General features: G+C 44.3%; 1 protein-coding gene across 1 annotated transcript; it reads left to right on the top strand.

The window, feature by feature from the left end:
• Positions 1-31,084: 31,084 nt before the first annotated feature.
• Positions 31,085-68,775, top strand: LOC311233353 (uncharacterized protein; the record flags this gene model as incomplete). Its single annotated transcript, XM_084320328.1, has 4 exons — positions 31,085-31,103; positions 57,396-58,192; positions 65,985-66,411; positions 68,676-68,775. The coding sequence occupies 4 exons, from the start codon at positions 31,085-31,087 to the stop codon at positions 68,762-68,764; spliced, it is 1,332 nt and encodes a 443-aa protein (XP_084176454.1). The 3' UTR covers positions 68,765-68,775.
• Positions 68,776-72,089: the final 3,314 nt, after the last annotated feature.

The following is a 72,089-nucleotide window of genomic DNA, read 5'->3' as shown; positions in this document are numbered from 1 at the left end:
AATGGTAGTTATATCTGCAAATTTTGCATTAACTCTTAATCGCATAGCTAATAGGTGACTTGGTTTAGAACCTTGAGAGTACTGCTGTTGTCTTGTGCTACGTATTTGTATTTCCGATTGTTGTCTGTATATGGCATTAATCTCTTTTTTTTAGTACATTAACTTGATTTTCCAGTTGAATCGAGTTGTTGTATTGTAAAGAATTAAATAACGTTGAGTAAAGCGTTTCCAGTTCAGCCAGTTTTGAGCATCGATTCTTGCGCATTTTGGAGGAAAAGCTATCAGTGAAATCCTTGATCATTCCCTTTACCGACATCCATAATATTCTGGGGTCCTGCACCGAGTTTGCATTCCTCCATAGGAATACTGTAAGAGCTTCTTTGAGTTGTGTAATGAATTCCTTGTTATTAAGCAGCATCGAGTTAAATCGCCATCTTGGGGCTCGGGAAGATAGTATACCAAATGTTCCTTTTAGGAGTAAATAACAGTGATCTGATAATGCATTGGGTATCATTTCCACATCATATTTATCAAATTGTCTCGGGGATGCAAAAACATAATCTATTCTGGATAATGTGTTATGTCTCGCAGATTGACAAGAGTACTTCCGGGTCATGAGGTTAAGTGATCGCCATAAGTCATTTACACCTGTAATCTTTGACCAATCCTTTAATGCATTAGATGAATTTTTTTGTTCGTTGGAAAAGGAGGGGTAAGATTTGTCCATCCTTGGATTCCAAATGGCATTAAAATCCGCACCAATTATAAATGAGTAATCGGGAAGGTCTAACATTGCTTTGGTAAGTGTAGTGAAGAAACCAACTTCGTACAAATTTGGGGCGTATACCGCTACCAACGCTATTTTCCTGTTCTTGTGTACAATCTTAGCTATAGTTATCCGACCATCTGCATCAGACCATACTCCCTTCAATTCAATATTCAACTTCCGTCTAACGACTATGGCTACTCCCCGAGTTCTCGTTCCAAAGGAAGAGTGACTAATGTTATGATATGTGTTGTCCGCTAACGTATCTATGTCTTTCTCTAAAATATGCGTTTCGCTTAGCAGAGCCACGTCAACCTGGTCTTTTTTCATCAGTGTGAGCACGCTTTTGTGTTTGTGTTGATTATTTATTCCCCCAGTGTTCCAGATCATTATATTCAAACTAGCCATAATCTATACATGTTGTTGTGTAGTTGTTGGTAATGCTTCTGGAGTGCGAAGCAGCAATAGATATACATCCAACTATTGAGGTCCCGTTGAGAGCCGAGCTTAAAAACATACATATATACAAATAAAAATCACCTAATCCCCCCTCCCACCGAGGCAATCTTCGTGACATGATTAATGTGTGTATTAAAATTCAATTCAGAATCAATAATAACCCCCAGGTTCTTTACTGCAGTGTTATTTTCTACATTCAGGTTACCCAGTCTACTTTTTATCAGTTCTCTCTGCTCACTAGACCCCACTATGAGAACCTCTGTTTTATCCTCATTTAGCTTGAGAAAATTCTCACTCATCCAGCCTTTTATGCTGGACAAACAGGTCAACAGCGGGTCTAGAGCACAGGGCTCGTCTGGAGCTACGGAGAGGTAAAGCTGGGTATCATCAGCATAGAAATGGAAGTTCTGTATCACACTAGCTCACGCTCAGCGTCTCATGCATATATCTCGCTTCAGCATATATACACTGAATAAATTTCAAAAATGTACCTTTAAATGCCAGCATTCATCTGGCCACACCCCCATCCGCTTACCTATATAAGCAGGGGTGGTGCCACACACTCATCTCCTTCTCAAATTTCATCACAAGCAACGTGTTGCTATATGCCCACTTGACGTGGAGAAAAATATTGGCTGGAAAAGCAATGTTTACGAGGAAAGGAAGAACAAGGAGATACGTTGACATCATATCTTTATTTTCTCTCTCACTATTTTCGAGAAAATACGGCGATATTGTCTTCGTCACTGGAGTGTCTGGAAGATGGTGATCATTCTAAAAATCCTCCACCGGTTTTCGTATTGGGAGCACGCCGCTGCATGCCTCTCAACTGCAGTTCCTTGCTGTGTTGGTTGGGGTGAAACCTTTCAGGACACAGCTGAACTGTAGGACGCGCCGCTGTTGTGAGAAGCGGTGGGTTTCAGGTTGGGTGAGTACTGTTTGCTTGCGACTCCACTTGTCTGTTAGTGCTATGGGGGCTAACTGACAATGTTTACGAACACCGGCCCCAGTTTAAGGTCTTTTGGTTCAGCCTCTTGGGCAGCAGCGGAAGACCTTGATCTGAAGCCCATTATAGTTTGACTAGTGGGCCACGACCATTAACACTGGTGATCCCTGTGTTTTCTGGACGAGTGGATATCTCTCTGTCACCGTGTTAAGGCCCCATCTTTCATAGCCAAATGAGAGGATTCCCTCAAGCGGAGATATGGGCATAGATCAGGGGTCAGCAACCTTTTTGACATGGAGTGCCTGTTTGAAATATAGTTGTAACTAGTGTGCCTCAACAATATTCCATGGATCATAATTTCTTTTCTCATAATCAGGTATTTTTAATGATAATCTTTACATTATTACATCATTATTGTTATTGTTATTATTAACAATATTATTATGATGGTTGTATCAACCCTAAATCTGAGTTCGGGGGGGGGGGGGAATGCAATGCAGACAAACAGCTGCATACAGTGCGACCATTTCACTCACATTTGCCCATTCATTTTTGGACACATCACACACCATCTGTGTGTGTACTGTACGTGTGCTGTCATAGCTCCACCTACAGGCCTAATGGAGAACACCAGGAGAACACCAGGATGTGAATGGAGGGTGAATGTGAGGTATATCGTGTAAATAAGTTTTGATTGATCGCAAGACTACACTGTAAAAAAATAAATAATAATAAGTTACCAAAACTTAAAAATATTGAGTTCAGTTACTGTGCATTAATGTTTTCAGTTTTCAATCCATAATAAGTTAACAGAAAAATTATTACACAACCACATTATTTCAAACTAATAAAACTATGTTTATTGTCATTGTTTTAAGAATTGATTGATTGATTGATTGATTGAAAACTTTATTAACAGATTGCAGAATGGGTACAATACAGTACAGCTCAATACACACAATTGTTAAGGGGATGCAGACCAGAGAAAGACTTTCGTCTTGTTTCCACCAGGGTCCCCCATTTTCAATTCATCAGGACATATATGACATACATGACATACAGATAGACAGTACTGCTACATCTATACATTTATGACATATCAGATTTGCAAATACAGTACTGTTTGTGATACAGAAGGAGTCAAGAAAAGGGAGTATATACATTTGACGTAGAAACTGTACATTGGAGGAGGTTGGGTGGGGGGGGTTGGGTACACTGGGATATTGACAACCATACTGGGTAATTTACATTGGAGGTGGTTGGGGGGGGGGGGGGGGGGCACACTGTATAAGCAAGCAAAACTGTACATTGAGGGGGGGGAGACTCTGTACAAACAAACAAAATTGTACATTGGACTGTTGACAAAACCATACTAGGTAAATGACTGTACATTGGAGGGGGTTGGGTTAGGATATTTACAGGGGCCAGTGTTGAATTGCAGTCTCCCGTAGGTGTCTCTTGAGAGAGGTTTTGAAAGTGGGTAGTGATCCACATTCCTTTACAGCTTTGGGTAGGGCGTTCCACATTGATGTGGCATAATTGCGAAACGTGTTTAGTCCCTTATTTGAGCCGAATCTGGGTTTAACATGATTTGTGGAGCTCCCTCTGGTGTTGTGATCGTGGTATTCACTGACCTTTGGGAAGTATTTTGCCATGTACATGGGTACCTTGGTCGTGTAGTGTATCTTGTAGACCAGGCCCATTGCAAGTTGCTGTACTCTGTCATCTACTCTAAGCCATCCTAGGTTGTCAAAGTGGGCAGGGGTGAGGTGGGTTCTAGGAGTAAGGTCAAGCAGTAGTCTGACCAGTTTGTTTTGAGATGTTTGTAATTTTGTTTTTAGCGCCTTTGAGGTGCTTTGGTACCATGAGGTGCAAGCATAGTCGTAGTACCCCTGAATGAGTGCTCCTGCCAGAGTCTTCAGGGTATTCTTGTTTACCAGAGAGGAGATCCGGTACAAGAATCGAGTTCGTTGGTTGACTTTTTTTATTACATTGGATGCCATTTTGTCACAGGAGAGATTAGCCTCTAGGATGGAACCCAGGTAGGTAATTTCATCTTTCCTTGTGACAATATTGTCACCCACTGTAACTGAGAAGCCGTCGGTCTTGCTGAGTTTGTTGTTTGAACCGAAGAGAATGGACTCTGTTTTGCCCATGTGTAATGATAGTTTGTTATCAGCGAGCCATATGCAGATTCTGCCTAGTTCCGAGCTGAGGGTTTTTTCAACCTGCAACTTGTTCTTGTCAGAGACCAGCAGGGCTGAGTCGTCCGCAAACAGGAACAAGTTGCAGTCACAAGCTGACGACATGTCATTTGCATAAATTAGGAACAGTAGCGGTCCTAGTATGCTTCCTTGTGGAACACCACAGCTCACTGTGAGGGGGGGGGATAGGGTACCGTTTACCTCCACCATCTGTTCCCTCCCCTCAAGGTAGGATTGCATCCAGCTCACTGATAGACTATCAAAACCAATTGCTTTTAGCTTGTCAATCAGAATGGAGTGATTGACCGTGTCAAAGGCCTTTTGTAGGTCCAGCATGACCATGCCGCAGTATTTGCCTGCGTCCACCTCTTGTTTGATGTGGTCATTCAAATAGAGAAGGCATGTGTCAGTGGAGTGGGATGTTCTGAAGCCAGATTGGAATTCGTAGATTAGATTTTTTTCCGCTAGGTACTTTTCGACCTGTTCGTAGACTATTTTTTCCATGACTTTCGAGATGGAGGTGAGAATAGAAACAGGGCGGTAGTTGCCTGGGTCTAATTTGCTGCCCTTTTTGTGCAGAGGGGTCACCCTCGCAATTTTGAAGTCCTTGGGGACGTGTCCCTGTTTTATGGAGAGGTTTATTATGTGTGTGATGATTGGGGTGATGGCGGCTGCTGAGTCTCTGAGGAATTTGGAGGGGATGTTGTCATGGCCAGTGGCCTTGTTAGGTTGGAGGGCGCTCAGTTTATTGAGTACCTCATCTGTTGTTACCATTTCCAGCTTGAAGTCGTCCTTGCGGACCCCTAGGTTTTTGTAGTAAGCTACTATGTGTTCTACCCCATAAAGCCCTGAGTGGGAGGGTAGTTTGTTTACCAGTGTTGTGGCTATGTTTGTGAAGAAAATGTTTAAGTAATTGGCTACATCCAGCTTGTCTGTGATGAGCGTGTTGTCCGTTTTTATGTTTATGTTTGAGAATCTGGTTTTAAGTTTTTTACTGCATCCTAGTTGATTATTGAGTAATTTCCAAAGTTCACGTGGTTTGTTTTTGTTTTCCTCAGTTTTGTCATTGATGAAATTCTTTTTTGCCGTTTTGATCATGGAGTTTACGTCGTTTCTTAGTCTGTTTCTTTCTAGTTTGAGTTCAGTCACGTGGGCTTGGAGTTCACTGCTCGTGCTTTTAGTAAGCTTTGACTGACTTTTACGAAACTCAGAGCATTTTTTGTCTCTGGTTTTCATAGCGGCCAGTATTTCGGAGTGCATCCACGGCTCAGCGCGATTTTTTACCCTGGTGGTTCTTAGGGGGGCCATGTCGTTTAGTATTGTTGAGAATTTGGTTTTGAAACCAAGCCATGTTTCTTCAACCAGTGTACCATTGAGTTCATCTGACCAGTCCAGGCTCTCCAGTTCAAGGTTAAAGGCCTCGCTAGAGTAGGTTTTGAGGTCTCTAGATGTGACTGTTTTGTGGCAGCCAGCCTTTTGTTTTAGTTTTTTGCGGGTACAGAATATCATATAATGATCACTTAACCCGCATGCTATAACCCCTTTCTTGGAGATCTTGGACTTGTCGGAGGTCAGAATGAGGTCAATGGTAGTCTGAGTTGATTCACATACACGTGTGGGTTGGGTGATTAGCTGGCTGAGGCCGTGCAGATCACAAAACCTACTGAATGACTTGAAGACGGGTGCATCTTTTCGTTGCATATCCGTGTTCCAGTCTCCAATAAGAATTTTGTCTACATCCTCAACTCCAGCTAAACACCCATCCAGTGTATCATAAAAGTCACTATGATCTGGCGGCCTGTAGACTGTGCCAACCAGTAGGGATTTCGCCCTTTCGAATAGGATTTCCACCCATACAGTTTCAATTGATTTATGATTAAGGTCATTTCTGTTGATGAATTTGGTGTCCTTGTGTATGTACATACAGACACCACCTCCATGTTTGTTCCTATCATTCCTAATTATTGAGTAGTTCTCAATCTCTATCTCTGGATCTTTTACAGAATCGTCAAGCTTAGTTTCTGAGAAGCACAGTATGTTTGCCTTACCATTTATGAATAATTGTTTGATTTCCTCCAATTTGTTTTTTAAGCTGTTAATGTTAATGTGAAAAATGTTCAGTCCATTGGCGTTGGTTATTTCATTTATGTTGGCAGGTTCGAAGTATTGTTCGTTTGTGATCTGTTCCTCTGTGTGGGGCTGTGGGGCTTTGTTGTTGAGGGTGGGAAGGGGGGAGGGGGTGGTCGGGTCCCGCTCCGTGCTGGAACAACAAAGAAGGGGGGAGGGGGGGTCGGGTCCCGCGCCGTGCTGGAACAAACAAAGGACTCGTTCCTGGATGTTTCCGTTGTTAGCTCTGCTAGCTAGCCGGCTATCGGGCGTCGAGATGTTTAAATCCCGCGTCGAGTTGGTCGTCATGGTTTCGACCCTCGGTTCACCTCCTCTCGTCTCTGCCTCACGTGTGCTCGTCTGCTGCGGCGTCATTGGGGAACAGTTGCCGTCCGCGCAGTGGATGTTGCCACGGGTCGAGTTGTTGATGTTGTTGTTGGTCGCGATGGAAACCACCTTCGCTTCTTGCGCTGCCAGACCAAGTCTTCTCGCCTGAGTTCTGGTCAAGACCGGGCCTGGGTTTAAATGAATATCTCCCGAAAGTAGTAGAACCAGGATGATCATGGTCCTACGGTCCAATCTGCCATTCGGGGGTAAGTTCTTACGTGCCGGGCTCGCTGTTAGTAGCGTGTGTATAGCCGCCGTTCCGACGTGTAGATGTTTCTTTTCAGAGCCATTGAGAAGGTAGAAGTCACTGTGGGTCTCGTTAAATCCGTTTTCACTTCTCTCCACTTCTGTTAGATGTTGCTTCATTGATGAATTGAGGTATAAATCCGTAATCCATATTATGAGGAGGAGAAAATGTGCACAAAACCTTGTTGTTTTGGATCGATGGTGAGAGCTCTCTGTAATGCGACTGCTCATGACTGCGCCGGATACAATAAGAACACAAGTTGACTTGGTAATACTCACATTTAGAGTAAAAAAATGGCTTTTAACATGTGCAATGTTCAATGAAATAGACAAATAAATAATAAAATGTGTTGATTAATCCGACTGGTCACAATGGTGACCGTAATAATGTTTTTGTTATAAGGCTCTGCAAATATTACTGAATGATGTAGCAATGTATTTCCAGCTAAATTGAAATAATAAACAAATAAAGGGTCTCAATTGTCTCAATAATATGTGGTAGTAAAAAGAACCTGTGGGAGGATTTCAACAAGATAAATGCGACAACAGTGCAAAATAGTTCACTATAATATATATATATAAAAAAAAATGTAATGCTGCCCCCTGTGCCTATGAAAATGCCCCTGCGTGCCTATGCAGGCACGCGTGCCTAGGGTTGCCTACCCCTGGCATAGATGTTCTTTAGCGGGTGTTGGTAAAATCACTGTTGTAAAACTGTGTTAACATCTTGCTTCTCTTTTCTCTTAAAAAGTGAGGAGGGTTTCAGAACGGCGGCCTGTCTGGGTGAGTGTTATATCATTGTGTACAAGTTCAGGTGATAGCTGCTTAGCTTACGGTTAGCCAGTCAGCTGTTAGCTGCGGCGTTAGCCTGCTGTGATCACTGCGTGGCCTACCTAGGTTGGGCCTACTGTTAGCCAGTCAGCTGTTAGCTGCGGCGCTAGCCTGCTGTGATCACTAGGAAACGTTAGCTTGCTGCTATCGGCCAAGGCCCAGCGCGGGGTGGTTCCGGCTCCTCGCGCGCCGCCGCGAGCTCCCCTCTGGTCGCGTGCGCCGTTCGCTCGGCGTCTCGCGGGCAGGGGCAGTAGCGACCGACGGTTGGAGCGGCCGTTAGCTTAATGCTACTCTGTTGAACGTGCTTTGATTATAACATGTTTTAAACACTCTTGACTACGACGTCATCTTTGACAGAGGATGTTCGTCGAACCTGCCCTGGGCCAGGACGGCAAAGCCTGCGTCAACAAAGGGGACCGTAGCAACGGGTTGGAGCGGCGACGCTGCCCAGATTGAACAACACAGGACGGCTGTGTTTTCTACGGTGTCTTGAGACTGCACTTCGTTGATCTACGCTCCGGGTAGGCCAGGTCTGACCAGACCTTGTACACTTCTTCTGGCTTTCCCTTCTAAATGTTTTGTAAATAACGATGTTTTCCAAAACGAGTGTTACTGCACTACATTTAGGATACGACGCGAGTTGTGTGTGAATTGTCTTGTCACTAGGTATTTAGCTTCTCCGTGCAAATCGGGTTGTTGTTTCAGATGTGAAAATGATCTGGTTTGTTGTGTTGAGAAACATCATGTGTGTTTATATGTACCGTGTACTCACAACTAAGGGGGTTAACTAACCTATAAAGCTATGCTTAGTGACAAATGAGTAAAGAATGTTCTTTTCTCAGCCTGTAATGACAATGAACAGTGTGTTCACATATTAACAGGTTTTCCTGTTTTAACTGGCCGGATTAAGGGTAAAGTAGGAGGATTGTGTTTCCCCCCGGTTCCCTGGGGACTTCTTCATCCTCCTATCAGACATGTTGTTGCACTACATTGTGTCTCTGTGTGGTAGGGATGTGATGTAACCCTTAGCTTGATTGCTGAGGTTGTGCTAAAACAGCTGGAGAAACTTTATTTTCCTAAAAGAAAAGATTGTTTGGTCGCTTTCGTGTGTGCTTAGCAAGGCCTGTGGCCGATACTAATCGAGAATTATGTATTCTCTCATTATGAAAAACAGCGTTCCTCTGTAGAGTGTTTTTGCCATTTTTTGTAGGTGATGATGGGTTGTGTGTGTCATGTGACCTACAACTGGGTTGGACTGGCCACAGAAGCACATGTGTAAGTTTGGTACCGGGGCTCTTGAAGAGCCCTCTCTATTCTGTGTTTTTTTCCTTAGTAAAAATCAGATAGCAGGTTAGCTCATGCGCTGTGTGAAGCTGTCAGACGCTTCATAGAGCTGACTATGACTGTGTCATATTCTCTTTTTGTCATTACATCGTATCATGGGTGTGGGGTCGTAAAGGCGTGAACTGGTAACCTTTCCTTCCCCTTTTTTCTGTTGGTCAGGGGTAAACCCACCTGTCCTTCAAGGTTCCTGTCACGTTGCGGTTCGGCACGTTACAGGGTGAGGGGGGGGGGGGGGAGTTTCCTGGTCACACGGCCTGGAATATTGGGCGTGTGCACAGCAGAAATTCCCCCGCCATAGAGTACGTCACCGTGCGCGTCTCTGTTGGTAGGACTTCCGTGTGCTGTTCAGGTCCATGTGATGGATCTGTTTCGGGGGGTGGTCAGGGCTCCTCCTCACCAAGCTCCTATTCGGGCCTTCTGTGAGTTGGGACTCCTCCTTCCATGTGAGGGAGCCTCCTTCTCAGATTGTCAAGGTGAGTGGACCCTCTAGAAGGAGTCCTACTCTATTGTGTATGTATTCGATTCAATTCGATTATTGAGTGTGTATGGGTTCAGTGCCTCCTCCCCGGAGAGCCCTAAATCCAATTTTTTACATGGCTCAAGGTGCAATATATTCTTTTCAATCTGTACAGCTCGCGTGGGAAGTCTCTCTGGGGATTCCCGTCTCCTTCCTATGGGAGGGTGGTGGGATGTAAAAATGTGAACAATTTTTACCCCCGGCTGTGTAGACTGGGATACATACTGTTGGTGCTTCCTTCTTTTCTACTAAAAAGAGTTGGAGTTAGGAAGTGTCACACCCCTCTTGTCGTTCCCCATGGCGCCTTGGGGATTCAATGACAGGTCTAAATAGCCTGTTCATTGATGTGGGTGTGTCCCGACGCACGTATAGTGCTAGCTCGGGGTGTTCTGTAAACAGGCGCCTTGGTTGCTTGAGGTTAAAACGCCGTTTTTATAAAGCAACTGGGATGGAGGTTTTTCCTCTTCCGACGACCAAATCCAACAACCTGGTTTTTGTTATCGACGGATTCTCGTTGATTGTCTGGGGGATGATGACGGAATGGATCTGAACATATGTAGAGGGGTCTCACGCCCTGGGGGTGGGCCACCGGGCGCGGTTCGCCCGAACGTCTGGGTGGCGCCTTCTTTTCATGTTTAAGATCAACACGCATATCTGCCCTTTCTCCTGGAGTAGGCATGTCGGCGTGGTTAGGGCACGGGACTGGTTCTGGTCACGCTGGTCCGGATCAGTTGAACCCCGCCGGGGATGCAGATCTGCTGTTCTGGTACCCTGAGGGACTTGGGCTTTTTTCAGGGGGAAAAATGCCAGGTTGGTCCAGGTGTCACAGGGTTAAGCACTATGGAGACCCTGGTTGGGTACGTTTTTTACTCAGCACTGTCGTAATGGCTTACGGCCATGCCAACCTGTACACGCTCGATCGCGTCAGATCTCGGCCGCTACACAGGTTGGTCCTGGTTAGTACTTGGTTGGGAGACCGCCTGGGAATACCAAGTACGGTGTGCTTGGGGCTGGTTCTCCATTCTTTTTCGCTCCTCTCTCACGCATGGCGAAGAGGGGCCTGTTGGGGTGGTCTTTGACCTCCTCTGGTGACCCTGTGCTTCCCGTATCGCCGGGCCCGGTCCGAAGTAATGTTTCGTCGACCCATAGGCCTGGGTTAACCCTTTTTTGGAAAACTAAAACACTTGTACTGCGGTATAGCCGGTGTATACCCGCAGGTGTGTTTTGGAGTTTTTTCTTGAGGGGTTATAGGAACAACCACCGCATTGAGTAACACCAATGTGGTTGATTCCCTGGTGTGTTGGAGCAGTGTCAACTCCCGGGTTCACCGTTTGAGGGTGCCCCTGCACGTTCATGACGTCTGCCAATCGTGTCAGCCTTCTCTGCCTCAACCCCTCTGGGTGGGTTTTTTTTAAATGGAGGCTTGGTCATGCAACACCGCCAGCTTACGCCCCTTCCGCCGGGGCGGCTGTGTTCAGCTGTCCCCTCTGGCGCCTGTCTCGTCCGCAGTCTCCAGGCTAGGGTTAACAGCCTGTTGCCTGGTTTTTCCCCGGTGCGCTGCCTGCTTCCGTTGGTTAACCTTTTTTGTGTGCTTACGGCCATGCTGACTGCCTGTTCTGCAGGGTCAGTGTGCCAGGCGGTGTACTATTGGGGGGACAGGGCCCGCTCGGCTGAGGGGCCTTTGTCCGAATACGCTGGCGATGTGGGGGGCGGGGTCACTAAGTGCCCACCTGGTGGGGTCTTGATGCTGGCATCATGGACTTCTCCGGGCCCCCGTTCCAGGGGGTCCAGTCCCTTTGGTGGGTCTGGGTCTTCCTTCGCGCTCCGCTGCTACGGCCCTTGCCACGGGGTTGGGTTTGCCCTTGACCCCGTGATTCTGGGGGCAGTAACGAGGTTGTTCCCTCCGTTCGTTCCCGGGTGGCATGCGGGTTGTGCGTGTGTGTAGTCGTGGGGTCAAGCCACGGTCTGTTCACCCTGTGCGTTGAGTTGCTTGAGTGCCTCTTCGCACGGTCGGGTCCGTCGCCCTCCCGTGAAGCCCCCAATAGGGGGGGTGCCCTCCATTAGGGGGGGTCGGGGGGGCTCGGTCCTCCCTGATCTGATGGTTGTGGGGGGCCTCAGCAGGGTACATTTGTCGAGCTTCTAGCTCCCGCTCAGCTCCTATTATGCATGAGACACTGAGCGTGAGCTAGTGTGATACAGAACGTTAGGTTATGACTATAACCAAGTTCTGTTAACACTAGTGAACGCTCAGCGTCTAGACGCCGCTGTGGCCCTTGATTTTTCATTGTGGTGAAATTTGTTGGGAAGGAGATGAGTGTGTGGCACCACCCCTGCTTATATAGGTAAGCGGATGGGGGTGTGGCCAGATGAATGCTGGCATTTAAAGGTACATTTTTTAAATTTATTCAGTGTATATATGCTGAAGCGAGATATATGCATGAGACGCTGAGCGTTCACTAGTGTTAACAGAACTTGGTTATAGTCATAACCTAACGTTAACTCTATGATTGGTAATAAGTTCACCCAGCGGCAGTATATACAGGGAGAACAATAAAGGGCCAAGAATGGTAGTAGCTTCTACCTGTTAAGTAGGAATGAAACCAGGACAAGGCCGTGCCTGACAGACCTATCCAATACTCGAGGCGGTGCATTAGAATTGTGTGGTCAATTGTGTCAAACGCAGCCGTTAAATATAGGAGTAGGAGAACGGATACCTCTTTATTGTCCGCAGACACCCTAAGGTCGTTAATTACCTAAAAGTGCTGTCTCAGTGCTATGGCCCCTCCGGAAACCAGATTGGAATTTGTTATGGACCCTATTTTTCTGTAAAAACGCATCCAGTTGATAAAAAAAATTATTTTCTAAGACCTTGCCCAAAAAAGGGAGATTAGAGATAGGTCTATAGTTACTCAACACAGAGGGATCAAGGTTGTGTTTCTTTAGTAAGGGCCTAACTACAGCCATTTTTAGTGAGTCTGGAAAGACGCCTGATTTGAGAGAGCTGTTTACAATTTTAAGGATATCGCCAATCACACTGTCTAAACCCTCTTTGAGGAAGGGGGTGGGAATAGTATTCAAAGAACAGGAGGATGATGACATTTGCGATATAGTTTTGCGGAGTTCCTCTTCATCAATTTCACAGAACGATGTTAGACTTCCCCTGGAGTGATTTATCCTGTTGCATATAGCACCACTAGTGGCATTTGTAGTTTGAGAGTTTGTGCTAAGAGCATCACTCACAATACTAGCACGAATGTTAAGAATTTTATTATCAAAAAAGGATGCAAACTCATTACACTTATCTTTAGTGGCAGCGAGCGACTGCTTGTAGGACTGGGGGGGATTTAAAAGACGTTCAATGGTGGAAAATTAAACTCTGGCATTTGTCTTATTCTCATTAATAATGCCTGAGAAATACGTCTGTCTTGCCAGATGCATGGCTTTGTTCTAGGCAACTGTAGATTGCTTTAAAGACTGTAGGTGGACAGTGAGCTTGGTTTTTCTCCAAACTCGCTCCACTCTATGACATTCCCTCTTAAGTGAACGCATATGTTCTGTGATCCAGGGTGTTATTCTGGCTTTATGTCTCCTCTTGGTTTTCAAGGGAGCCACTTTGTCGAGAGCTGACCTTACTTTAAGACTAAAATGTTGAACCATATAATTTACTGAGGAAGATTCAGGTAGGGGGGGCGCACATGCCAGGGAACTCACTGGCTGCTGACGGGCTAAAGAAACGTTTTTTAATAGTATAGTCCAGGGGTAGGCAACCCTAGGCATGCGTGCCTGCATAGGCACGCAGGGGCATTTTCATAGGCACAGGGGGCAGCATTAAATTTTTTATTTTTTTTTATATATATTATAGTGAACTATTTTGCACTGTTGTCGCATTTATCTTGTTGAAATCCTCCCACAGGTTCTTTTTACTACCACATATTATTGAGACAATTGAGACCCTTTATTTGTTTATTATTTCAATTTAGCTGGAAATACATTGCTACATCATTCAGTAATATTTGCAGAGCCTTATAACAAAAACATTATTACGGTCACCATTGTGACCAGTCGGATTAATCAACACATTTTATTATTTATTTGTCTATTTCATTGAACATTGCACATGTTAAAAGCCATTTTTTACTCTAAATGTGAGTATTACCAAGTCAACTTGTGTTCTTAAAACAATGACAATAAACAGAGTTTTATTAGGTTGAAATAATGTGGTTGTGTAATTATTTTTCTGTTAACTTATTATAGATTGAAAACTGAAAACATTAATGCACAGTAACTGAACTCAATATTTTTAAGTTTTGGTAACTTATTATTATTTATTTTTTTACAGTGTAGTCTTGCGATCAATCAAAACTTATTTACACGATATACCTCACATTCACCCTCCATTCACATCCTGGTGTTCTCCTGGTGTTCTCCATTAGGCCTGTAGGTGGAGCTATGACAGCACACGTACAGTACACAGACAGATGGTGTGTGATGTGTCCAAAAATGAATGGGCAAATGTGAGTGAAATGGTCGCACTGTATGCAGCTGTTTGTCTGCATTGCATTCCCCCCCCCCCCCCGAACTCAGATTTAGGGTTGATACAACCATCATAATAATATTGTTAATAATAACAATAACAATAATGATGTAATAATGTAAAGATTATCATTAAAAATACCTGATTATGAGAAAAGAAATTATGATTCATGGAATATTGTTGAGGCACACTAGTTACAACTATATTTCAAACAGGCACTCCATGTCAAAAAGGTTGCTGACCCCTGGTATAGTCTGTACTGTTTTTCTCAAGATCAGGGACAGTCATACTAAAACATAGCAGATGGTGGTCAGATAGCTCCGGCCTTTCAATAATTTTGTCGACAGTGATTCTCATACCTCTAGAGATCACCAAGTCCAGGGTGTGGCCGTGTTTTTGTGTTGGGCCGACAACATACTGAATAAAATCAAAAGAGTACAACAACTGTAGGAAGCCCACAGCTTCAGTATCTGATACATTCTCCACATGAAGGTTTCCGTCGCCTGTTATCAGGGTTCTGTCGTAGTTAGTGGAACAGATAGATAAAAGTTCAGCTATTTCTGTTAAAAATAAGGTTTTACTGAGCTTTGGAGGACGATAAATAGTAATTATTAGCACAGGGGATTTACTCTCAAGAGTCAGAGGTTTACATTTTAAAGTGTCTGAGAAGATATTTGCCAGTCCACCTCCTTTCTTGCCCTCACGTATTGAGTGCACAAAACTATAGCCCGCGGGACAGGCAGCGGCCAAAGTTACCGCTCCATCAGAGCGGTCTTTGGCCACAACAGTCTACACTCTGCGCAAGGCTATTAAACTTGCTAAGAGGACGTATGCTGACAAGATGGAGGCACAAATGGCACAGAATGACACAAGAGGCTTATGGCAGGGACTGAAGACAATAACTGTCTACAAAGTCAGCGCCCCCTCAATGGGGAGCGACGACGCCTCCCTCGCGGACCAGCTCAACACCTTCTACGCGTGGTTTGGTGCAAACAGTGGCGCTGCTAGCTCAATGGCTAGTGACGTCACTGGCGCGCCGGCTGTTGTGGAGGGGGGGGGCATCCGCGTGGGGCGGGGACGCTCTCATTGACGGTACACAGTGTGAGAAGAGCATTTATGCAGGTGAAGACCAGAAAGGCGGCTGGCCCAGATGAAATAACAGGACGCATCCTTACTTACTTAACCAGCTAGCCCCTGTGTTCACCACCATATTTAATCGATCCCTGAAGGAGTCAGTGGTCCCTGCCTGCTTCAAGATGTCTACCATTATCCCGGTACCAAAGAAACCCTCCCCAGCAGGTCTCAATGACTACAGACCGGTGGCACTCACCTCTGTGGCCATGAAATGTTTCGAGAGGCTGGTCAAGGATCACATTTGTGCCTCCCTCCCCAGTGATATGGACCCTATGCAATTTGCATACAGGCCAAACAGGTCCACTGACGATGCGGTCTCCCAAGTACTGCACAGCACCCTCTCTCACCTGGACCGTCAGAAGGGGGGCTATGTGAGACTGTTGTTCATTGACTACAGCTCAGCGTTCAACACCATAGTCCCCACCGGACTGGTGGACAAGCTGATCGAGCTGGGTCTGAGCTCCGCTCTGAGCGCCTGGATACTGGACTTTCTGAGTGAAAGGCCCCAGGCGGTCAGGGTGGGGGGTCAGACCTCCAACACCATCACCCTGAGCATCGGGTCCCCCCAGGGCTGTGTTCTGAGCCCCCTGCTGTACTCACTATACACACGACTGTGTGGCCAAGTTCAGCTCCAACTCCATAGTGAAGTTTGCGGACGACACAGTGGTGGTGGGGCTGATCTCGGACAACGACGAGAAGGCCTACCGGGAGGAGGTTGAGGTACTGGAACGCTGGTGCCAGGACAACAGCCTGCTCCTGAACATTGGTAAAACCAAGGAGCTGATCGTGGATTATAGGAGAGGACAGCAGGAGACACACACACCACTGAGGATTAACGGGGCTACCGTGGACAGGGTGAGCAGCTTTAAGTACCTGGGGGTCCACATCGCAGAGGATCTGACATGGACAACACACATAGACTCAGTCGTAAAAAAGGCGAAGCAACGCCTCTACCACCTGAGACAGTTAAGGAAGTTCAGAGTATCTGGGAAGATACTCCAGTCCTTCTACTCCGGAGCTGTAGAGAGCATCTTGACTGGAAACATCACTGCCTGGTATGGAAAGAGCACGGCACAGGACAAGAAGGCCCTACAGAGAGTGTAGCTGAGCGTACCACGGGTATTGCACTACCACCCCTGCAGGTTCTATACAACAAGAGGTGCAAATCCAGAGCCTGCAGAATAATGAAAGACCCACACCACCCCAACAACAGCGTGTTCATGCTGCTCAGGTCAGGCAGACGCCTGTGAACACCAGCTGCTAGGACAGAGAGACTTTGGCTCAGCTTCTTCCCCCAGGCCATCAGAGCCCTGAACACTCAACTCTCCACACACAAGCACACATGAGCACACACACAACACACACACTGTACACGCTCACACACTAGCAGCCACTTTAACATGAGCAAGCACACACTCATGCTGCACACGCCCACACTTATGGCCACTAAGGAAAGGTCACTTTAAAAACAGTATAGTATAACCGGAGATTGTATAAATTAGCATGTACAGGAAGACCCTACCAAAGGACCTAGTATGTCCTCCATGCTCTGTAAATAACTTATGTACATATACTGACATGCCCTAACATGTTACTTGTTTATTGCACAATGTTACTTGTTTATTGCACAATGTTGACTCTATTATATGTTATTTGCACATCTTTGTGGGCAAGACCACCCGCATTTCATTGTATACTTGTATGCCGTGACAAATAAATCTCTTGACTTGACTTGACTTGACTTGAAGCCATGTCTCCGTTAGAAAGATAATATCTAATTTCTCATCGCAGATGATGTCACTCACCGATGAGGACTTGTAGAGAAGTGACCTAATGTTAAATAGGGCCATCTTTATCCCATGACCATGGCATTTTACTGGACTGTAATACTTTAAAGGTCGGAGGTCTGTCAAATTTGCTTTACCAGATTCTCTATTTTGATGTCTATTGCTAATTATTGCATTATTGATGAAATGGTAGAGGTAACTTTGATGATAAAATTGAAGAAGATATTAGTGGGGCACTATTTTCCTGATTACTAAGCTGCCCAAGCCTGGGCTGGGGAGAGAGTTGAAGGGGGTGAGTTTATTGAGATACTGTAGAACTTGGGCATACAGAGCATCAATTTACAGGCTTTTGGATAAATGAAAAGAGGGCTTGCAATGTATCAGAAATATTCATAGAGAGCAGCTAGGCTCCAGACCTGTTTAAATGTACTCCGTCCCTATTGAAGAGGTCGTATCTGTCATAAAAAAGAGTGAATTATCTATGTAGGTAAGGTTCCAGAACCAGCAGCTTTCCTTCAGCCACAGATGTAATTGGTGAAGGCGACTGTATTTCATATCCCCACGATATAGGCAGGGTAGGGGCCCTGAGATGGCTATGGTCTTACCAGTCTGAGAGAGAGTGTCCAGTAATAAATAAAAATCCTCTTTTATCAGCTCTGATGCACCAGCTTTAATATCATTGGCTCCAATGTGAACCACCAGTGAATTTTGACACACATCAGACAACAGACTAGGTATCATAGCGTTAATGTCTGCCACTTTAGCACCAGAGTAGCACCTTGTCTCGCAACCTTTCACAGAGACATAGCGGATGATTGAGTCACCTATAATAAGAGTGTCCGAGACAATAGGGGAAGAGGTAGGAACAACAGCTCTGTCGCTGAGAGCTGCATTGACGTTGCTCGCAGCGGGAACAGGGATTTTCTTGGTGACGTCACCATTTGCCTTAGCTGTATCTAATACTCTGGTGGTCAGTGGGGGCGAAAGCTGCAGCCGACTATTTGAGGGGACACGTTCGGACAGTGGGTCACCAGGGGACGGAGGGGTTCTCCGTCGGAGGCATTTACACTGGTTTAACGTGGACGGGGACGAGGGACAGGAACGCTTCCTATTAGCTCCCTGTGCAGGCGGTGGCTTTAGACCGGTTTGACCAGCCTGTGGATAGATTGGGGGGACAGTTTGGGGGGGGCCCGTCGCTGTCCCAGAGCGGCGATCCACAAACCGGGAAGCCAGTGAGGGGGGGGGGGGGGGGGGGGGGGAATCCTGCTTATTCAGGATGTCGTATCTGTTCATAAGCTGGATCCTCTCGGGCTCTCGAACGTGTGACCTACCAGCATTTTTTCCCTTGCCAGCAACAACATTGGACCAACCATTCCAAGGAGTGGAGGTGGCACGAAGCTTGGGCTTAGCTCCCAAGAGTGACCAGGGTTTCTCAGACTGCCCACACAGTAAATTTCGCAGAGTAAATTTAACTCAAACTCAGTTTGAGTAAAATTTACTCTGCGAAATGTACTGTGCAGGAGCCTCCGGAGCTCCGTCTGGGCTGGAGAGACTATCGATATCCAAAAGAAGAGTACCCATGGAGCTGGTTGACAGGACAGCGATTTTATTCGCCTGTGTTGAGGCGATGGTTGAGAACTCCATGACAAGCTTGTTTTTCTCACTAAGCTTGGATTTTAGCTGAAAGATGTTCTCTTTCAGCTTTGAAATGGTAAGGTTTCATACTCACACATGGCTGTCATATGGGTTGCTGTATATTTCCTGGGATGTCGATGGTCTAAAAGACTAGCCGGTAGCGTTTAGTTGTAGCTATGAAACAACAAGCTCCTCGATGGTCTAAAAGACTAGCCGGTAGCATCTATCTGTAGCTATGAAACAACAAGACCAGCCGGTAGCGCCTAGCTGTAGCTATGAAACAACAAGCTCCTCGATGGTCTAAAAGACTAGCAGGTAGCGTCTAGCTGTAGCTATGAAACAACAAGACCAGCCGGTAGCGCCTAGCTGTAGCTATGAAACAACAAGCTCCTCGATGGTCTAAAAGACTAGCCGGTAGCGTCTAGCTGTAGCTATGAAACAACAAGACTAGCCGGTAGCGCCTAGCTGTAGCTATGAAACAACAATACTAGCCAGTAGCGCCTAGCTGTAGCTATGAAACAACAAGACTAGGTGGTAGCGCCTATCTGTAGCTATGAAACAACAAGACTAGCCGGTAGCGCCTAGCTGTAGCTATGAAACAACAAGACTAGCCGGTAGCGCCTAGCTGTAGCTATGAAACAACAAGACTAGCCGGTAGCGCCTAGCTGTAGCTATGAAACAACAAGACTAGCCGCCTTAGCCGGTAGCGCCTAGCTGTAGCTATGAAACAACAAGACCAGCCGGTAGCGCCTACCTGTAGCTATGAAACAACAAGCTCCTCGATGGTCTAAAAGACCAGCCGGTAGCGCCTAGCTGTAGCTATGAAACAACAAGCTCCTCGATGGTCTAAAAGACCAGCCGGTAGCGCCTAGCTGTAGCTATTGTTAAAGTTAGAGGTTATATGTAGGATTGCAAGTAACTGTCTAACTGTACACAACTGTTTCCACTGACTGTACATAACTGTTTCCACTAGAGGGTGCTATAGGCGGAGCCGCTAATGTTACCGCCAGGTAGAGGGTATTTAAGGAGATGTATCCTCCCCCTCTATCTCTTTCCCATCTACATCTCACGGAGAGGGGATCTCATGTGCTGCTGTGAAATGTAAATAATAAACCACGCCGATTAAAGGCTGAAGGTAGAAACCATGCCTCATGACCACATTATTGTCGCCCCATAGCCAGACTCTGTCAACAGGTTATGGGCCCAGATCACGCAGGGGCGAAATAATAAGGGTAGCAAGTTTAGCTGAAGTATAGGCTAGTTTAGCACCGGGAGCACCGCGTGGCTAAAGCTAAGCTAACGGGAGCTAAAGCTACGCCTACCATCAAACAAGAGGATGGCGACCAAGGGAAGGAGCAAATGGCCCTCATTCAATGGAAAGGCAGAGGACTATGAGCTCTGGGAAGAGCGCATGTTATGCTGCATGCACTGTGTGGGACTGAAGACGACGATCTTGACGGCCCCCACGGGAGACCTGACGGCGGAAGCACAAGCCCTGGACGACAAGCGTAATGCAGACGCATACTGTGAGTTAGCACCACTGCTCGACGACACAAGCTTGGGGCTGATATTCCATGACACTAAAGACAAAGGCTGAGAAAGCCTGGGAGTGTTGAGAGAACATTATATCGGGCAAGGAAGACCCCGAGTCGTGGCCCTTGTTATGTACCATGAGCTTGATCACTCCTGTGTCACTGGGCATGCAGGTGAGGGCTGCTAATTAGCTAATTGCTGCTGATTGGATACCTGCTGGCAGGTTAAAACCAGTCCCTCAGTCACACATGCACTCTGACTGTGGCTAGAGGAGTGTGTGGAAACAGAGAGTTGTCACGTTCTCCCATTCTTTGTTCTTTAGTTTGTACCAGTATTTCATTGTTAGAGTAGTCTTTTGGGTTAAACACAGGTTTTGGTGTCTGTTTGCACATAGGTTGCGTCCCTTTGAGCCAGGGTCGTAACAGTTGGGGGCTCGTCCGGGATCTGAACCCGGGACCTCTCGCACGATCCCGGACGAGCCCCCAACTGTTACGACCCTGGCTCAAAGGGACGCAACCTATGTACAAAGCGAGATTTGTAGCTAAAGGTTACAGTCAGAGGGAGGGGATAGGCTACGGTGAAACATTCTCCCCCACAGCCAAACTGACAGATGTAAAAATGTACAGAGAAGCTGTGGGTAGCCTCATTTATTTGACAACATGTACTCGCCCCGACCTATGTTTTGTAGTGAGCAAATTGTCACAGCATTTTGCTGACCCCACAGAGGAGCACTGGATTACAGCAATACATATTTTTCGTTATCTCAAAGGTACAGCAGATAAACAGCTGTGTTTCAGAAAGAGCAGCGAGGGATTAGGGCTTAAAGCCTACAGTGATGCAGACTGGGCAGCTGACACCACAGATAGAAGAGGTACCACAGGATATTGTGTGAGTTTGAACACAAACAGCTCACTGGTTTCGTGGAAAACAAATAAGCAGCCCACAGTGGCACTATCAACTTGTGAAGCCGAATATATGGCTCTAGCTATGACAATACAGGAATGTATTTATCTAGAACAACTGCTCGAAGGGATGTATATAAGAAGACTGTTGTTTACGAGGACAACCAGGGAACCATTGCGATTGCTAGAAACCCTGTGTGCCGACAGAGATGTAAACATGTCGATATAAAATATCATTGCATCAGATCTGTCATCAGAGAAGAAAGAATGACACTGATTTATTGTCCAACAGACGACATGGTAGCAGAAGCTATGACGAAACCTGCTTCCAAACTGAAATTAAAAAGATTAGCAGAGGCCATGTTTGGTCTGTAAATATTGACTGCCATATTCTTTTTGATGTTCTGAACTGTATTATTTTCTTTGTAAATTGTTTTTGAAGAAGTTATACAGTGTGCTATACAACCCTAAGTGGGTGTGTTAAAGTTAGAAGTTATATGTAGGATTGCAAGTAACTGTCTAACTGTACACAACTGTTTCCACTGACTGTACATAACTGTTTCCACTAGAGGGCGCTATAGGCGGAGCCACTAATGCTACCGCCATGCAGGTGGAGGGTATTTAAGGAGATGTCTCCTCCCCCTCTATCTCTTTCCCACCTACCTCTCACGGAGAGGGGATCTCATGTGCTGCTGTGAAATGTAAATAATAAACCACGCAGATTAAAGGCTGAAGGTAGAAACCATGCCGCATGACCACATTATTGTCGCCCCATAGCCAGACTCTGTCAACAACTATGAAACAACAGGGTGCAGATAGGGTGCAGAGTAAAATTACAGTAATGTACAGTAAACATGAGATATACATGCTGTACAATAACAGTGCTTCCCACTTCCCAAATGCTGCAGTACAGTACCATACTGTAAATATGGCAAATCTTTACTTTAACACTACTTTACACTACACTACAATACAGTAAATCTGCTGCAGTAAAGCTGTAAGTCTAAATGTCAAATGTAAACAAGTTCTTGTCCCACTGTAAGCTTCATGTATGACACAATGGCAGTAGTGCAGTGCAGATTGTTTAGTGCTGAATTACTGTCCAATGTACACACCTGCTATCCCGACTAAATGTTTGAATAATTTAATTTACAGTGGTTCTCTCAACATTTGGCTGCACCCTTCGACCAGCCTCAGCCATTGTGAGGCCGTGATTGCTTTGTTTACACCGCCACACACTGTGTGTGTCAGCGATGACTGTAATATGAATTAAATCATTTGTGAGTTTTGTAAGCCCCACTTACAAAGTCTCTCCATCAAAAAACATAAAGATAACAGCAGCATAAATGTGAGCGATGACATTCCCATGATTGCAAATCAAATCATTGTTTAACTTAATCAGTCTAATTGGCTTGACATACCTTATAGTGCAGCTGTAGTTTCAAGCCATTGGTCCATCATTGCCAGATTTCTTGGTCTGCTTTGTAAATCAGAAATATAGATCCGTTTTGCTAGATGCAAGCTAGCCATGTTAGTTGAACAACTTACTATTTATTGTAATCAGATGTACTAATACGGTCGAAACTACGTATTGCTCACTTTAACAATACATCTAACAAACGAAAGATAAACTAACAAACACCAATAACTGCAAAATAATTAATTCAATGAAGTAAACCACAGCCGTATATAATGTAGTATTTTTTATTTTCTATTTCAAATGTATTATGACAGAACGATAGTTCCCTCTCTCCACCGTGTAACTCGTCACATTTCCTCCAACCAGAGCCTCCCAACCACCAGTCTGCGAATCAGAGGCATAGTAGGGGCGGGTCTCGGGCCAGCAAGCTAGGTTGTCTCAACGTAATAATAATAATAATAATAATAATAATAATAATAATAATAATAATAATAATAATAATAATAATAATAATAATAATAATAATAATAATAATAATAATAATAATAATAATAATAATAATAATAATAATAATAATAATAATAATAATAATAATAATAATAATAATAATAATAATAATAATAATAATAATAATAATACTGTACATCTCAGCATCTCAGTACATCTCAGCTGATTAACCATAAAAAACGCACGTTAATAAAAAATATCACACAATTGCTGTACCAATAACAGTTAAATAATCAACAGAAAAGCATTACATTGCAAAATAATATGTCCATGTCTGTAGTGTCGCACACACACACACACACACACACACACACACACACACACAGCGGTGTGCTGGATGGATATAATCATTTCCAACTTGACTTTGCGCCTCCTGGCGGCACAAACAGTGGCAGCCGGTCCGATCCACTTTTTGGAGGGCGCACGGGGTAAGGGGAGATTTTTTTGTCAAATAGTTTTGGTGAGTTGTTCTACATTTAGGTTAAACATTAATGAACAAAGGGACATCTACAGTATTGTAAATTCTTTTTTATTCCAGTCGACCATAATGTAATAATCATGAATCATGAATCAATGTGTACTGCGTGAGAGAGAGAGAGAGAGAGAGAGAGAGAGAGAGAGAGAGAGAGAGAGAGAGAGAGAGAGAGAGAGAGAGAGAGAGATATCGCGGCCACTCACTCATATATCAGACCTCACTGCACGCCTTGTGTATGTATGTGACAAATAAACCTCTTGAATCTTGACTTGCCATATTCAATCAGTTTCAGTAACTACAGAACAGTACATATTGTTAGACTCACTTGTTTGGAACGAGCCTCGAGCCGTCGCGTTAACCCTTCGAGAAGCTTTTGTGGTCCGGCCGGGCTTGATAAAGTGTGTGTCCAGACCCCATATAAATCCAAATCCAACACTGTCAGTAATGTACAGTATCTCGTGCTGATCTCTCCAACTCCTGAGAATACACTTCTTATATCTTATTACCGAACCACGAGCCTAGCTAAGCTAACGCACTGAATCGAAACTAAAATACTACTAACTGGACTGACTGGCTCCTCCGCGCATTCTTTTCTGTCTGGCGACGTGAGGAGTACAGTGGCGCAGAGCTTGCTTCAAGCGCTAGAAAAACGTGCCCAGAGACATCATATTTGAACGCACTGATAGGCGAAATGTATTTGCTTGACCTATTTACATTGGCTGCGACGATACAGTGTGCGCGCTACGTCTATGCGCCCAGCTTTAGAGGTACTCTCTATATCAGGAGAGAGAGTGACGTCATGTGAATCAGGCACAAAACAATGATTTATATTTGATATATTAACGTTATTGTGCATTTGAAACACAAACATACTTAAAATGAGTAAATATTATTCATTTTAAACATGTTTCGTTTATTTTTAGGGGTCTAAAATTTAAATTAAAATAAAACATTTTCTTCTTCTCTTTTTCTCTTCACCAGGGGCGCGGCGCCCCAGCGCCCTCTATCGGCCGGCCGCCACTGGGCACAAAACAGAAGACGCACCCACGCTATTAAAATCATTTGACGAGGGCGTTAGAGGGCGTTAACGGGGCGGTAGAAGGCGATAGAAGGGATCTTAATTTCCAATGCTGGTTCTGTATGTGAATAGAATAGATATGTAGTAGGCATATTATGTGAATAGAATAGAAGTACTTAACCCAGCAATGAAGGTCGGAACCACATTGACAGATGGACTCGTGGTGCACGTAGAACAGTCACTGCAATCTTGGCCAAGACCCTGAGACACCCACCACCTTGGTCAGCACTACGAGACAAGCACTCAGAGAGATGGGGGGGGGGGGGGGGGTTGGGGGGGGGGGGGTTGGAGAGTTCCCATGTTTGTAGTGGGTGGAGATGGAGCAATAAATACATGTAGTGAGCATAAGCATACATGGTGACAGTGGAATCATAGTATATAAGAAAATTGTGAAATTGAGTAATAGATAGAACTACTGCAAGCGTATGGATACAGGATGAGATACGAGACAATAGCTCAGGGCCGTATGCCCTCGGGGGGCAGGAGAAGCTGCTCAGAAGGTTCAGCACTGCAGGCCAGACAGAAGGCGGTATGAAGCTGTTCCATGGGACCGGTTGAGACAGAGACAGAGGTTAAAAAGGTTCTCCCATGTCTGCAGAAAAGCAGACATGGGAGCAAATAGACATCCTAACTAAACTAGACAAATTAATCTAAGGGTCAGTCCCCGACCAGGTGAGATCAAGGTAGGTTGAAGGAGAGAGAGAAAAGATGGGTCTTAAGCAGGGATTTAAAAGCTTCGACAGAGCAGGTGCCCCTGACGACGGCAGGTAATTTGTTCCACAGGTAGACAAAGGCTCTGTGGCCGGCGGATTTCTTTTTAACCCTAGGAATCGATAGAAGCCCCGCATTTTGTGAGCGCAGAGCAAGAGCGGGCGAGTATCGAGAGATGAGATCGGATAGATAGAGCGGTGCGAGCCCATTACAAATTTTGTAGATGAGGAGTAGCACTTTAAAATCAGATCAGGCTTGAATAGGAAGCCAATGTAGGGCGGACAAAACTGGTGTGATGTGATAAAATTTTCTAGTTTTAGTTAGTATCCGTGCAGCCGCATTTTGCACGAGTTGAAGATTTTTGATGCTTGAATTAGGTAGGCCTGAAAAAAGTGCATTACAGTAGTCTAGACGTGATGAGACAAAAGCATGAATTAGGGTTTCAGCATCAGCCAGAGTTAAAATGGGGCGAATCTTTGCGATATTACGAAGATAGAAGGCAATTGGTGAAATTTTTTATATGTGCATTAAATCAGAGGGAGGAATAAAAAATGACTCAGAGGTTTTTTATGGTGGAGCTCTGGGATATGTGACAAGTATCAAAGTTGAGGGAGATGTCCTCAAACAGGCCTCTGTGGTTTGGGGGGCCAACACTTAACATCTCAGTTTTATCTGCATTAAGGAGTAGAACGTTTTGCGACATCCACTTTTTGGACAGCAAGCAGGCAAGCCTCAAGATTTTGTAATTGGGAGGAGTCATTTGGCTTAATAGTTATATATAATTGCTGCAAAGCTGACTGTTTTCCTAACTCAAGTTCAAGGACACACACGACTCTCTAACCGAGTTAACCTTTCTAGCAGAGAGGGACAGACAGAACAAGGAGACATGCTTACCCAGGTGGCGGTGGTAGACCGGGAAAAAATAAAAATATCGATCAACTGCTAAAGGCTACGTGTATGAAGCCAATTGAAGGTTTAGCTAAAGAGCTAAAACCAGTAGGTCAGGCTAGCCGGGTAAGCCTGGAAGCTAGCGGACTAGGATAGTATAGTTGACAAGCTAACAAGGCAAGACCAGATAATGCAGATACAAAAGAGTGGCCTGCTGGAGGAGGGCAAGTAGTATATACTCAAATGCACTCGGTTGCCTCCTCGGAGAACTCCAGCAGGAAAACTCCAAGTCTTTGTCTGTCTTAGTCGGTCGCTGGCACTTGGATAAACTACACTTAAATCCCTGATGAATAATGTCCCACACATGTAGGAGGCTGGCCTCTGACAATTGATTGGACTAATTAGCAGGAGAAAAGCCACAGATGCTAGATTCACACCCTCTTATGACAGGGGTGAATTCAGTTGATTGGTTCAGAGAGAAACAGCAACCAAATTGATACACAGAATGCTACTCACTTCTTTTTACACAGCTAGTTCACAAATGTAGTCTGTCTCAGCTCCTCAGTGAATTTTGAATTCACTGACTAACACATATAACAATCAGTGAATTGTTATTTGAGTATTTATATTGGGAATGGTATTTAATAATAGTAATATTCCATTTGGTATAGATTCATTGTGTATTGTGTATAATTGTGTTATATTCGTTTACTGATATGTTGATGTTATATTTTCCATAATAAGTGTATAGAAAATTCCAATTATAAAAAAAAATTGGGTTTTGTGGTTATAGGCTATGTGTTATATAGCTGGATGGTTTGTGGTTATAGGCTTTGTGTTATATAGCTGGATAGCTTGTGGTTATAGGCTATGTGTTATATAGCTGGATGGTTTGTGGTTAGGCTATGTGTTATATAGCTGGATGGTTTGTGGATATAGGCTATGTGTTATATAGCTGGATGGTTTGTGGTTAGGCTATGTGTTATATAGCTGGATGGCTTGTGGTTATAGGCTGTGTGTTATATAGCTGGATGGCTTGTGGTTATAGGCTGTGTGTTATATAGCTGGATGGCTTGTGGTTATAGGCTATGTGTTATATAGCTGGATGGCTTGTGGTTATAGGCTGTGTGTTATATAGCTGGATGGCTTGTGGTTATAGGCTGTGTGTTATATAGCTGGATGGTTTCTGAGCACTATACATAACTTCAGAACTGTTATATTAGGCCACACTGGTATTGAGATTAAAACAATACAGTTTATAGTGTATGCCGAAGTTGAGAGACCAAACCTGATTTTTCTACTTCAAATTCCGACTTTGAGAGCTGTTCCACTGAAGGTTGGATCAAGTTCAAGTTCAAGTTTATTTTGTCATATGTATGTTAACACAAGGTCAGTGGTACAATGAAATGTGTTGCATGAGAGAACAGGTCAGCTCAGCAGAGAGTAAGTAAGAGCACTAGACACATTAGAACACTCGTCATATAAAGGTCAAGTAAGATTTAAAAATAATAACAATACAAATAAATGTAGAAAGCCACCCATAACCATGAGTAACTTCTCAACCTGTGTTGAGACCACACTGGGAATGCTGATGAAAGATATCCTGGATGGTCGGGAGTCTGTTACCAGTGATGTGCTCGTGCTGTACCGCCTTCCACTACTCTGTGTGGTGATGTGTGGGCAGAAAGGTCTCTGTACAGGCTGTGATGCAGGCAGAAAGGTCTCCGTACAGGCTGTGATGCAGGCAGAAAGGTCTCCGTACAGGCTGTGATGCAGGCAGAAAGGTCTCCGTACAGGCTGTGATGCAGGCAGAAGGGTCTCCGTACAGGCTGTGATGCAGGCAGAAAGGTCTCCGTACAGGCTGTGATGCAGGCAGAAAGGTCTCCGTACAGGCTGTTATGCAGGCAGAAAGGTCTCCGTACAGGCTGTGATGCAGGCAGAAAGGTTTCTGTACAGGCGGTGATGTGTGGGCAGAAATAGAATAGAATATAAATACTTTATTCATCCCGAGGGAAATTTGGCACTACAAATTGCTCACAGTAAACGGTAAACATTTAGGTAGACAAAACCAAAAGTCACGAATAAGAATACAAATAAAAATAAGCCTAAGAATAAAATACGGTCCGGGATATACATTTCCTATGTTACATTCTAATATAAAATATACAGAAATATACAGTAAGTGTAAAATTGTACTACCGGTATGTTGGTTTAAAAGTCAAAGTAAAAGTCCAGGAAGATAGTACTGTCACCCTGTGCTCAGTGATGCAGTGAGGCACAGTGATGCATTATAAAGTCTGATGGCTGTCGGAATGAAGGACTTCCTGTGCCGTTCAGTGTTACATCTTGGGGGTCTTAGTCTAGCACTGAACATGCTCCTTCTGTCAGCCAAGTCTGCGTATAGTGGGTGGGAGAGGTTGTCACAGATAGCATGGAGATTAGCAAGACTCCTCCTCTCCGCCACCACCGCTTAGAGAGTCCAGCTCCACCCCTACCACATTACTGGCCTTCCTGACCAGCTTATCCAGCCTGTTTGCGTCCCCCGCTCTCAGTCCGCTGCCCCAGCAGGTCACAGGGTACAAGAAAGGTCTCCATACAGGCTGTGATGCAGGCAGAAAGGTCTCTGTACAGGCTGTGATGCAGGCAGAAAGGTCTCCATACAGGCAGTGATGCAGGCAGAAAGGTCACCGTACAGGCTGTGATGCAGGCAGAAAGGTCTCCGTACAGGCTGTGATGCAGGCAGAAAGGTCTCCGTACAGGCTGTGATGCAGGCAGAAAGGTCTCCGTACAGGCTGTGATGCAGGCAGAAAGGTCTCCGTACAGGCTGTGATGCAGGCCCTCAGCACGCTCTCAATGGTGCACTGAGGATGCTGGCATGTGATGAGGCCCAGGATGGTCATGTTGTCGGCTTGATGATGATATTGAAGTTGTGCTTGGCAGCACAGTTGTAGGTGAGCAGGGACTACAGGAGGAGGCCTAGCACACTGCCCTGTGGTGCACCGTGTTAAGGGTCAGTGAGACGGAGGCGTCTGCCTCACCACCTGGGGCCTGCCTGCCTGTCAGGAAGTCCAATATCCAGCTGCAGATGGAGGTCTCCAGTCCAAGATCAACGAGCTTAGAGACACGTTTAGAGGGAATGATGGTGTTGAATGCTGAGCCATAATCAATGAAGAGCATTCTCACATACAGTAAGTGTTCTGAGAGGGCATACATACCAGGGGATAAGGTTTATTTATATAGCACCTTTCACAGACCAGGGTCACAAAGTGCTTCACATATAAAAACATCAATAAAGTGCAAGGATAGCAGCATGTTAAAAAGAAAGTAATTAAAAACGTGAAAGAAAGAAAAAAACAAGATAAAAAGACATAAAAGATGTACACAGACATAGAGCCAAAAGCCTGTTTGAACAACACAGTCTTTAGCTGCTTTTTAAGAGTGTTTACCGTGACCACACCGATGTATCCTAGTTCCCACTTCAATGGAATGCATTTAGAGAGAAGAAAGAATATTCTCCAAAATGTATTTTCGTTAGTTATAAATTGTGATTTTGTGTAAACCTCCCATTTAGTGTACCTTCCGCAATTACAATGACTGCGCTTCGAGCGCCCTCTACTGGCAAGAGTTGGTCCTCTCCTTTATAGAGCTTTGAGGCAGTCGCCGCCCAGCCTGTACGTTAATGCCAAGCAAGCAGTGCAAAAATGCTTCCGCATTCGTCACCGCACGCTAGTGCGGTAAAGCGCCCTTCTTTTCAGACAAATGCTACCGTGCGTGCACCGGCGGCGGCGTGCTCGCTCAGGTGCGTGCGTGCGCCGGCGTGCTCGCGCGAGGTGCCCGCGCATGCGACACGAGCGGAGCTCAATATATATAAGTCACCGCCCCTTATTCAGTATCCAACAAATAGCTCAATTGGCTAGGACACATGGCTGTGGATCCTATGGCTTGTTTGCTGGTGAGTTCGAATCCCATCGAAAATATTTTTTAACGTGATTTTTTTTTAACGTGTATTCTTTCGCCGATTAAGGTTAGGCATTGTTTCGGAGTTGGTTAAGGTTAGAACGGTTAAGTTTAGGCGCTGTTAAGGAGCTGGTTAAGGTTAGAGTTTGTCAAAGAGAATGGCAATATAATTTCTATGGTTAAGGTTAAGGTTAGGCATTGTTTCGGAGTTGGTTAAGGTTAGAACGGTTAAGTTTAGGCGCTGTTAAGGAGCTGGTTAAGGTTAGAGTTTGTCAAAGAGAATGGCAATAGACAGCCTATTTCCGCGAAAATGAAAGGCGCATTACTGCATGCCACTACGGTAAATTTTTGCACTGCTTGCTTGGCATAAAGCTACACGCCGCCGCCCAGCGGAAATGACAGTGACGTCACCACGCGCTCTTCGTGTAATGTAGCTTCACCTCGTTGTCTATGGCTAATAAACTAATGCTAATCTAATTCTCTGATAATATCTAGAACTATGGCTAATAAGCTAATGCTAATCTAATTCTCTGATAATATCTAGAACTATAATGCAGAGATCGTGTAATGAATGGACTAACTGCAGCTGCAGAAGATATATTTGAAGTGTTTGAACGGACTAAGGTGGAGCACCGTGGAGGAGGATGAACTAGAGGAGAGACTGATTTCCAGATTCTTCACCGTGAAACTACTGAATGTTTTGATGCTGAAACTGAGATGAAGAAACACAAAGCAGGTTTGTTAAATCAGAAGGTCCTTTGAACTTTAATGTCACCCTCTTGATCAATAGGCTCCCATTTGAGATTACGACATTGCACAATGTAATGTTTTATTCTGCATATTACCAGCCGCTTGCAGTGGTTTTATAACCAGGCTGGGCCTTGTGTGCTGCAGACGCCATCATTGTACCTAATGCTGCTGCACTGTTTCTGTCTTTATTACCTGACAGGCTGAACATAAATACACCTCTAGTTTCAGTTAAAGATGAACCCGAATCTCTTTGTCTGGAAAAACACAACAAAACACAGAGTCGTAGCAACAAGGGTCTGCTGAGGAGTAGAACTAGTCCGGCTCCACGAGCAGAACAAGATAGATGAGACGCGCATCGTAATAATAATTCAGTTCCACGTCCAGAATATGCTTTTAAACTATATTCTTTCACTTAAGCTTAGGCACTCTTTCGAAGTTGGTTAAGGTTAGAGTTTGTCTTAGAGCAGGGCGATAGAACACCAGCCCTGATTCCAAACTCTAACCTTAACCAACTTCGAAAGAGTCGCCTAAGCTTAACCAGTGATAGATAGTGGTAGTTTGCAGGCTGGAACTAGGCAAAATCTGCATATGGCTCGCTGATAACAAACTATCATTACACATGGGCAAAACAGAGTCCATTCTCTTCGGTTCAAATAACAAACTCAGCAAGACCGACGGATTCTCAGTTACAGTGGGTGACAATATTGTCACAAGGAAAGACGAAATTACCTACCTGGGTTCCATCCTAGAGGCAAATCTTTCCTGTGACAAAATGGCATCCAATGTAATAAAAAAAAGTCAACCAACAAACTAGATTCTTGTACCGGATCTCCTCTCTGGTAAACAAGAATACCCTGAAGACTCTGGCAGGAGCACTCATTCAAGGGTACTATGACTATGTGTGCACCTCATGGTACCAAAGCACCTCAAAGGCGCTTAAAACAAAATTACAAACATCACAAAACAAACTGGTCAGACTACTACTTGACCTGAACCCCAGAACCCACCTCACCCCTGCCCACTTTGCCAACCTAGGATGGCTTAGAGTAGACGACAGAGTACAGCAACTTGCAATGGGCCTGGTCTACAAGATACACTATACGACCGGGGTGCCCATGTACATGTCAAAATACTTCCCAAAGGTCAGTAAATACCACAACCACTACACCAGAGGAAGCTCAACAAATCATGTTAAACCCAGATTCGGCTCAAACAAGGGACTAAACACGTTTCGCAATTATGCCACAACAATGTGGAACGCCCTACCCAAAGCTGTAAAGGAATGTGAATCCCTGCCCACATTCAAAACCGCTCTTAAAGAGCACCTACGGGAGGCTGCAATTTGAAACTGGCCACCGTAAATGCCCAAAACCCCCACCACCTCCTAATAGACAGTCTCCTCCCCACCGCATATATATATTCCCTCACCGACCGTATGTATATTTCCCTCCCACCCACCCACCCCCTCCTAATGTACAGTCCCCTCCCCATCATATGTATATACTCTGTCAGGATCTAGGGGTAACAGTACTGTATATTTGAATACCGTTATGTCACAAATGTATCAGTACTAAATACCTATATGTCCCTATGCCATAAATGTCATGTATGTTGTGTATGTCATAAATGTCTATATGAATTGAAAATGGGGGACCCTGATGGAAACAAGACAAACGTCTTTCTCAGGTCTGCATCCCCTTAACAATTGTATGTATTGAGCCGTACTGTATTGTACCCATTCTGCAATCTGTTAAATAAAGTTTTCATTCATTCATTCATTCATTCATTCATTCATTCATTCATTCATTCATTCATTTTCATTCATTCATTCATTCGAGGCGGAAATAGGTGCAGAAACAGGCGTCACACGATTGGCGCACATGTCACATGACCAGAAACGTGAGTGGCCAATCAGATCGCAGAACGTGAACGCGGTAAAATTATAGACGCACCCCCTCTCCTGAGCTCTCTCCTGAACTCACCCCCTCTCTCCTGAGCTCACCCCTCTCTCCTGAGCTCACCCCCTCTCTCCTGAACTCACCCCCTCTCTCCTGAACTCACCCCCTCTCTCCTGACCTCACCCCTCTCTCCTGAACTCACCCCCTCTCTCCTGAGCTCACCCCTCCTGAACTCACCCCCTCTCTCCTGAGCTCACCCCCTCTCTCCTGAGCTCACCCCCTCTCTCCTGAACGCGTCTATGCTTTTACCAAACGGTTCGTGTTTCCGCGTTCCCGTTTTGCGCTCTGATTGGCCACGCACGTTTCTGGTCATGTGACATGTGCGCCCAATCGCATGACGAGCAGTGTCTTAGCCCATTTCCACGTCGAACAGCCTGCAAACGACCTAACGCCTAGTTTATCACTGGCTTACTCTTTCGTAGTTGGTTAAGGTTAGAGTTTGGAATCAGGGCTGGCGTTCTATCGCCATGCTCTAAGACAAACTCTAACCTTAACCAACTTCGAAAGAGCGCCTAAGCTTAACCGTCCAAAGAACTTGCCATCACACGATTGGGCGCACATGTCACATGACCAGAAACGGACCAGAAACGTCAGTGGCCAATCAGATTCGCAAAACGCACGAACCGTTTGGTAAAAGTAATGAGGCCTCCTGAACTCACCCCCTCTCTCCGTAAAATGTCAACACCAGTTAAAAGGAGAATGAAATCCCATATGAATACTACTATTGCAGCCAAACCCCAGTGAACACGCCCACCACCTAAAGTGACAGTACGACTAACAATACAACACCATAAAGTTCAGCTCAACCCCATGTATAAATCATCCATTATCAAAACTCATTCTTAGTTAATAAATAACAAAATGGACATTATGCAACAGCATATTATTTATTCAAATGTCTAATTAATTCTTTCACAATAACATATTTCTCTCTGTCTACACAGACACCTGTTATGAAGTGATGCAAAGTACACATAGCTTACTACAAAGTGTCCAGAGAGATAGAAAGAGATGAAGAGGAGGGAGGAGGTAACAGGATCACAAGACAGGCAGGACTTACGACCTTCACCTACAGACCAGGCTCACAAGACTCCGGCTAGCAGCAGCTACTGGGTAAACAAAAAAAGAGCAAACGATACAGACTCTCTCAGTCTCTCAGTTAGTTACAGACTGAGGCCCCTCCAGCACCAGTCTCTCAGTTAGTTGGTACAGACTGAGGCCCCTCCAACACCAGTCTCTCAGTTAGTTGGTACAGACTGAGGCCCCTCCAGCACCAGTCTCAGTTAGTTGGTACAGACTGAGGCCCCTCCACAGGGGGCGAAATTAGAGCCCGCCAAACGCCATTGGCGGTCAGTTTTTACGTTTGGCGACAGCCACTGAGAGGTCTGCCCGCCGTGTGGCGGGTACCAAATAGTCATGTAAAAATAAAAAATCTGTGGTGTGTTTTGGTTTTACGACAGTCGCAGTTTTTGGCAACCCCGTCTCTCACGGCGCGTCATCTTGTTGGCTTGTTTACCAAGTTCAAGTTCAAGTTCTTTAATAGTTGTCATACAGAAGTACAGAATACTTTCATACAAAATGCTTCTTACTGTTACGCTCCAGAGACTGTGCTAGACAAGATAGTATCAAATAACATAATAACATAATATAGCATGAATTTAGAAGAAGAAAATGAGGTCACAGTGTTCGGTATAGACATATGTACAATGTTCTGAGTTACCATATAATATACAATACACAATACTATGCAGTGTACTAATGTACAGTACTATCTAGTGCAAAGCAGAAATGGGATGAGGTACAATTTTAGGTACAATTTACAGTAAGGTGTACGAGTTGTAGTGCAATCCTTCATCCATAAATATAAAGTGTGGGGAGTGGGTGCTACAGTGTGTTTGTTTAAAGTGGGTGTGTGCTATAAAGTGTGTGGAGTGGGTGCTACAGTGTGTTTGTTTAAAGTGAGTGTGTGCGTGTGGATGTGTGTGCTATGTGTGTTTGGTGGTAGTTGTTGTGTAGTGTTCATTCATTGTTCGTTTAGCAGCCTGATGGCCTGGGGATAGAAGCTACTTCTGAGTCTTTCTGTGCTCGCCTTGAGACTCCTGTATCGCTTGCCTGACGGCAGCAGTTCAAAGAGGCAGTTGTTCGGGTGGCTCGAGTCCTTAATAATTCTCTTAGCCTTCCCCTTGCAACGCTTGTAGTAAATGTTCTGGAGGGTGGGGAGCCCCCCTCCAATTGTGCGTTCGGCTGAACGTGTCACTCTTTGTAGTCTGCTTTGGTCTTTTGCAGTGCTATTCCCAAACCAGGAGGTGATGTTGCCGGTCAAGATGCTCTCTATTGTACATGAGTAGAAGTTCTTAAGGATCTTCTGGCTGACTTGGAACTTCCTTAGGCGCCTGAGGAAGTAGAGGCGTTGTCGTGCCTTCTTCACCACACTGTTAATGTGTGTGGTCCATGTCAAGTCCTCGGATATGTGGGCTCCGAGGTACTTGAAGCTGTTGACTCTCTCAACCGGTGCCCCGTCGATGCTGAGGGGGCTGTAGTCCTTGACCCCCGACCTCCTGAAGTCCACAATCATCTCCTTTGTTTTGCTGACGTTCAGGGAGAGGCTGTTTTCCTGGCACCATCCCGCCAGGACCTTGACCTCTTCCAGGTAGGCCCTCTCGTCGTTGGCAGAGATCAGGCCCACCACCACTGTGTCGTCAGCAAATTTGACGATTGTATTGCTACTCCGCTGAGCCACACAGTCGTGTGTGTACAGGGAGTAGAGGAGGGGACTCAGAACACAGCCCTGGGGGGCCCCTATGTTGAGGGTGATGGATGAGGAGGTGCAGTTGCCTGCTCTCACCACCTGGGGTCTGCCAGTCAGGAAGTCCAAGACCCACTGGCAGAGGTCATAGCCCAAGCCCAGGTCCCTGAGCTTGGCTATGAGTATGGAGGGGACTATGGTATTGAATGCCGAGCTGTAGTCGATGAATAGCATTCTCACATAGTTCCCCTGCCTCTTGTCCAGGTGTGATGCTGCTGTGCGCAGCACATGGGATATGGCGTCCTCCGTGGACCTGTTGGGGCGGTATGCAAATTGCAGGGGGTCCATGTTGATGGGGAGGGAGGAGCAGATGTAGCCCTTTACTAGCTTCTCGAAGCACTTCATGGCTATGGAGGTGAGAGCTACAGGGCGGTAGTCGTTGAGGCAAGCAGGCTTGGATTTTTTGGGTACAGGGATAATAGTGGACTTCTTCAGGCAGGTGGGGATGACAGCCTGTTCTAAGGACAGGTTAAATATGTCAGTGAATACTGGGGCCAGTTGGTCGGCACAGACTTTTAGGACGCGGCCGGGGATGCCGTCTGGACCTGCTGCCTTCCTGATATTCACTTTTTTAAAGGTCCGCCTCACCTCATGCTCTGTTACCCTGAACACTGCGCCTCCATCAGCAGCCGACCCCCCCCCCCCCATTGCCGAGGCTTGTGAGCTGGTGTTGTTATTACCAGCATCAAACCTCGCATAGAAGGTATTGAGGTCATTTGCTAAGGAGATGTCACTGTTCAGTTTGAGGGAGGCGCCTTTGTAGTCTGTCATCGTCTACCAACGTGACATCCACTACACGCTCTTCTTCTGCTCTGTAGGGAGCTCAGCTAACGTTACGCCCACCTAGCTAATGCCGAGTAGCCAACGTTAGCGAAATGTAATAACGTTAAATAACATTAATCACTGATACAGTATGTGGAACCATATTAAAGGAGTAAGCCGGCCGGTAAAAAGACAACTCACCGCGGAAGAAGTGGCAGCGAGAGCGAGCTTGTTAGCTCACGTTAGCTCTATATGTCCCAGTAAACTAAATAGTTCACTGAGGCGTTGTCTTAAGTAACGTTATCTAGCGGGCTAGCAGTAGCTACAGATAGCTCCTGATATCAATGTCTTATAACATTGATTCAATGCGTATTCTAGCTGAGGGCATGCTGAATGTGATTTGACCAAAGCACAGTAACGTTATACAAATAGGGTCCAGCTGCAGCGCCGGAGAATCCTTGCATGCTGAATCTAGAGTATAGGGTCCAGCTGCAGCGCCGAGAATCCTTGCTGGAGCTGGAGGCTACTCGAGTATACACACAGACAGTGGAGCTGTTTGCAGATAGTGAGCATTTTGACTTGTTGCGTGGTGGCGATGTCTCGCAGATAATACAACTACAAGTATGATTATATAATATATATATTTTATAAAAAAAAAAATTGGCTGGTAAGAAATATGCTTGGCGGGTAGATTCTTCCCATCTACCCGCCACTGGCCGGTGAGTCAAAAAGTTTATTTCGCTCCCTGCCCCTCCAGCACCAGTCTCTCAGTTAGTTGGTACAGACTGAGGCCCCTCCAGCACCAGTCTCTGAGTTAGTTGGTACAGACTAGGGATGCACAATATTGATTTTTTTTACACCGATACCGATAACTTTATGCTCCTCAAGCCGATAACCGATATCGATAACCGATATTTATTGTATTATAATTTTTTTTTAAATGTATATATATATTTTTTTATCAATTATTTTTTCAACATGAAATCACAATACAATAATAATACATAAAAAGACTTCCCAGGACAATAACTGCCCCGATCACGTTTTTTGCCACCGATACCGATCGCCGTGAGCCATATCGGCCGATAACGATCCGATACCGATCGTTTTTGATTAAAAAGAAATTAAAAATTATTTTATATAAAAAGTTTTTTTTTAATAAAATATATATATTATATAATTAGACTTGTACTTGTATTATCTGCGAGACATCGCCACCACGCAACAAGTCAAAATGCTCGCTATCTGCAAACAGCTCCACTGTCTGTGTGTACTCTAGTAGCCTCCAGCTCCAAAAAGGATTCTCCGGCGCTGCAGCGGGACCCTATTGGTAACGTTATGCTTTGGTCATTTCACATTCAGCAAGCCCTCAGCTCGAATACGCATTAAATCAATGTTATAAGACATTGATATCAAGAGCTATCTGTAGCTACTGCTAGCCGGCTAGATGACGTTAAGACAGAACTTTAGTTCAATGGGACATTTCGTTTTGAACAGTAAACTAACGTCAGCTAACGCAAGCTAACGCAAGCTACCGGAGGTATGAACATGGACTACTAGATTTTCTGGATCATTTGTTGATATCAGGAGCTATCGGTAGCTAGCCGGCTAAATACCGTTAGACAATGCCTACTAAACGTGAATAGTTGACTGGGTAATTTTGTTTAAACAGTAACGATAGCTAGGTAGCTAACGTTAGCGCAGGTCGAATGCACTACAGACTCGAGCAGAGGAGCCGCACCTCTTTGTTTACAAACTCTACACGGGGGCGGGCGGGGCTAGGGAGGAGGAGCAGTTTGCAGGTCCTGTGCGTCTGAGACAAGCGAGTGAGATATCCACTTGATCAGTTTCCGCGATCGGCGAATATGACTCATTATCGGAATTCCCCGATCGCATATTTATACTGATTATCGGCTGATAACGATCGGTGGCCGATCGATCGGGGCATCCCTACTTAACACCAACTTAAATGTGACCTAACCAGACAACAGAAACAAAAGCCAAGACAACAGTTTTGACTGATAAAGTGACCATATTTATTTTTCCAAATGAAAAATCACAATCCGTCAACAACTTGTAATACATCCAACCTAAGACGCTCAAAGCTTTTTGTTGTTCTTTTTTCAAAGCGGAGCCTTGAAAAAAAAGGCTTTGAGTGGACACATCACCACCACAACAAGTCACCTGCGGCATCACCACCGCTATGATGGCGTTAAAAGCCTACGACGCTAGAAGCTAGAAGCTGCTGTGAATCCAAAGCCAGCTATTGACGAGTCGTTTGCTAAATTAAAGAAGTTTGACAGAAATTACCCAAGGGCTCAAGCCGCTAGCTTTTAAGCAGTCCTTGGTGGTGCAAATTAACCTGGCTACTACGGAGCAATAAGTAACTGCGTTCAACCAAGGGTTGCATCACAGCCATGGAAGGGGCTAGCTTTGCTTAGCTCCTCGCATCGTCGTAGGCTTCTAAGTTAACACAATAACACACCGTCGTAGCGGTGGTGATGCCGCAGGTGACCCGTCAGGCTGGATGTATTACAAGTTGTTGCCCTTTTCCCTCCTTGTGGAACTTCTGCATTGCATTTATTACAAATAGCAAGCGAACTTTTTCCTCTGAAATTCCGAGTACCGACGCGGCCATCTTTGTTTTAACGTCCGCGCTGATTCAGAAACTTACGTGGCTACGTCACAGCCAAGAAAGGGAGCGCTGGATTTGTGTAAAACGCCCTGTTCCTAAACCACACGCTGTCAGTCGTACCACAGTACTGGCAAAACGGGATGAGCCTACAGTCAAAACAAACGCACTTCATTCCAATTCACCCACACGGCATTTTCTTTTACCAAAAAATATATTATATTATCGGAGCTATTAATAACGTTATCGGGTTTATCGGGATGACGTCATAATTGCTGATATCGGCCCGATAATTATCGTGCATCCCTAGTACAGACTGAGGCCCCTCCAGTACCAGTCTCACAGTTAGTTGCTGTGCCTCAAGCAACAAGCCACCACTACCAAGCCAGCAACCATCAGAATCAGAAAGGTGTTTATTGCCAAGTTTATGTTTATTAGGATCCCCATTCGTCATCACCAATGTGTTGACTATTCTTTAGGGGTGGACGGTATAAACGGTATATGGTATAAACGGTATGAATTTGCTCTACGGTATGGATTTTGACTATACCGTGTAACCGGTAGTGCAGCTCTAAAATAGCAATGACGTCATGTAACCACAGCGTGACTATTTCACTCGCATTTGCCCCTAAAAATAGATAGAATTTGTCATAGATAATAGATATGTGCGAACTGGAAAAAGTTATTTAGGAGGCTTCGCGCAGTGGGCGTGCCAGCCCCTACCGCACGCATGTAAACACGGGTCTAGTAGTCTAGTGGGACGAGACACGGGAGGACGTCGGCGTCTCCCTGAGCTAACGTTAGCTTAGCTACCGTTACAAAATGACCCAGTCAACTATTCACTTTTAGTTTAATACATGATGAGGCATTGTCTAACCGAACGGTATCTAGTCGGCCAGCTACCGATAGCTCCTGACATCAACAAACGCTCCACAAAGTCTAGTAGAGACGTGTGTGCTACCTGTTAGCTGTTAGCTCACGTTAACGCAAGTTAGTTAACCGTTCAAAACGAAATGTCCCATTGAACTAAATAATTCACTGAGGCGTTGTATTAACGTTATATATCCGGCTAGCAGTAGCTACAGATCTTATAACTTCTTATAACACTTATAACACTGATTCGATGCGTATTCGAGCTGAGGGCTTGCTGAGCACAGTTAAGTAACGTTATACCAATACAATAGGGTCCAGGTGCAGCGCCGGAGAATCCTGGCCGTAGCTCTGCTCGAGGCTACTCGAGTATAGGTCCAGGTGCAGCTCCGGAGAATCCTGGCCGTAGCTGGAGGCTACTAGAGTACACACAGACAGTGGAGCTTGTTGCGTGGTGGTGATGTCTCGCAGATAATACAAGTACGAGTCTAATTATATAAATAAATATAAAAAAAAAAATTATATAAAATAAAATAAAAAAACTTTTTTATCAAAAACGATGATACCGTGATATATACCGTTACCGTCTATGCTTCAAATTATACCGTGATATAAATTTTAGACCATACCGTCCACCCCTACTATTCTTCCTGGGGTCTGCACAGATATACACATACAAATATGAAACATTCAGTATAAATCATATAGTCATATATCACATACATAATCAATAAAAAATAAAACAAAAGAAGGTCATGGGTGAATCAATTTCACCATACCTTTAAAACAAAGTATACAGAAGAAATTTGAATAACATGGCTGCAGCTACACTCATGCATGACATATTGATTTCCTTCCGGATTATGGCTCCTTATAAATGTCTTTTTTCAGTGTCTAGCATTGTATTATAGTAATAGGAGTTAGTATCAAATCAAATCAAATCAAATTTATTTATAAGGCCCATTAACACATGTTAATGTCCCCATGGGCCGTACAGGTCTTTAAACAAGTCAAGAAGAAAACATAACAATAAGTCAAGAACAGAACAAGGACACCATAAGGTCCAACAAATTTAAAATAAATGAAAGAATGCAAGCACTCCCAGACATACCCCACGCGAAGGTAAGGAAAAACTCACTAAAACCTAACAATAGGTAAAAATGCTCCACAGGCAGTGTGGAGGAGAGAAACCTTAGAAGGGTCATTCAAGGGGGGATCTCCCTTCTTAGATGTCGGTGATAGTAGTGTTGCAGACGGACAGTTGGTAAGCATGCACTCAAAGCATGCACTCAAACACAGATGAGTGCATGCAATAGCAACTGAACATTTTGAAAGATTAAAGATAGAGCTGATAGCGATAGCAACTGAACATTTTGAAAGATTGAAGATAGAGCTGATAGCGATCTATTTGAGGCACAGGGGCGGCGCAGAGAGGGTCGCGTCCTCCCCGTCTTAATCACGGGACATTCAACACTCCGGTCAATGCTCAGGGACAGCCGGAGACAGGGATATAGGGGGCGGCGCAGAGAGGGTCGCGAACTCCCCGACATCATCGCGGGACGTCCGGCACTCCGGTCACCACTACGAGACCTCCGGAGACAGGGGGGCACGCAGAGGGGGTCGCAACCTCCCGGCCTTCATCACGGGACGTCCGACACTCCGGTTAGAGAGTTCCCATGTTTGTGGTGCTGCAAAAGAGCAGACATGTAGTACCCTGTAGTGCCATGTAGTACCATGTAGTACCCTGTAGTGCCATGTAGTACCCTGTAGTACCCTGTAGTGCCATGTAGTACCATGTAGTACCATGTAGTGCCATGTAGTACCATGTAGTACCCTGTAGTGCCCTGTAGTACCCTGTAGTGCCCTGTAGTACCATGTAGTACCATGTAGTGTAGTACCCTGTAGTGCCATGTAGTACCATGTAGTACCCTGTAGTGCCATGTAGTACCCTGTAGTGCCATGTAGTACCATGTACAGTGATGCCACAGATTACTTGTAAAAGTAATCCGATTACTGATTATTGATTACTCCTTTAAAAAGTAATCCAAGTTACTTTACTGATTACTTGATTATCAGAGTAACTTAGTTACTTTGAAAGTAACTAGGTTACGAAGTCGTCGTCGTTCCCCCAACCGTTTTTTTTTAAACACTTTATTGAAAGTGCATAAATTGTTTTTAACTTGGTTCTCTGCACATAACGTAAATTGTTAAACTAGTGCTTCAGCTTCTGTACCATCAAGTATGGTAAAGCAACAGTCTATGATGCTCACAGCATTAGAGCAGCCAGCCAGTGGTTTTACAAAACCAGTGTATATCCATTCACATCTAACAAATGCAGGCTGAACTATTCAATTATATCAACTGTAACTATTAAATTGTTTTTATAAATGTCTCTCTATAAACATACAATCAGTCTCTCTTTAACATGTAAATTAACTGTAAATCTGGCAAATAAGAGCTTTTGCTCTGCCACCATCAAATATACATTAATCAAAAGGGAAAGAAACAATCTCTCTCTTTTGCTGTTTGGCTGGCCTCCGAGTCCTCCTGTACCTAGTCGAAGCGTCGGCTAGTGAATGAATGAATGAAAACTTTATTAACAGATTGCAGAATGGGTACAGTACAGTACAGCTCAATACATACAATTGTTAAGGGGATGCAGACCAGAGAAAGACTTTTGTCTTGTTTACATCAGGGTCCCCCAGTGTTGTGATTCCAGATGCTTTCAATGCAATTGGATGTGCTGTTTTTAGCGGTAGACAGTATTTTGTTTCCTCCGCATATGAACGTGAAGTAGTGACTGAGGCTATACGAGCGTTTTGGGATGGAAGTCTGAACAGAAACTCACTTTTAATTTTGCCAAGCGTTTTGGGGTGGAATTCTCCGACGACGGAGCCCTGCTGTCACACGATTGGCGCATATGTCACATGACGTGCTGTGAAGACCCGCCCTACTCTGCCTCTGATTCGCAGACTGTGGATGGGGAATGTGATTGTACCAAAGCAGATGTCACTCACAGACAGAGTGTCCAGTCACGCCGCGGGGACACATTCTTGTGTAACCCTTTCACTGCCACACTACGTCACTCCCAAAAGAAAAACAGCTCAAAATGTATTTTTGACTGTCGAAAACGAAATAAAATACTGCATTCCGCCTGCATTATGAATTTATGATGAGATAGTAACGAAATAGTAATGCACAGCCACTTGGACAAGTAACTGCAATCAGATTACTGGCTTTTAAAGATTAACGCATTAGATTACTATTTTCGGGGGAAAGTAATCAGATTACAATAACGCGTTACTTAGTAACGCGTTACCGGCATCACTGACCATGTAGTACCTTAACCCTAACTGAACTAGACAGATTAATCTAAAGGTCAGTCCCCGACCAGGTGAGATCAGGGTAGGTTGAAGGAGAGAGAGAAAAGATGAGTCTTAAGCAGGGATTTAAAAGCTTCGACAGAGCAGGCGCCCCTGATTACGGCTAGGGATGCACCGATATGAAAATTGGCCGCCGATACCGATACCGATTGTTCAACTAACACTATCGGCCGATACCGATATTTGTATATTTGTATATAAGTATTTGTAAAAAAAAAAAAAAAAAAAATTTTTTTTTTTTATTTTTTATTTTTTTTTAATGAAACTACTGTATATTTGTATGTGTATGTTTGTATTTGTAGGCCTCTTTACTTACTTAAAAAAAGGAAACATCAAGAAATATGTTTATGGTATCACTATCTCTCTCCCAGTATCGTCTTGCGGCCTGCAGAGGGATACTATTTTCTCAACCAGAGCTTTCAACCAATGCAATGGAACCATTCTTGCGGCCTGCAGCAGGATACTATTCTCTCAACCAGAGCTTTCAACCAATGCAATGGAACCATTTTGATTGACAGTCGATTCGGCCAATTACGCCACACCGGTGACCGCTAGCACCCACCTCCTGCTGTCCTTACCACCAATCGGCAAGCGTTTATAAATTTTTCTACTTCCGGGCATGTTCTGTTTGCGAGAGCAGAACACACTTAACGTAGCTACCGGCGCTCCACGCATGACCAAATGAGACATAATGATTTTACTGCAACAAATGTTATAATAAAACAAAGCCTTTCTATACATTTGTCTGGTTGAAAACTTTATTAACAGATTGCAGAATGTGTAGTTGGGTACGGAATGAGCAACGGAATGGAACCGAGCTATGAACGTACTAACGGAGTAATGCCTTGTTTACTGCTATCTTCGGGTAAATAATATGCTTGTTATTGAACGTGTAACACTTCATTTTAACAGCAGATACTTTCTTAAATGCCATCTTCCCGAGAGAGGGTGTTGACGGGGAGTTGTTATTAATAGCATTGAACAGCTAACCGAAAGCTAGCGTTAACTATTGTTAAAGGTTTAGCCATAACGTTACCTTGGCTAAAGTTGCGGCTATTCATAATGCAGCAATAATGACTGCAGACCTGCAAGCAAAGTACAGCAAGTTGACAAAGGAGTATTCCAACGCAAATCACATTTTCACCAGTAACGTTAGTCTTGCATCTAATAGCTAATAACGTAGCTACGTTAGCTGCTCGGCCCGCCGACCGGCGCTCCACGCATGACCAAATGAGACATAATGATTTTACTGCAACAAATGTTATAATAAAACAAAGCCTTTCTATACATTTGTCTGGTTGAAAACTTTATTAACAGATTGCAGAATGTGTAGTTGGGTACGGAATGAGCAACGGAATGGAACCGAGCTAATGAACGGACTCGGAGTAATGCCTTGCTGCTATGGGTAATAATAATATGCTGATGCCACAAAACGAATGCCTTGTTAATCATAAATAGTTACTTTGATGCAGTAGATTGTGTGTGTGGGGGGGGGACGGCGGGCGTTGTGCAGGTAGATCGCGCGAGTGAACTTTTCTTTTTTGCCTTTTGACGCTACACAAATTGATGGGTATTTATCGGCGACTGCTATCGGCACATTTGAGCTTATCGGCCGATAGGCCGATAGCAGTCAACAAGGCACTTATCGGCCGATACCGATACCCGACCGATATATCGGTGCACCCCTAATTACGGCAGGTAATTTGTTCCACAGGTAGGGAGCGCGGTAGACAAAGGCTCTGTGGCCGGCGGATTTCTTTTTAACCCTAGGGATCGATAGAAGCCCCGTATTTTGTGAGCACGAGCGGGCGAGTATCGGGAGATGAGATCAGATAGATAGAGCGGTGCAAGCCCATTTAAAATTTTGTAGGTGAGGAGTAGCACTTTTAAAGTCAGATCGGGCTTGGATAGGAAGCCAGTGTAGGGCGGACAAAACTGGTGTGATGTGATCAAATCTTCTAGTTAGTATCCGTGCAGCCGCATTTTGCACAAGTTGAAGATTTTTGATGCTTGAATTAGGTAGGCCTGAAAAAAGTGCATTACAGTAGTCCAGACGTGATGAGACTAGGGATGCCCCGATCGATCGGCCACCGATCGTTATCGGCCGATATTCAGTATAAATATGCGATCGGTGATCGGTGATAATGTTTTATTTTCACCGATCGTCAAACCCAATCACTCGCTGTCGCTGAGTTCTGTCTCAGACACCGGTGGTGCGGCGTCTGCTCTCGAGTCCAGCCCCTCCCGCACGCATGTAAACACGGGTCTAGTCTAGTGAGACACGGGAGGACGGCGTGTCGTGTCGACGTCTCCCTGAGCTAACGTTAGCATAGCTACCGTTACAAAATGACCCAGACAACTATTCACTTTTAGTTTAATACACGATGAGGCATTGTCTAACCGAACCGTATCTAGCCGGCCAGCTACCGATAGCTCCTGACATCAACAAACGCCGGCTCTAGCAAGTATAGTAGGTAGGTATGATACCTGTTAGCTGTTAGCTCATGTTAGCGCAAGTTAGTTCACTGTTAAAAACGAAATGTCCCATTGAACTAAATAATTCACTGAGGCGTTGTATTAACGTTATATATCCGGCTAGCAGTAGCTACAGATAGCTCCTGATATCAATGTCTTATAACACTGATTCGATGCGTATTCGAGCTGAGGGCTTGCTGAGCACAGTTAACTAACGTTATACCAATAGTCCAGGTGCAGCGCCGGAGAATCCTGGCCGTAGCTCGAGGCTACTCGAGTATAGGTCCAGCTGCAGCTCCGGAGAATCCTGGCTGTAGCTGGAGGCTACTAGAGTACACACAGACAGTGGAGCTTGTTGCGTGGTGGCGATGTCTCGCAGATAATACAAGTACAAGTCTAATTATATAATATATATATTTTATAATAAAAAAAAAGATTATATAAAATAAATTTGTATTTCTTTTAATCAAAAACGATCGGTATCGGATCGGTATCGGCCGATATGGCTCACGGTGATCGGTATCGGTGGCAAAAAACGTGATCGGGGCATCCCTAGATGAGACAAAAGCATGAATCAGGGTTTCAGCATCAGCCAGAGTTAAAATGGGGCGAATTTTTGCGATATTACGAAGATGGAAGAATGCAATTTTGGTGACATTTTTTATATGTGCATTAAATGAGAGGGAGGAATCAAAAATGACTCGAGGTTTTTTATGGTGGAGCTCTGGGATACATGACAGGTATCAAAGTTGAGGGAGATGTCCTGAAACAGGCCTCTGTGGTTTGGGGGGCCAACAATTAACATCTCAGTTTTATCTGCATTAAGGAGTAGTGTTGTCAAAAATATCGAAGTATCGATACATATCGATACTGAATATTTAAAACGGCTTCAATACTCATTTCCCGAAATACCGATACTTTCTGCAGTATCGGTACCAGCTGGCGAGTGTTCTACAGCAAGTTGTTGACGCGCTGTTCCGCCTGCTCCGAGTCCAGCCCTCCCCCTCACAGAGCAGTCTTCAGTTTGAATTTGTAAACAAGAGCTTTTAGCTGAAAATGATGGCAAATGCAGAGCCTCCGCAACTTGTGCTTGTGGATAAAGAAAACAGCAGAAGTGCTGTTTGGAGGTACTTCGGGTTTGAAGTAAACAACGAAGGACAAGTTAAAGCTTCCCCAATGCTATTTGCAAGCGGTGTTAGAGCAGTGCCAGCGCGGATCTCCATAAAGAAATGAAAGAGGTTCGTGACAGCTGCTCTTTCAACGTCACTGTGACTGAAGCATTAAACCATTAACTCTAGTTTAATACATGATACGTTGTCTACTGATGGCGCATAATATCAACAGCTGATTCGTTGTAACGTTACAGCTACCAGCTAACGTTAGCTACTGCTAGCAGTTAGCTCCCTTGGCTTAGCTGGCCACCGTTATAATTACTGCATGGAAACGGAGTAACGTTAACGTGTAAACGTTATGTCGAGGTCATACAATACTACAGTCGACATAAGGTTAACGTTACCCCGTTTCCATCAAGTGTTTAAAGGGGAGATGAAGCAGTGAACAATGTGATCCTAGTTTGTTTGTTGTGTACCTTGTGTAAGACAGGGTCCTATAATAAAATGTGAAATCCTGCTTATTTGTCTGAAAAATCAAATATAATTTCCCTGTTTTCGCCATGGGCGCGGCCATTTTGTTGCTGACGTCATGGGGCTGGTTTGGTGTATACACTGCTGGTTAGCTGCCTATAGTGAATGGGTCAGTCAGTAAATACAATGTTGCCTACAAAACAACGGGACCGCGGTGGTTCTGTTTGTATTGCTACTGGCTGTTCAAACTAATTTTACCGTGTGAAAGAGAGGAAAGTTGGTTAATTTCCATAAACTACCAGTGAAAAAAACAGTGTTGTTGGCACGTTGGCTCAGGCTGGCTGCACTCAGGCGGCGCGACCAGCCTGTTGGATAGGGAAGGAGGATCTGCAGCGAACACTTCATTGCCTCGGATTATGTTGTTGGGGTGGGATGTTTGTCCAGAAGACCACTAATCAGCTGAAGCCGGATGCGGTTCCCTCAGTCTTCGACAGACAGACCGGCCCAGGCAGTTCAGCGTCGCGGAGCATTCAGCCTGCTGGCTACCTAGATCCACTTCAACCAGCGTCGCGGAGCATTCAGCCTGCTGGCTACCTAGATCCACTTCAACCAGCGTCGCGGAGCATTCAGCCTGCTGGCTACCTAGCTCCACTTCAACTAGCCGAGCGTCGGGAGCTCCAGCAGCTTGTCGATGTGCTAATAGCCTGGAGCCAGCTACCGTTAGCTTGCCGAGGCTCCAGCACACCGACAAGCTGCTGGAGCCGGCAGCTACCATTAGCTTGCCGAGGCTATTAGCACACCGACAAGCTGCTGGAGCTAGCTACCGTTAGCTTGCAGAGGCTATTAGCACACCGACAAGCTGTGTAGCCAGCTACCATTAGCTTGCCGAGGCTATTAGCACACCGACAAGCTGTGTAGCCAGCTACCGTTAGCTTGCCGAGGCTATTAGCACACCGACAAGCTGTGTAGCCAGCTACCGTTAGCTTGCCGAGGCTATTAGCACACCGACAAGCTGTGTAGCCAGCTACCGTTAGCTTGCCGAGGCTATTAGCACACCGACAAGCTGTGTAGCCAGCTACCGTTAGCTTGCCGAGGCTATTAGCACACCGACAAGCTGTGTAGCCAGCTACCGTTAGCTTGCCGAGGCTATTAGCACACCGACAAGCTGTGTAGCCAGCAGGCTGAATGCTCCGCGACGCTGGTTGAAGTGGATCTAGGTAGCCAGCAGGCTGAATGCTCCGCGACGCTGAACTGCCTGGGCCGGTCTGTCTGTCGAAGACCGAGGGAACCGCGTCCGGCTTCAGCTGATTAGTGGTCTTCTGGACAAACATCCCACCCCAACAACATAATCCGAGGCAATGAAGTGTTCGCTGCAGATCCTCCTTCCCTGTCCAACAGGCTGGTCGCGCCGCCTGAGTGCAGCCAGCCTGAGCCAACGTGCCAACAACACTGTTTTTTTCACTGGTAGTTTGTGGAAATTAACCAACTTTCCTCTCTTTCACACGGTAAAATTAGTTTGAACAGCCAGGAGCAATACAAACAGAACCACCGCGGTCCCGTTGTTTTGTAGGCAACATTTTATTTACTGACTGACCCATTCACTATAGGCAGCTAACCAGCAGTGTATACACCAAACCAGCCCCATGACGTCAGCAACAAAATGGCCGCGCCCATAATGATAAATGCTTCAAAAATGCACATAACAAATCGTTTTTTCTTAGAAACTGCTTATTTTTATAACGTGATTTTTTCTGTGGCTTTTCTAAATACTAATGTGATGCTATGAATATGTATTTATCGCTATGCTTCATCTCCACTTTAAATAGCAGCAATCTTGTTGAAAATGTAACGTTATTAAAATGCTCCGAGCATAGCCTCTCTCTCTCTCTGTCTCTCTCTCTATCTACCGCTCTCTCTCTCTCTCTCTCTCTCTCTCTCTCTCTCGCTTGCTCTCGTTATCTTTAAATAAAAATCGAAACTGTTACTAACTGTTCAGTTTGTGAGGTACATGCAACACAGATTACAGTGTTTACATCTGTCTGCTTGAGAAAATACCATGTTCTGCATTTGCAATAAAAATGATTGAAGTGAGATGAACAGTTATTTTTAAATGTGTGATCTAAAGATAAACAAAGGGTTTTAAAAGTCTTATATTTATCTTCTCTTATAGTACCAGACTCGAAGCTGAGGAGAATCAACCAGCAACAAAAGCTAAATTTGTTTAGAAAAAAAAGAAAAAAAAATATATATGTATATTTTTTTTTTTTTTTTGGGTATCGAAATGGTATCGAAGTATCGATACTTTTCAAGGTATCGTATCGAAGTCGAAATTCCAGTATCGTGACAACACTATTAAGGAGTACAAAGTTTTGCGACATCCATTTTTTGACGGCAAGCAAGCAGGCCTCAAGGTTTTGTAGTTGGGAGGAATCATTTGGCTTAATAGGTATATATAATTGGGTGTCATCAGCGTAAAAATGAAAGTTTATGCCAAATTTGCGTATGATATCGCCGAGGGGTAGCATGTAAATCGAAAATAGCAAAGGGCCCAGCCTGGCTTGGGCGGTATCACTTTTTTCATACCGTTATACATTGATTATATAATACCCCGGTGTACGGTATTGAACGGTATGACTTTCATTTTCATCAGCGGGGGGGGGGGGGGGGGGGGGGGGGGGGTGGCGTGGCAACCCGTGTTACCAAGTAAACAAATCGCGGAGATGGCCAGTTAGCCCGCATCATCCGAGTGCTACTATCATTAGCTCTCAGAATCGAGCCACTAGCCAGAAGCCCGCAGCATCCTAGTAATACTAACGTTAACTCTCAGAATGGTAGCCAGGAGCCCCGCAGCACCCTAGTACTAGTAACGTTAGTATTGTGTATTCAAAAACACACCGGACTGCGACGTAACGTTTTACCGTCTATTTGCTTGTTCCACCAGTCCACAACAACACACACTCTCGTAGGGCTGGGCGATATGGCCTAAATATGATATCATGATATTTTCTGACCTTTTGGCGATACACTATACGCATCACGATGTTTTTCTTTTTTTCCCCAAACAATTCATTATGAGGCTTACCAAGACAGTATTTGAGTTTGCAAGCTAACATTAAAGACAAAATAAAATACCCATGCATTTAGCATTTTTATATTATATATTAGATTTAGATTATTGGATTATTAGATTATATATTGCATATATTTAGCAATGAGATATTATATGATTTAGATATGAAATATGATGAATTGAAAATGGGGGACCCTGATGTAAACAAGACGAAAGTCTTTCTCTGGTCTGCATCCTCCAGTCCACTGTTGACTGTTGTTGTATTGAGCTGTACTGTATTGTACCCATGCTGCAATCTGTTAATAACGTTTTCATTCATTCAGACGGCAAACAGAATCATTTTGATTGACAGTCGCGTCTGCCAATTACGTCACACCGCTTGCACCCGCCCTGCTGTTCTTAGCACCAATCGGCAAGCGCGTATTCATTTTTTACTTCCGCCATTGGAGAGCTCAATGACAACAACAATGGCAGCGGTAGCTCGCCGCGGCCGACGTTTAGCTTTTAGCTCCGCAGAAGGACTAAACGACTGGAGGCATAATGATTTTACTGCAACGGATGTTATAATAAAAGCCTTTCCATACATCTGTCTGATTGAAAACTTTATTAACAGACCGCAGAATGGGCACAACTGAGTCAGCATGGGCTGAGATATGAACGACTAATGCTTGCTATATCTAGGTCGACCTCGGACGTTGCTATGTAAATACGCTGATGTTATTGAAAGTGTAACTATATAACGTTAATGACACAAAACGAATGCCTTTGTTGTTATCATAAGTAGTAACTTTTGATGCAGTAGTGTGTGTGGGGCGGCGCTGTTCAAAAGTGTCAACGTGTGGACCAGATTGACGCGACACAAGCCTCTTGGGCAAAACATCACGATATCCACGATACGTTTAAAAAGTGTATCGTTAATGAACTGTACCCGATATTTATATAATATCGTCATATCGCCCAGCCCTACACTCTCGTTACCACAACGTTTTACGGTATTTCACAGCACTGTTGCAACATTACCGTAAAGCGTGACCACCGTTGTGATACACATACACAACAGTTAGCTCTCAGAACAGCCAGTTAGCCCGCAGCACCAGGCAGCAACGGTAAGCATGTCTCGACTCTCATTTAATTTCCAGTGAAGCGGGGTTTCCCCTCCTCCTCCTCCTGTGTATAGACAACCAGGCTGAACCAGCTCTGCGGCTCGCTGCCTCGCTCCACTAGTCACTCGAGGACTGGTCTCGCCCTCTGCTGGAGCGTGTGTGCAGTGCACTACAACCAACCACTGTTAAAACTCCGTTTCACTGTAATATAAACTGAAATGGATCTGTGATTTTGACGGTATTGATTTTCAATACCGTCGGTATCTCTAAATACCCCGGTATACCTTAATACCGTCATACCTAGGGATGGGAATTGATAGGATTTTATCGATACGATTCCATTATCGATTCTGCTTATCGATTCGATTCTTTATCGATTCTCTTATCGATACCTGATCAATTTATAATTTAAATAAATAAATTGGAAATGCAACAGAACTAAGCTGGTTAGAATAACAACATGCAACTTGACATTTCTGATTGTCATTTATTGTTGAGCCCCCATGTCAGGGGCGACAGTGGCTCGGGAGGTAGAGCAGTCGTCTGGCAATCCGGAGGTTCCCGGTTCGATTCCCGCTCCTCCCGGGCAGCGTGTCGATGTGTCCTTGAGCAAGACACTTAACCCCTAACTGCTCCCGATGAGCAGGTTGGCACCTTGCATGGTTGCCTCCGCCGTCGTTGTGTGAATGTGTGAGTGATTGGGTAAAATGTAAGGAACAAATTGTAAAGCGCTTTGGATAAAAGCGCTATATAAAAAAGCAGCCATTTACCATGTCAGAAAAATACAAAAACTGTAAAAAATAAAACATTAACTATAGCCTACACTTAAATAAAATAATGTATTTGAGATTCTCTTAAAATGTATTTATTTTTTTATTCTTAAACTAATTTAATCTATTGAATAACAGGTTGTTATTCCTCTGACTTCTGTCTCACACACACACACACACACACACACACACACACACACACACACACACACACACACAGACACACATAGCTCCCTCCCCGGGCCCCTGTCCTGTAAGGTATTGGCTTGTGTTGCTACACGGACACATTTGTATGTTGCACCATGGTACTTCCTGTCTGACAGACTCAGAGTAGAGACTTAGTAAACAAACACTCCGGCTCTTATTATATGTGAACTAAAGAGTACAAGGTTTACACAACAGTCCCCACCCGCTGTTTTATTGTATTTGTACCTGTACTATCCGCTGTCAGCTGTTTATCTCTCTTTGTGAGCTTGATTAAATAGCGTTAGCTCACATTAGCTAGTGATAGCTCCGCGGCTAATTCTAGCTCACCCTAAACTAAATCAATGACTAGGTTCTAAAGTATTCAAGTAGTTTTCACTGCACATAGAAGTAGCCAAACAGCGGGAGCATTTCGGGAGCATATTACCAAAACCCAGGCAATTTCGAGCCCTTAATGAATCAAATAGAGTCTGCCATGGCTACATGCTAACGCTAACATTATTGCGCAACTAGGAAAAACCTGGCGGCGATAAGGGAATCGAAAGTCACGGGAGCCACACGGTTCCAGGCATCGGCCAATTAGGAACCGGTTCCCAACCGGAACCGGTTTTCGATTCCCATCCCTAGTCATACCGCCCATGCCTAGCCAGGACAGAGCCTTGTGGGACACCACATTGCACTGGGAGGGTCTCGGATGTTAAATCATTATAGACCACGCAGTGTGTTCTATCAGTTGAAAACTTTATTAACAGACCGCGGAATGGGCATATCTCAGCACGGGCTGAGATATGAACGAGTAACGTGTGGACAGATTGACGCGACACAATCCTCTTGGGCAAAACATCACGATATCCACGATACGTTGAAAAAGTGTATCGTTAATTAACTGTACCCGATATTTATATAATATCGTCATATCGCCCAGCCCTAACCTGAGGCCTGAGACCTGTATCCTGAGGTAACGTTAAATACAGACAACGTTTTCTAGTCGAAAGGACTGGACACAGGTACAAGTTGAACAACAATCAATTACTTTAATACAACACAGGTAGTTTGAGCCGCGGTCTCTCTCTCTCTCTCTCTCTCTCTCTCTCTCTCTCTCTCTCTCTCTCTCTCTCTCTCTCTCTCTCTCTCTCTCTCTCTCTCTCTCTCTCTCTCTTCAAATGGGCTTTATTGACATGGGAAACATATGTTTACATTGCCAAAACAATCAAACATAAAGCAAAATAAATCAGTACATTACAGACGGAATTTCTTGTACAGTCTTTATGGTGGTTGCATTCCGCTGGATGTCCTTTTCTTGTCACAGCAGCTCACAAATCTTGCTGCTGTGTTTGCACATTCTTGTATTTCTCCCAGTAGGTATGGGAGTTTTGAGTTATTGTCCATGTTTTCAAAGTCTCTTTGGGTGTTTGCAATTTGTGGGAAGTATATGTCTCTGATGTCTTGGTATAGGGGGCAGGTTGTTAAGAAGTGGAGCTCGGTTTCCACCTCTTCTTGTGTGCAGTGGGTGCATAGTCTGTCTTCTCTTGGGAGCCAGGTCTGCCTATGGCGGCCTTTCTCAATGGCTAGGCTGTGCTCGCTGAGTCTGTACCTAGTCAAGGATCTTCTTAGTTTTGGGTCAGTCACGGTGCTCAGGTATTCTGCCACTGTGTACGCTCTGTTTAGGGCCAAATAGCATTTCAATTTGCTCTGGTTTTGGGTTGTTTCTTTCCAATGTGTCAGATAGTTTTCTTTTTGTTTTCTTATAATTTGATTTAGTCCAGTGTGGTTACTGTCTGGTGGTTCTGCTTGTGTTTGTGAGCAGAGTCCCAGAACCATCTGGCTGAGTGGGCATCTATCGAGGGTCTCTCTGTGGGTGAGGGCTATGTTGTGGAGTGTGTCTGGGTCGCTTTCTTTTAGGTGGTTGTGGAATTTGAATGCTCTTTTTTGAATTTTTATGATTAGTGGGTATCTTCGTAGTTCTGCTCTGCATGCATTATTTGGCGTTTTTCGTTGGGTGCGGAGAATGGATTTGCAAAATTCTGCATGCAGAGTCTCAATTGGTGTTTGTCCCATTTGGTGAAGTCTTGGTTTGCAAGTGGGCCCCAGACTTCACAACCATATAGGGAAATCGGTTCTATGACGGAGTCTAATATTTTGAGCCAGATTTTGACTGGAATGTCTAATATGATGTTCCTTTTTATGGCATAAAAAGCCCTTCTTGCTTTGTCTCTCAGGTCGTTCACAGCTTGATTGAAGTTCCCTGTAGCACTGATGTTTAGGCCGAGATATGTGTAGTTTTTTGTGTGTTCTAGGGAAATTGTGTCTAGGAGGAATTTGTGTTTTTGTTGTTGTAGGCTGGGCCTTTTTTGGAATATCATAATTTTAGTTTTGTTTAGGTTTACTGTCAGTGCCCATGTCTGGGAGAATTTGTGCAGAAGGTCAAGGTGCTGTTGTAGCCCTTCTTTTGTTGGGGACAGCAGCACCAGGTCATCTGCAAACAGTAGGCATTTGACTTCTGTGTTTGCTAGGGGGATGCCAGGTGCTGCAGTTTGTTCCAATGTTTTTGCCAGTTCATTTATGTATATATTGAAAAGGGTTGGACTCAAACTGCACCCCTGTCTAACCCCACGGCATTGAGGGAAGAAGTCTGTGTGTTTTCCCTCAATCCTCACAGCACATGCAGGGCTGTACGCTAAGCTTTTTCACTAGGGGCACACTTGCCCCTAAATGAGAAATTTAGGGGCAAAGAATATTTTTTAGGGGCAAATTTTTAAATAACTATTTTACCATTATAGTAGGGCTGGGCGATATGGCCTCTAAATGATATTGCGATATTTTTTGGCCATATCACGATACACAATATATATCGCAATATTTTGACATTTCCTAAAGCACTTAAAATGCTTGATTTAACCCTTTGATGCATACAGTCACGCCAATATGATGATTATAATAAGTCCCTGCAACATATGTTTGCATTATTAAACCATGAAGATGCTTTAAAAAATAATTGAATGAAAATGTACTAAGAGTAGTCTACTGACACACTAATAAAAAAATGTATTTACATCTAAGACTATTTATATAAAAACTCTTGGGTGCCCTTTTTTTGCACAGTACTGTGTTTTCTATCCACTTTAGCCAAACACACACACACACACACACACACACACATATATATATATATATATACTACTGTGAGAAAATAATAATTACACACAAAGGGATAATGGCTTATAGCAGACTTAATGATTTTAGAATATTTCAGATAATGAAATTAAATGTTTATCATCAACTATCCAGTTAGTATTTATACTGTCTGTAACGTTTGGCTACTTTAAATCATTGAATGTAGAGAGAGAGCGAGAGAGAGAGAGGGGGCGAGAACGCACAAGAGAGCCAGCCCCCCCCCCCCCCCCCGGGTTTTGTTCTAGGTTCGCGTTTTGATCGTCTAAGCTGCCGTAGGTGATGACGTCACACTCGAATGTAAACAGGAAGAGTCTAACACGGAGATGGAAAGTGGATGATATACAGAAACGAATAACTAATAAATATGAAGTTATGTTTAAACTTCTGTTGTCAAGCGTTGTCACTTGTCAATATAACCCACCCCCTTTCCTCACTTTTCCGCCGTCCCTGCTTCACTCGGGACCACCAGCTAACGTTAGCCCATTGCTCGTGTCAATTAAATTGCATGTTATTAAATGTCCGCGCTGGTCTGTCTAATGAAATTACAACCGCAACATTATGTCGCCTGTACAGCCCTGGTTGTAGGCTAATGTTAGTGTAGTGAAATGCGAATGAAGGGGTGAAATCACTATTCGCAAGCTTGCGAGTAGATATAATTTTTCATTCGCACCGGCCAAATTAGGGAGCAATTTGCGACGATCTCGTCGCAGCGTACAGGCCTGACATGTGTTGTTGGTGTACATTGACTTTATGAGGTCGTAGGTTTTCCCTCCAATGCCACTATCTAACAGTTTGTACAGCAGACCCTCGTGCCAAATTGAGTCAAATGCTTTTTGGAAGTCAACGAAACAGGAGTATACTTTGCTTTTATTTTTATTTATTTGGTTGTCGATTAGGGTGCTGAGGGTGAGAATGTGGTCTGTTGTACGGTGATTTGGTAGGAAGCCAATCTGTGATTTGCTCAAGGTATTGTTGTTTGTGAGGAAATGTGTGAGTCTGTGGTTAATGATCTCTCTCTCTCTCTCTCTCTCTCTCTCTCTCTCCACTCCCGAACGTACCACGGGGTGTGTGTCTCTGGAAAACTAGGTCGGCTCAAAAGCACAAAACCGGACGGCACAACAACACTTCCGGTCTGGGGTTTTCAAAACAAAAGAGCGACGTCTAAAACAGGAAATACATTTATTTTGTAAATTTGTGGCATGCACTTATTATCTTGAGACGTTTTTGTTTTTACGGAAACCTTTTTTTTAAATGAAAACGAAACGAAAAAGATCAAAATCGTGTTAGTCTGGACAAGGCCTAAGTTGTGATTGACAGCGTGCTGAGGACATGTCCTCACTATTAAATAGGCTCATTTTGTAGCCAAGCAGTAATTGATTGAAAGCACTTGTGTTTTTACTCTCAGTTGCAGAGTTTCACTTAATGCTGAAAGGTTATCTACTGTATCTTTATGTTTGTTACTCATATTATTATTATTCCTCCCTCCAGACCCCCCACAGCTCCCTGTGTGTAAAGAGGAGGTTCCCCCTGAGCAGCAGGAGAGGAGCCCCAGTCTGGGCCAAGAGGAGTCAGAGCCCCTGCAGATTAAAGAGGAACAGGAGGAACTCTGGATCAGTCAGGATGGAGAGCAGCTTCAAGGTCTGGAGGAGGCTGATATCATAAAGTCCACATTCAATCCTGTCTCTGTGAAATGTGAGCATGATGATGATAAACCTCAGTCCTCATGGTTTAACCAAACCCAGGACCCAGAGTCCCTACAGATTAAAGATGAACTACATCAAGGGCTGGAAGAAGCTGGTGGCTCAGGGATCACAAGACACCCAGTGAAATGTGAAGCTGGTCAAGAGAACGCTCAGCCCTTCCAGCCTCTTCAAACCCAGAGGGAGAGAAACGGAGAAGCTTACTATTTACCCAACACCTCAACTAAACAGATGAAAACAGAACCTGATGGAGAGGACTGTAGAGTATCAGAACCAGACAGTAACTTAGATCCAGCTGGTGACTTAGAACCAACTAGAGATTGCCAGCCCCTTTCTTCAGACTGTTCTCTAATTGAGACTGAAGACAGTGATGATAATTGTTCTGAAAATGAGACTGACGACAGTGATGAATGGAAGGAGAGTGGAGGACCAGGTTTGATGACTTTGAAACCAAAGAAGACACAGAAAATACGAAGCTGTCCTGGCTTCAGCAAGAAGGGACATCTGAAGAGACGCATAAGTCATTCTGGAGAGAATAAACTACAGACAAGTCTCTTGGAAATCCCGCTCAAGAGATTGTCAGCGGTAAGATGGGGAAGAAAATATTACAATTGGGAGTTGTTTTGCAAAATCCATTTGCAGATTTTATATAAACTTTTACATGATAAAAATATAGATATACTGTATATTCTTGGCTGGGTCTTGCTTAACTAAGCTTGCCTAGTCTTGTTCTTGGCTGGGTCTTGCTTAACTAAGCTTGCCTAGTCTTGTTCTTGGCTGTGTCTTGCTTAATTAGACTTGCAGAGTCTCGTTCTTGGCTGGGTCTTTGCTAATTAGGCTTGCCTAGTCTTGTTCTTGGCTGGGTCTTGCTTAACTAGACTTGCCTAGTCTCGTTCTTGGCTGGGTCTTGCTTAACTTGACTTGTTCCTGGCTGAGTTGGGCTTGACTGGGTGTCTGTCTGTAGCCTACTGTCTCATAGCGAGAGAGAGAGAGGTGTGGAGAGAGAGACACTCTAACCAAACACACTCAGTTTAGTTTGCGCTGCAGATTAAAGTAGACACTTTGATAGTGGGATGTACAATGTGCCCCTGTTGTGTACCTTTTCTGTACCAAATCTCAGACCAAAACCCTGCTCAGACTAGTGTGAGTCTGAGCAGGGTTTCATGAGGCATCATCTAGCCATAATATCTGTTCTAGTGAGTATAAACACTTATACTTTTAACAATACAAGTCAGGGTTCTGAAGTGGTGTTTTGACTTTTGTGTCAGAGAGAATTAGAAAATTAGATTACCGGTAGATTAGATTCACTTTATTGTCATTACACAGTACAAGACAGTGCAATGACATTTTGTATGTCTAATCAGGATGTGACAGTCAGTCAGTTGGATATAAAACACATATAAATAAACACACATAAATAAAACTGTACAGTAAAGTGCAATGGTTAGCACAATGTGAAATCGTGAGAATACAAAATATAATAAAAAATAATCATTAAAATAAAGTCTACATAAGCTATGGCTATATATACAGTGAGGTGCAGTGGGCTATGTAGAGTTTTGATTCACAAGTCTGACAGCTGAGGGGAAGAAACTATTTGTGGTCCTGTTGGTTCTGCCTGGGAGGCTGCGATAGCATGCCCCAGAGCGAGTACCCCGTGAACAGTCCATGGTTGGGGTGAGAAGCGTCTTTGATGATGTTCTGTGCTCTCCGTGAGCACCGCTTCTCATAGATTGATGAGATGGGGTGGGGGGGGGTCTTGGTGATGCGTTGGCCTATTTTCGCTACCCTCTGCAGTGATTTCCGGTCCTTAATGGTGCAGTTGCCGTACCAGACTGAGATGCAGGTTGTGAGGATGCTCTCAATCGTACAGCGATAAAAGTTCACTAGCACAGGAGGGGATAGGTGGAGTTTGGCCAACTTCCTCAGGAAAAAGAGGTGCTTGTGGGCCTTCTTGACCAGGGTCGAGGTGTTTGTGGTCCAGGACAGGTCCTCAGAGATGTGAACTCCCAGGAATTTGAAACTACAGACACGCTCAACCTCCTCTCCATTGATGTGGATGGGGCTGTACGTGCCTGTTTTATTTTTCCTGAAGTCCACCACTATCTCCTTGTTTTTTTTGGTGTTGAGGGCCAGGTTGTTATCAGCACACCACAGAGCTAGGTACTGGACCTCTTCTCTGTACACCGACTCGTCATTGTTGCTGACTAGTCCCACCACGGTGGTGTCGTCTGCAAACTTGACAATGGTGTTTGAGCCATGCACCGGTTTGCAGTCGTGGGTGAAGAGGGAGTAGAGAATAGGCTCAGCACGCAGCCCTGCGGTACACCAGTGCTCAGGATGAGAGTGGAGGACTTGAGGCTGTCCAGTCTGCTTATAGCTTATCCGCAACAGTAAGTTACTTCCGGGGTAGGCCTGATTGGCCCCGACAGGCACGTGACGCGCAACTTTCTCTGCCGCGCGGCACGCTCCGCGGAGCCGAGCGGCAGAGCTTGCGGAATTACGTAACCGTCCAAATACGCCATGACTTTCATTCGCGCTTCAGCTCACCTGGCAGAGCAGCGGTCCTGCGATCCTGCGGTCCGTTGTTGACGAGTTCGAATCCCATCAAATCTTTTTTTTTTAACGTGATTTTTTTTTTAACGTGTATTCTTTCGCCGGTTAAGGTTAGGCATGGTTAAGGTTAAGGTTAAGGTTAGGCATTGTTTCGGAGTTGGTTAAGGTTAGAACGGTTAAGTTTAGGCGCTGTTAAGGAGCTGGTTAAGGTTAGAGTTTGTCTTAGAGAATGGCAATATTCTTTCTATGGTTAAGGTTAGGCATGGTTAAGGTTAAGGTTAGGCATTGTTTCGGAGTTGGTTAAGGTTAGAACGGTTAAGTTTAGGCGCTGTTAAGGAGCTGGTTAAGGTTAGTTTGTGTTAGAGAATGGCAATAGACAGCCTATTTCCGCGCGACAGCTCTCAGCAGCCTCGTTGCGCGTCCTGAGTTTGCCGCGTCACGTGCCTGTCGGGGCCAATCAGGCCTACCCCGGAAGTCACTTACTGTTGCGGAACAGTTACAGGCGTCCAGTCTGACATGCTGAGGTCTGTCGGTCAGGAAGTCCAGTATCCAGTTGTAGAGTGATGGGTCGATGCCAAGGTCATGGAGCTTGGTTATCAGCTTGGAGGGGATGATGGTGTTAAACGCCGAGCTGAAATCAATGAACAGAAGTTGCACGTACGTGTCCTTCTGGTCCAGATGGAGGAGGGCAGGGTGTAGTGCTGTGGAGATGGCGTTGATCAGCCGTGCATCAGCAAAGTACGCTAGCCTAGCCACAAGCTAGCGGCAACATTCATTCATTCATTCACCACTAACACAGTGCACATGCAAATATTATCTGCAGGCTGCATTAGCAGCCAGCAGCCAAACGTGATACATTACATTGTGTTTATATGTGACATAGCCAAGTTAACAACGTTTCAATCCCTTAATCAAGTCTCTAAACAATTCGGCTGGCTAACGTTAGCCATCCGCAAAGTACGCTAGCCTAGCCACAAGCTAGCGGCAACATTCATTCATTTACACTAACACAGTGCACATGCAAATATTATCTGCAGGCTGCATTAGCAGCCAGCAGCCAACGTGATACATTACATTGTGTTTATATGTGACATAGCCAAGTTAACAACGTTTCAATCCCTTAATCAAGTCTACTACAAGTATTGTTCTCTAAACAGTTAGCTAACATTAGCATCAAGGCTAAGCAGGCTTTTGTTTTACAAACACTACAACTTACTTTTTTCTGATCCAGGTGCATAAGTCCACTTCTTCATGTTGCTCAGTTGCTGGTTTATACTTCGGTCCTAATGTTGTCGCAAAGTTTAATTTAGCCTACTGTGTGTACTGTAAACTACTAGCTTGCTAAGCTAGTAGCTAGCTACAAGTTAGTTTGCCTTCACAGTCCAAGATGGCACGTTCACGTCAACTACAACTATACTAGTCTTCAACTGAGATAAACAAATATATATATATCATCCAAGTAAACGATGCAGTGCACAACAATAAGTGAACAAGTGAATAAAGATCTTAAAATATGAATGATTATATTAGGCAAATTAATGTTCTTGAGGCAAATTGCACACATGAGATGATAGAACACAACTTTGACTAGAACACTGAAGCCAGTGAAGTTATTCTGCACAAATATTACTGCAGTCATTACTGCAGTGCAGGCCTTTTTTTTACAGAGGAAAACCTTTCTAATAAAAAAAAATAATAATAATAATTTAAAAAAAGAAAATATATATATATGTAAATTAATAATAATTATGAATTATGAGTGAATTTGTGTTTCACGTGTTGTCATAGAGAAACCTCCACTGGTATACAGTATATATAGTTTTATACAGTATGAAAACTAACTGTCAGGTCTAGGGCTGCAACTAATGACTATTTTGGTAGTCGACTAATCTGTTGATTATTTTTTCGATTAGTTGACTAATCGAAAAACAATTAAAACATTTTTTTTTTCTTTTTTTTTTTTTTTAACTACCTATCTTTGTGAAAGTGGCTTCTCAGCTTTGGTCCAGCTGAAGACAAAGCAGAGGAACAGATTCATTGCTCCCCAATGAATCGACAAGCATCACGATGCACCCACTTAGATATTTCCTATACTCAGCAATCAAAGTTGTGGATGTTGAATGAGTTGAATGTCCAAGTTGCAGCCGATGTAGTTTGCAGGGTTTTATTGTCCAAAGGAAAGATGTATGATGATGTTGAACAGAACAGTTGTCAATTGTTTGTTACAGATAAGCAGTTCCAACAGTGAAAGCAGGTTTGAGAGTAAATCCTCGGCAGGTGCACGCCTAGGCTCTGATTACAGAGCCTCTTATAATAGAGGTGGTGTGCCCCCTAGTGCACAAACATAAATAAGACAGTCTAAAACAGTGCATTGATCTAATATATAATATAATATATAGATAATAATAATACTAACAATAAGCTATAACAAGAACACTCATTGGCCTTTACACCGGCCCCTAATTGTGTCTACACAATTATAAAACAAATAACATGGTCAGGTGAGTGTTCATTATAGCTGGCCATTCTTCTACATACCGGCGCCTAATTGTGCTTTAAACTAAACAGTTACAAAATATATATATCTGAGAAGCTACCGACATAATCAATTTCAAATCATAATTCCAAACACAAATAAGCTTGACTGGGTCCTGGTTTTCGCTTGTTGTCCCTGTGCATGGGAAGAACAAATTAGTTAGCGAGTCAAGTAACAGTCAAGGTATTTCCATAATATTCAAAGTACTTCAAGCACTAGGCTGTTGGTCAGACTTTGGTCCAACAACTGGTTCCATTATTATGGGTACTGTTCTAAAATATAAACATGCAAGATATATTTGAGCCAAAGAAATAATGCCTATTTTTTTTTTCTATAGGCATATAGACAATGTCTACTGGTTGTGGCTCTCCATCGGGGTCGTCAGGACTTTCTGCGGCAAGTCGGTCGGGAGGTTTCAGCCATTCTTCCCCAGGTTTCATTTACGCCGTCGTCTTTTGTAGTTTCTCCTCTTGGAAACTGGCATATACAAAAGTGTTTGGCCATCACCGGCCCCGGTAACACCATGAGCTTCCATGGGCCTCACTTGACAAGCTTCTTCAGGCAGTTGCTCCTCCACCGGCTCGTCATCTCCTCCAACACTCCCGTCCTCAGCAGGTCCTTGCAGAGCAGAGCCACGTCTCGGGAGATGCACCTCCATGCTGCCGTCCCTCTCCTCCTCAGGACGGTGCCGCCCGGTCAGCCCTCCTGGACTGGCTGCGACTGCTGCTGTCCTGCTTCTGAGAGCTCTCGTTTTAAACACTGGAGGTTCAGTAGTGGCCCTGTTGTGTGCATCTTCCTTATGTGCATCTTCCTCCTCCTCTGCCTCACTCTCTGAGGAGCTGCAGCCGCACACATCATCTGGTTTCCCAGTACATTCCTCATCTGTGGAGTCATCTGATTCCTCTCTCTCATCATCCTCCTCATCCTCATCTTCATCAGGTGCACATGTAGCAGAGTCAATGGTTGGTTTTGCTGGTGCTGTTTCAGGTTCTTCCTGCATTTCCTCTTGCAGCACTCTCCCCCACAGCTGCCACACTGTACCTCTCCCTCTCAGTGTCTGACACAGTGATTTCCTCTGTCACTGCTTCTTCCTCTCTGCCTTCGTCATCGGCGTCCTCCTCTTCATCACTGTCCTCTTCCTCACTGTCCTCCTCATCATGTTGCCTTTGCAGTTTGTTTTCGTCTGCTGCGTCCTCCTCATCATTGACGTCATCGACGCCGTCCTCTTCTTCCTCATCGACGCCGTCCTCCTCACCACCATCATCATCGACGCCGTCCTCTTCCTCACCATTGTCATCTGGTTCCTTCGGAGGAAGTCTCTGGGTAGGACTCAGCAGGTCACCCTCCACCATCCACTCCTTGGAGGGAACATGAGGCGCGCTCGCTTCGTCGTCCTCTTCTTCCTCATCATCGACATCGCTCTTTTCATCATCATCATCATCATCATCATCGACGCCGTCCTCCTCACCACCATCATCGTCATCGACGTTCTGAGGAACAATCCACTCCTTGGAGGGAACGTGAGGCGCGCCCGCTTTGTCGTCCTCTTCTTCCTCATCATCATCGTCTGGTTCATTCGGAGGAAGTCTCTGGGTAGGACTCAGCAGGTCGCCCTCCACCGTCCACTCCTTGGAGGGAACATGAGGCGCGCTCGCTTTGTCGTCCTCTTCTTCCTCCTCAATCAGGCCATGATCCATCAACCATTCCCTGGAGGGAACATGAAAGGGAATCGAATCGCCATCCTCTTCCTCACTGCCCTCCTTTTGATCGCTGTCCTTTCCTCTGGACTCCGACCACGGCTTGTGAAGTTCTAGGGGGAGTTTACGTATCTTGTGCTTGCACTCCTTGGAGCTGAAATCAACACAGTGATTAGTAAAAACATCAGCACCATTGTTGCGATATTCATTGGCCGGTTTGGCTGCTTGCTTGGCTTGTCTGTTTTCCAATGTTTCATATTTCAAATACATTTGTTTCTCAAGCTCTTGTTTTTTCTTTAAATTGGCAAGGGCAGTCTCATATTCCAAATCGCTTTGTTGTTTCTCAAGCTCTTGCTTTTTCTTTAAATTGGCAAGGCGTTCCATTAAGCTTGCCTTTTCAGCTTCAACATTTCTAATCATAGAGGCTATTTTACTACCTCCATGACTGTTTGGCCTCATCTTGGCTTCAGACATGTTATTTATCCGTTTTTATTTTTTATTTATCCTTATTGTAGTTTGAACGTTGCATTCACTTGGTGTGTGGCGTCAGAGCCTTCAAAAGTGGGTTTCCTTTTCTTTCTGCTTAGTAAATTATGCAGTAACGTAATATACTACAATGAAAAGAAACTTCCAATTTTCACTGATGTAGGGCTATATGGAACAGGGAATTTTATTGCCACACATCAGGGATGTCCAAGCGAACAATTTCATTTCCATACGTCCAGACGGCATTAATTGCGATGGTTCAACGTAATACGGCATCCAATCCGTTACATTTAATACGGCTTCCAGTCCGTTCCATAATCCACAATATCACAATTAATTAGTCTGACGTAAGGATCCTCCTCTGGCGTTCGCACGGAACCGCAACAATGTGACTCACTTTTCCATTTGCAATTACAGCATAGCGTCCAAACATTTCTATCTTCACGGAAGGCGTTTACAGCTCTTCACGCTACTATCCATTTCAATTTCAGGTAATCCACAGAAGTTTCCAATCTTCTTACCTCTCTTCCATTCGAGAGGAAAGTTGTCCTATACTTTTTACTCACATCCTTTTTTCATGTTTCATGAGGGAAGTCTCAAACTTTGTAGTGGCCGCTTGTTGCTCCCCAATGAATCGACAAGCGTCACGATGCACCCACTTAGATATTTCCTATACTCAGCAATCAAAGTTGTGGATGTTGAATGAGTTGAATGTCCAAGTTGCAGCCGATGTATTTTGCAGGGTTTTATTGTCGGCTCATTTCTGCCAATCATAGTCGACTATCCAAATCCTTAGTCGAGGACAGCCCTAGTGTCCACTAGTCTCTTTCAGAGAGCTATTTCTTTCCTGTTGTTTTAAGATGTTACCCACTCTCCCCCTAGTGGTGACCAGGAGACATAGTCTTCTGCTCCGAGCAGTCTGATCCCTCCTTGTTTTCTGCTCCTAGCAGTCTGACCCCTCCTTGTTTTCTGTTCCTAGCAGTCTGACCCCTCCTTGTTTTCTGCTCCTAGCAGTCTGACCCCTCCTTGTTTTCTGCTCCTAGCAGTCTGACCCCTCCTTGTTTTCTGTTCCAGCTGACCCCTCCTTGTTTTTCTGTTCCAGCTGACCCACACTGGAGAGAAGCCCCACCAGTGTCAACAGTGTTGGAGGGGCTTCAGTCATTTAGGTAACTTCAAGAGACACCTTCTGACCCACACTGGAGAGAAGCTCTATCACTGTGAAGAGTGTGGGAGGGGCTTCAGTCTGTCAGGTAACTTCAAGAGACACCTTCTGACCCACACTGGAGAGAAGCTCTATCACTGTGAAGAGTGTGGGAGGGGCTTCATTCAAGCAGGTAGCCTGAAGAAACACCAGAGGACCCACACTGGAGAGAAACCCTACCAGTGTGAGCAGTGTGGGAGGGGCTTCAGTGTGTTATCTAACTTCAAACGCCACCAGAGGACCCACAGTGGAGAGAAGCCCTACCACTGTCTCCAGTGTGGGAGGAGTTTCAGCCATTGTAACAGAATGAAGAAACACAAGTGTGAAGGTGAGCGCTCACACCTCTAGGTTCTGTATGTATATATATATCAGAATCATATTTAAGACTTTTTAAGGCCTAACATTCTGAATTTAAGACTTTAGGACCCTGCAGAAACCCTGCATAAAAGCCGTTCCTAAAGGCCGTGTTCCAACAGTTTGACTAGTGCCGTCTTGACTGGTGCTGTGGTCATGTGCTCCTGTCTTCCCAGCCAGCAGGCACGTTAGGCAGGGTTTGCACAAGGTCCTTGAAGTGCTTAAAGTGCTTGATTAAAAAAAAATCTATTTTTTTTTTAAATTTAAAGTCTAACTAATTGTCAGAAATTGGTTTTAAGCCATAAATATTGGATCCGATTTTTTTTTCTCTATAAAAACCAGCATTTAAAAGTTAATTGAATTGAATTTTTTTAAAGCTATCCGGCTGCAAGCTAGCCTAGCATAGCACAAATGAATAGAAGCAGATACTGACCATTAGCCTAGCATAAAACTCAGTGAGAGGTGTTTTGGCCAACAGCTGGGCTAATCCGCTTCCATTCATTTGTGCTAAGCTAGGCTAGCTTGCAGACGGATAGCTTTCTACCGAACGCACAGAGAGGAAATGTATATCTATCTTCTTGTCTGACTCTGGAGAAGACGGTACGCGCATTTCCTATAATGTTGCATGACATGTAGCCTATTAACCATTCAAAGGGCATTTCCTGTTTCATGTCTACTAAAATGGTAAATGGCTGCATTTACATAACAGCTTTTATCCAAAGCGCTTTACGATTTGTTCCTCACATTTTACCCGTTCACTCACACATTCACACACCGATGGTGGAGGCGACCATGCAAGGTGCCAACCTGCTCATCGGGTTAGTTAGGGGTTAAGTATCAAGGACACTTCGACACACTGCCCGGGAGGAGCGGGAATCGAACCGTGAACCTCCAGATGGTAAATTGGACTGGGTGAGAAGCTATCTAAATAAAAGACAACAATTTGTGACAATGAGAGATTATAAATCTGAATGTTTGGACATTGCTTGTGGTGTCCCCCAGGGGTCAGTGTTGGGTCCAAAACTGTTCATCTTGTACATTAACGATATATGTAAAGTATCCAATATATTTAAATGTATTTTATTTGCGGATGACACTAATCCTTTTTTTTCTGGTGAGAATATCCAGCAGCTTTTAGAGGTCATCACATCTGAAATGAAGAAATTAAATAAATGGTTTGATAGAAACAAATTATCATTGAACTTGAGCAAAACTAAAATTATGTTATTTGGAAACTGTAGATTAAATACTCAAGTACAAGTTAAAATAAATGATGTGATTATTGAAAGAGTTTATGAAAATAAATTCCTAGGTGTAATAATAGACCATACAATCTGTTGGAAACCTCACATAAAACATGTCCAATCTAAACTGTCAAGAAGCATTTCAGTCATGAGTAAAGTAAAGCACATTCTGGATAGACAATCACTCTACATTCTCTACTGTTCACTAGTTTCACCATATTTAAATTACTGTGCTGAAGTCTGGGGACTTATAATTCTACACTACAACCACTTTTTATACTCCAAAAAAGGGCCATAAGGATAGTTCGCATTGCAGGTTATCGTGATCACACAAACATATTATTTTTTAAGTCAAAAACATTAAAGTTAAATGATCTTGTGGAATTTAAAACGGCACAATTAATGTATAAAGCAAAAGGTCATGTACTTCCAGGAAACATTCAAGAACTGTTCTTTGATAGGGAGGGGGGTTATAATCTGAGGGGAGAACTCAATTTAAAAGTTCTAAATGTACGCACTACCATGAGAAGACACTGCATCTCAATATGTGGAGTGAAACTGTGGAACAGTCTAAATGTGGTGCTAAAGCCATGTCCAAACATGAGACAATTCAAACTGATGTATAAGGAAATGATGTTCACGATGTACAGGGATGAGGAAGGGACTTGATATTCACGAGTGTTTACATTTGTATTTGATTTCTTTCATGTTTTACATATATCGTTTTTCTATTTTTTTATTTGTGTGCATATATATATATATATTTTTTTTTTTAATGTTTTAAATTAGTACTCATTTGAGTAGTGGAAAAGGGGTAGGATTAAATAAGTGTATACCTTTTTGAACATGTAAATTGAGTTATGTTTTGCTTTTGTTTAGTTATTATTTTGTTTGTATTCATTTACATGTTCGAAATAAAGATTTCAAATCAAATCTACCTCCTGAGCCACTGTCGCTCACTCACCTGGCTTCTATGTTTGTGTTTTGGACCAAGAGCGACGACTTCCACCTGACCACCAGGGGGCCTACAGCCACTACTTCCACCTGACCACCAGGGGGCCTACAGCCACTACTTCCACCTGACCACCAGGGGGCCTACAGCCTCTACTTCCACCTGACCACCAGGGGGCCTACAGCCTCTACTTCCACCTGACCACCAGGGCGCCTACAGCCTCTACTTCCACCTGACCACCAGGGGGCCTACAGCCTCTACTTCCACCTGACCACCAGGGGGCGTACAGCCTCTACTTCCACCTGACCACCAGGGGGCCTACAGCCTCTACTTCCACCTGACCACCAGGGGGCGTACAGCCTCTACTTCCACCTGACCACCAGGGGGCCTACAGCCTCTACTTCCACCTGACCACCAGGGGGCCTACAGCCTCTACTTCCACCTGACCACCAGGGGGCCTACAGCCTCTACTTCCACCTGACCACCAGGGGGCCTACAGCCTCTACTTCCACCTGACCATTAGGGGGCCTACAGCCTCTACTTCCACCTGACCACCAGGGGGCGTACAGCCTCTACTTCCACCTGACCACCAGGGGGCGTACAGCCTCTACTTCCACCTGACCACCAGGGGGCCTACAGCCACTACTTCCACCTGACCACCAGGGGGCCTACAGCCTCTACTTCCACCTGACCACCAGGGGGCCTACAGCCTCTACTTCCACCTGACCACCAGGGGGCCTACAGCCTCTACTTCCACCTGACCACCAGGGGGCCTACAGCCTCTACTTCCACCTGACCACCAGGGGGCCTACAGCCTCTACTTCCACCTGACCACCAGGGGGCCTACAGCCTCTACTTCCACCTGACCACCAGGGGGCCTACAGCCTCTACTTCCACCTGACCACCAGGTGGCCTACAGCCACTACTTCCACCTGACCACCAGGGGGCCTACAGCCTCTACTTCCACCTGACTACCAGGGGCCTACAGCCTCTACTTCCACCTGACCACCAGGGGGCGTACAGCCTCTACTTTCACCTGACCTGCTCATCGGGAGCAGTTAGTTTCAGGGTCTTCAACACTTTGTCGGGAGGAGCCGGAATCAAACTGGGAATCTTCCGATTAACGGACGGCCTTTACCTCCGGGGCGACTGTCACCACTTTGTACTGGAACAAGTGAAATAATCTCACCCTTTTGGTACATTTTCTCTTTCTTAAAAAAAGATAGCTACGTACGGGTTAGACGTAGAGTGTTAGGTTTCTCTTTAAAAAAAAATATATAAGTGAGGATCTGGCCAGTAATGCACTTTTCCCAATTCCAAGAGTAGGGTAAATCTGCAGTGCCGCAGGGTGACATTGAGTGGGATATTACAATGGAATAAAAACCAAAACAACCTTGCCACGAACATATCCGTGGTTGGCCCTCAACCGTTGGATCCGAAACACGGACATGTCCGTGGTTGGCCAGGAATGTGTTAATGTTGTGGGACTTTGTTCAAGTTTGTCAGTGCTGTAAAGTTTAAACCTTTTTAAATCTTAGACAAACTAAACACTTTGCTTTCATGAAATATTGTAAGCCGTCATTTGAGGCTTTATAAAAGCAGCACAATGAACACATCTGTCAGTGCCGAGTCCAACCTCATCTTAAATAACAAACATCATTGCTTGTTGTAGTTAACAAAGAGAGGCAGAGTTGAATTTGCAACAAAAAAAAATCAAATTTTATTTTCATATTCGAATCCCATGCCCATCGAACGAAGCTTCGAAGTATTTAAGACAGCCCTATCAGACAGACCAACCTGACTGGAGACATATTTGAGTCCTTTTCAACAAATTAATATACTGTAGGTCCCTCAAACATGTCTTTGAAGTTTTTTGCTGAAAAGAAAACACTCTTCAGATTATGCATTCTAGCAGCCTCTATACCTCTCGGTTTCTGTCCTGTTCTCAATGGACTGTTTCTGTGTCTGTAACGAGCGAGCCGCTTTTATCTTACAAATACGATAATTATCATACATCTAGCAGTGGTGCGTGAGCCTGTACTGTCGAACAAAATTCAGATCTAACTTTCAGACTAAACATTGCAAATATGACTCAAGATAGCATAGCACTCTTGTCGTTAAAAATGTTGTCAGAAACGCATTTTAGGTTCAACTTAACCTGTTCCACACGATGTGAAAATCCGCATAAAATATATACCTAGGTAAATGGAATATTGCTCCACTTCTACAAGGGCTATTTGCATATTCTTGGTATCTAGGTACATCTATGGACCTCAGGGAATGTATTCAGTGTCAGAAATATTGTGTCTATTACTAGGTTTGCTTAAATTGTGATGAAACAGGAGAATATGAATTGTGATTTTTCTTTGCATCTTTGACCGTGAATAACACCATGATAATAATGACCAAACTTAAAAAACTGCCACTGATGTTGTTCAGTACCCTCTTGAGATCATGTGTACAAAAAATCTAAGGAAATTAATAAAGGGAAGATGATAAAACCGAAGGTTCTGTAGATACAGTACTGAATTCTCCCATCCGGACCAATGCAATTTGAAATATTATTATAGAATAGATGCTTATACATTACCTTATTATAGCCAATTCGCACATTTATATATATACATATATTATCTTTCAAATGCCCGAGTTCAATTTGGATTTAGTATCACCAGGCGTGCATAAGAACAGATAATGAAATCTACTGTAATCTACTGTACTTTTTTATTTTCCCCACAGTACAACTGTTTTGAAACTAATTTCAGATCTAATTGTTCCTACATGTTAACAATAGGGAGGAGAAACTAACTGCGTTTCAATATTTGTCAAAAACGTTACCTTTTGTGGCTTATTATCGCGAATCATAACAATTATTGATATGACTCATTCAGAAGGCTGAACTTTGAACCACCATAGTATGTGACAGGAAGTGTAGATCGGAAAAATTCCAACGCTGGTCAACAGCTATGAATGCCCTCTACAAAATGTCCATTTCCGTTCCCGGCTTGGATAGACGATCGCAAATCGAAAACTTAAAACGATATAATGACACTTTTAACCTATTGCTAAACTAACGTATTGATGATAATATACATTCTACATGCTTTTGTGACATGTTAGTGATGTTAATACTTGAAAACATTTGATTTTTAAATCGCTATTTTTTTGCATCACTCTGAAAAATATGGATCTATGATCATAATGTCATTTTGGGGTCGGTACCGACCCTGAGGGGTGGAACAGGTAGAAAAGAAGATTAAGCTGCCATCTTGTACACACACATTTTTATCAAGATCTGTTCACATGCATGTTATTAACTATGGCGATTGTGGCTGCAATTCTGAATGGCTCGTTTTAAGAGGGACGGTTCGTCAGCTGCAGTAGTATTAAGAAGAAGGAAAATAAAATACGCAAGTTTCGAATGAAATAGCACCATGACAATTGTATTACAACATA

Source organism: Notolepis coatsorum (genome assembly GCF_963971535.1).
Source record: "Notolepis coatsorum genome assembly, chromosome: 8".
Classification (NCBI taxonomy): Eukaryota; Metazoa; Chordata; class Actinopteri; order Aulopiformes; family Paralepididae; genus Notolepis; species Notolepis coatsorum.
This window is presented reverse-complemented; position numbering and strand designations above follow the sequence as displayed.